Here is a 72089-nt window from a genome sequence, read left to right as displayed (position 1 = left end):
CGGACACTGCTTCTTGAAGTTTTCGTACCACTGAACCAGCTCCGATTCCGAGAACTTGGTGTTGAGTTTCAGATCCTCCAGGATCTCCTTGGACATGGCGCCGCTCTTGCTGTTTCCCATTGTCAATTTGTGCCGGAGATGTTTTTGAGTTGAATCAAAGTATGAATTTGTGTCTATGTCCTCTTCTCTGTAAACTGCAGACTCTTAGTCCAGCTGGTGGATCCTTCTGACCGTGGACTTGGCCTGGAACTGACAAACAAGGCACTTGGTGAGTTAATTAATCCAATCAGACACTGATTACCCGCCCAGACCAGGCACGTCAGGGTTCATCCCAAGGCCAGGCGTCTACCCCAGCACTGAAAGAGCACAGGGACGCAAAAAGAGCACAGGACGCAAAGAGCTTCAACTCAACTGGAGCTTCAACTCATGTCCTCTGGGGTGGGGGTGGGTCCACTCATGTCCTCTGGGTCAGGGGGTCCACACATGTCCTCTGGGGTGGGGGGCGTCCACACATGCCTCTGGGGTGGGGGGTCCACTCATGTCCTTTGGGGTGGGGGGCGTCCACACATGTCCTCTGGGGTGGGGGCGTCCACACATGTCCTTTGGGTGGGGGGGTCCACTCATGTCCTCTGGGGTGGGGTGGGGGGCGTCCACCATGTCCTTTGGGTGGGGGGTCCACTCATGTCCTCTGGGGTGGGGTGGGGGCGTCCACACATGTCCTTTGGGGTGGGGGGCGTCCACACATGTCCTCTGGGGTGGGGGTCCACTCATGTCCTTTGGGGTGGGGGGCGTCCACACATGTCCTCTGGGGTGGGGGCGTCCACACATGTCCTTTGGGTGGGGGGTCCACTCATGTCCTCTGGTGGGGGTGGGGGGCGTCCACACATGTCCTTTGGGGTGGGGGGGGTCCACTCATGTCCTCTGGGGTGGGGGTGGGGCACTCATGTCCTTTCGGGTGGGGGGATCCACTCATGTCCTTTGGGGTGGGTGGTCCACTCATGAAGACTCTGCTGTGGCCTCTGCCATCTTCTAGGGTCTGGTCCGCTGGGGAGGAGCATCACAACAGTTGACAGGAAGAGGTGGGACAGAGTGATAAAGAAGAGCAGCTCTGTCTTGGGGGGGGGGGGCTGGAGACGTCTTCCATGGTGGACAAAGACTTCCACTCCCTCCAACACATACTGACTGCACTGAGGAGCTGCATTACAGACAGACTGAGGAGGACAGGTAGGACAGGTAGGACAGGCAGGACAGGTAGGACAGGCAGCAGGCAGGACAGGTAAGAGCAGTCAGAAACTGGTCCAAATAATCTATAATCTAAATAATCTATGTATACAAATACACAATTGCACATATATACAACACACATCCACACCCACATATATATATATATATATATATATATATATATATATATATATATATATATATATAATATATATATATATTCTTTTTTTTTTTTTTTATGTGTGGACATAGGAGTGTGTACCTGTCCATCCACATACACAACAGCTGGAGTTAGTAGTTATGGTGTTTACAGATGATGTTTATAGTTGTGTTCACAGGTGGTGTTTACAGGTTGTGTTTACAGGTGGTGTTTACAGGTTGTGTTTACAGGTGGTGTTTACAGGCAGTGTTTATAGGCGGTGTTTACAGGTTGTGTTTACAGGTGGCGTTTATAGGTGGTGTTTACAGGTAATGTTTACAGGTGGTGTTTAAATGAACTAAAATGTTCAATGTGTTGTATGTGTTTCTGTGTGTTGTATGTGTTCTATGGTTGTATGTGTTCAATGTGTTTGTGTGTTCTATGTGTTATGTGTTCTGTGTGTTGTATGTGTTCTGTGTGTTGTATGTGTTCTATGTGTTGTATGTGTTCAATGTGTTTGTGTTCTATGTGTTTATATGCTTGTGTGTTGTATGTGTTCTGTGTGTTGTATGTGTTCTATGTGTTGTATGTGTTCTATGTGTTTGTGTGTTCTATGTGTTGTATTTGTTCTGTGTGTTGTATGTGTTCTATGTGTTTATGTGTTCTAAGTGTTGTGTGTTCTATGTGTTTATGTGTTCTAAGTGTTGTATGTGTTCTATGTGTTGTGTGTTCTATGTGTTGTATTTGTTCTGTGTGTTGTATGTGTTTCTATGTGTTGTATGTGTTTGTGTGTTTCTATGTGTTGTATTTGTTCTGTGTGTTGTATGTGTTCTATGTGTTGTATGTGTTTGTGTGTTCTATGTGTTGTATTTGTTCTGTGTGTTGTATGTGTTGTATGTGTTTATGTGTTCTAAGTGTTGTATGTGTTCTATGTGTTGCAAATGAACTCAAATGTTCTCAGGACTTGGCGTCCCCTCCTCCATCTGGGCATTGCCCGTCTGGGATCCACAGGTGATCTGGATTCACCATCTGCCCCCGCGGCCTGCCAGCGCCGCAAAGGTCGACCTGTGGGCCCAGACGGTGGACGGCTGATCCAGAGGTAAACATGGTTAACAGTCCAGGAAACAGTTCAATGTACGAGGAATTCGATTCTAAAAACATTTCAGTTGGACAGACTGCTTTAATTCAACACATCTTGTTAATAAGCCTGTAGTTTTCAAAAGCACAAACAGTACATTTAAAAAACACACAGAGAAACACAAAGAAAGGAACACTGGAATGAAGAAACTGAAAATAAACAGTAACAACAAATAGAAATACATGATGTGTTTGTATCTGTCCATGGTGCTGAATCACACCCACCTATAGAGAATACATGATGTTTGTATCTGTCCATAGTGCTGAATCACACACATGAAGAGAATACATGATGTGTTTGCAACTGTCCATGGTGCTGAATCACACCCACCTGTAGAGAATACATGATGTGTTTGTATCTGTCCATAGTACTGAATCACACACATGAAGAGAACATGATGTGTTTGCATCTGTCCATGGTGCTGAATCACAACCACCTATAGAGAATCATGATGTGTTTGCATCTGTCCATGGTGCTGAATCACACCCACCTATAGAGAATACATGATGTTTGTATCTGTCCATAGTGCTGAATCACACACATGAAGAGAATACATGATGTGTTTGCATCTGTCCATGGTGCTGAATCACAACCACCTATAGAGAATACATTATGCGTTTGCATCTGTCCATGGTGCTGAATCACACCCACCTATAGAGAATACATGATGTGTTTGTATCTGCCCATAGTGCTGAATCACACACATGAAGAGAATACATGATGTGTTTGCATCTGTCCATGGTGCTGAATCACACCCACCTGTAGAGAATACATGATGTGTTTGTATCTGTCCATAGTGCTGAATCACACACATGAAGAGAATACATGATGTGTTTGCATCTGTCCATGGTGCTGAATCATACCCACCTATAGAGAATACATGATGTGTTTGTATCTGTCCATAGTGCTGAATCACACACATGAAGAGAATACATGATGTGTTTGCATCTGTCCATGGTGCTGAATCACACCCACCTATAGAGAATACATGATGTGTTTGTATCTGTCCATAGTGCTGAATCACACACAAAGAGAATACATGATGTCCCAGCCAGAATGTCCATGTGGGCCCAGAAGGGTTACATTTGGGCTGCAATAAGGGTCCTATGTGGTTTGTCCGCAGTTTCCATGGTGACCCCACTTGTGTTTGCCCATATCAGAATCAGAATGAAATCAGAATCAGAATCTCTTTATTGTCACTGTGCCAAGTACAACAGTACAACTGAGGCAAAGCTCTCCAGTTCAGTGCAAGAATTTAAAGACAGAAAACAATATCAGTAAAACAATAACAAATATCAGTAAAAGGCACAGTTATTCACATGAAAAAATAAAAAGTATTGGAAACTAAGATATTTGTAAAACACAGAATTTAAGTAGTGCAAATGACATGAGAAGTAGTGCAAATGACATGAAAGATAAATATTGTGGGAAAATAGTGTGAGGAATAAATAATATGAGCGATTCAGATCTCTGATTCTGATATGGGCAAACATGTGGGGTCACCATGGAAACTACGGACAAACCCACATGGGACCCTTATATGCAGCCCAAACGTAACCCTTCTGGGCCCACATGGACATGCTGGCTGGGGTGTTTGTATCTGTCCATGGTGCTGAATCACACACACCTGTATAGAATACATGATGTGTTTGCATCTGTCCATGGTGCTGAATCACACACACCTGTAGAGAATACATGATGTGTTTGCATCTGTCCATGGTGCTGAATCACACACCTGTAGAGAATACATGATGTGTTTGTATCTGTCCATGGTGCTGAATCACGCGGGAATATATGGAATAAGCTGGGGGTCTGTTCCAGAGGGTTAGGTTAGGGTCCGTCCCAGAGGGTTAGGGTTAGGGTCTGTCCCAGAGGTCTGAGACGGACCCTAACCCAACCCTAAGTCTTTCTTCAATTCCTGCCAGAATATCAGCTTTATTTTCAACTAAACAGGCCCAGGTTTCACACTGAGACTAGATTAGCATCATATGGACACAAAGACTTTTGGTGAGTTTTGTTTGGTGGTGTGCGTTGTGATTTTTCTAATGTAAAATATGTGCCGTGGTTCAAAAAGGTTGGAGACACTGCCATGAGGGACCCCAAATAACACCCTCATGTGTGCTGGTGGTCTACCTGGGCTTCTGGAACGGCCTCCTGACCAACATGGTGCATTGTTCTTCGGTTGTTCCTAAGACATTCATTAGCGCTCTTCCAGGGCAGATTTTGCAGCAATTTCATAGAAAAGATCCCCCACCTGAATGCGAACTTCTGAACTGTCTATGAAGGCTCCGTTCTTTTAAGGCCGCCTTGAGAAGGTTGTAGGAAATGGTCCATAAAGTGTTTGCACGGTGTTCGGTGTTCATTTGTGACTGAGGCTTGACATTCTCATCTATGGGGGAAATGATTTCCGTGTTGTTTGTTCAGATGAATGAGTGGAGATCATGTGATGATCAAAAGTTCAGGCTAAATGAAGGTTTATTTTGTGTCCAGGTTCATGAGCGGTTGGAGTTTGGAGTCGGTTCTTCAGGGCTGCTCTCCTTTTAGAACTGCATTGATCTGATTAAGTGTTTTCATCCTGCACTTTTTCTGATCAACCTGTTGATCACAGCCTGCTTTTAGATGGCTTTAGCGGAGGAATCCTTGGATTGACGGGAGGTGGGATTAACATGGCGGAGCAGAAGGAGGCGGAGCCATGGAAGGTGGATCTGTGAAGGTGGTGTAAGGAGGATTTGGCAGCGATCGAACACAGACACAGAGTAAAGCACCAGAATGGGTCTGATAAGTCCTATGTTTGGATCGACCTTCAGGATCTGTTCTCTAAAAGGAAGGTTAATCTGGGCTGAAACGGGCGCCGTGGCAACCAACATGTGTTGACAGAGAGAAGAGGGAATTCGGCCAAAAACACAAATACATGAGGGAAAAAAGAGAACTACAGGTGACACTGGAGGAGAAGAAGAAGAAGAGGAAGGAGGAGAAGAAAAGAGGGAGAAGAGGGGAAAGAAGGAGAAGAAGAGGAAGAAAGAGGAGAAGAAGGAGAAGAGAAGGAGGAGAAGAAAAGAAGGAGGAGAAGAAGAAGAAGAGAAGGAAAGAAGAGAGAAGAGGAAGAAGGAGAAAGGATTCAGTGCATTGTACTGTTAAACCTGGTTTAACTTCCGTTGGTTCTGTTGACAGACGACTGTTTTCAGACTGAGATCAGAAACATTTATATGATAAATTTTTATATTACAAACATTTCATTATAAATAACATGATGACGGTTTATTTTTTATTTTATTCATGAATTTGTGTTTGTTGTGGACTTCTTGAAAACACACGTCACTAATCCATTTAGCGTCTGTTTGCGGGACCCCAGACCCCGCCCACAGACTCCGCCCTCATGGTGGTGGAGTGTGTATGTGCACCAAACTGACCCCAGAACAGGTTTAATCCTATTGGTTCAACAGATGGTGACAGATTAATCCAACAGGTGAAGTCAGGTGACACACAAACACATGTCACATCAAATATACACGAGTCTGACAGAACAGAACAGCGGGGGTCAGTTTGGACCCAGAACAGCAGGGGGGTCAGTTTGGACCCAGAACAGCAGGGGGCCCTGCTCCAAAATAAGGACGTGAACCCCCTGCCATCAAAAATCAGGATAAGCTGATGGTTCTGAATGGTTCATAAACGTTCATTTTCAGACATTTATGACAGAAAGATGTTTTTATTTCTTAAGATAAAGAGTAAAGTTACACTGATAATCAACTCATATAAAAGACAACAATAAACAGACAACGCTGACAACGGAACAGGAACAAACAGGTCAAACTCAGGTTAAGGGTTTACTGGGGTTAATATAAGGGTTAACTCACATTAAAACTCAGGTTAAGGGTTAACTCAGGTTAATACTCAGGTTAAGGGTTAACTCATGTTAAAACTCAGGTTAAGGGCTAACTCAGGTTAATACTCAGGTTAAGGGTTAACTCATGTTAAAACTCAGGTTAAGGGTTTACTGGGGTTAATATAAGGGTTAACTCACATTAAAACTCAGGTTAAGGGTTAACTCAGGTTAAGGGTTAACTCAGGTTAATACTCAGGTTAAGGGTTAACTCATGTTAAAACTCAGGGTAAGGGCTAACTCAGGTTAATACTCAGTTAAGGGTTAACTCATGTTAAAACTCAGGTTAAGGGCTAACTCAGGTTAATACTCAGGTTAAGGGTTAACTCAGGTTAATACTCAGGTTAAGGGTTAACTCATGTTAAAACTCAGGTTAAGGGCTAACTCAGGTTACTCCAGGTTAAGGGTTAACTGGGGTTATATAAGGGTTAACTCATGTTAAAACTCAGGTTAAGGGCTAACTCAGGTTAATACTCAGGTTAAGGGTTAACTCAGGTTAATACTCAGGTTAAGGGCTAACTCAGGTTAAAACTCAGGTTAAGGGCTAACTCAGGTTAATACTCAGGTTAAGGGCTAACTCAGGTTAATACTAATACTGATTGACACTTTCACTGCAGAATTCAGCCAGGACTAAGTGGTCATGGTCAGCGGTGGTCAGTGGTAGCGGTCAGTGGTGGTCAGCGGTGGTGGTCAGCGGTGGTGGTCACGGTGGCGGTCATGGGGGTGGTGTTCAGTGGTGATGGTCAGCAGTGGTGGTCAGTGGTAGCATCACTGGTGGTGGTCAGCAGTGGTGGTCAGGGGTAGCAGTCAGTGGTGGTCAGTGGTATCGGTTAGTGGAGGTGGTCAGTGGTGGTGTCCAGTGGTAGCGGTCAGCAGTGGTGGTGTCAGCGTGGTAGTCAGTGGTGGTCGGGTCGGTAGCGTCAGCTGCGGCTCCTGTAGCTCAGGATCTTGCGGCTCAGGTTCCGTGCCAGGCGGTCCACAGTGCTGCCGATGTGTCCCAGGTCCTTCCTGGACGTCAGGCCTTCAATGTTGCCGCTGTACCACAGGACCCACCCACCCAGTGACATGAGCACCAGCAGCGCCCCTGCAGGAGGACACGCCCCCCACCAATGAATGAAGGAACCTTTATGTCCTGCAGAAGAATATGCCCCGCCCTTACATAGAACAGCCTTTTTGTCATTTGACAGCACAGAGTCCATCAAACGAAAGTGAGATCGATGCTTAGGGACATCAGGCTGCTGCTCCTAACTGGTGTGCCACCACTGAACCTTTTCGGGCATGGGCATGCCCACCCCCGACAATCACAGACCGCTGCCCCACCCACCCCAACAGACCACTACCTACCTGGTATGACCTGTGTCCCGTACTGGTCCCAGTATATCCTGTGTCCACTACTGGTCCCAGTATGTCCTGTCCCCTACTGGTCCTGCCCAGTATGACCTGTGTCCCCTACTGGTCAAGGTATGTCCTGTGTCCCCTACTGGTCAAGGTATGTCCTGTGTCCCCTACTGGTCAAGGTATGTCCTGTGTCCCTACTGGTCCCGGTATGTCCTGTGTCCCTGCTGGTCCCAGTATGACCTGTGTCTCCTACTGGTCCTGCCCAGTATGTCCTGTGTCCCCTACTGGTCCTGGTGTGTCCTGTGTCCCCTACTGGTCCGGTGTGTCCTGTGTCCTCTACTGGTCCCAGTATGACCTGTGTCCCTACTGGTCCCAGTGTGTCCTGTGTCCCCTACTGGTCCCAGTATGACCTGTGTCCCCTCCTGATCCCAGTGTGTCCTGTGTCCCCTACTGGTCCCAGTATGACCTGTGTCCCCTCCTGATCCCAGGTGTCCTGTGTCCCCTGGTCCCAGTGTCCTGTGTCCCCTACTGGTCCCAGTGTCTCCTGCTGGGTTCTTACCAGTGTAGACCAGCAGGTCTCCAAAGTCCTGTCCTGGATCTCCAAGGGGGCGAAGACCCCCACCAGCACCCCCCCCCAGGACGTCCATCAGCACAGCGAAGGCCAGAGCCAGTTTACAGTGGGACAGACCAGCACACCGTCCCATAATGCACCTGGGCAGAGGAGAACCAGAACCAGTTTAGGGTTAGGGGTTTTGGGTTAGGGTACCCGAACCCCCAGGGGTTCCCACTGTGGGGTACGTGAACCCCCAGGGGTACTTGGAAGGAGCCCAGGGGTACTTTTTTAAAATCCATTCAATACGTCATCATGTACTGAACAGAAAAGAAAGAATGAGAATGAACTCTGAAATGTCAAACACAAACATTCACAGAATTCAACTGAACTGATTTCATGTCAATATTTAGACCAGAGCCGAGTAAAGCCGGCGCAGGGCCTATTGAGTCTGCAGTGGGCGCATGGGGACAAAATCGCCAGTGACGCGGTCGCCTTTCGCCACTGTCGCCACTCTCACACATGTTCACATTCACGGCACTGAGACCTTTCCGCAGATGTACATGACATGTGCACAAATCGCATATTTACACCTGCTCAGAATGAATGGGAGTCAATTGGCCACGCCCACTCGGGGTCAGTCACGTGGGTGTAAGTGCACACACGTGACCTCTGACCCCACAGACATGTGGGGGACCTCGAGAGCTTTCAAATAAGGCCAAATACGTGGTTGCCACGGAAACAGCTACATTGTTCTTGCTCAGATTATTATTATTATTATTATTATTATTATTATTATTATATTATTATGGGACCGAGCCGAAAGGTAAGGCCCTCTCACACAGTGAGAGGCCTTGCCTGCAAGCAAGGCCCTATTGTTTTTCGTTCGTTTTTTTTTTTTTTTAATTTTGTTTTTCTCCGACATCACTTTGAACTGGATTTTGACCCCCTAAACATGCTCGAAAACTCACCAAATTTGGCACACATGTCAGGCCTGGCGAAAAATTTGAGAAAATGAAAAAATTAACCATAGGTGCCAAAATGGGCTCTCTAGCGCCACCTATGTGAAAAAAAAAATGCAACTGCCCTAGTGGCCAGTAGGAAAGTCGTAGAGACATGAAACCAATGCCAAAATGTTGGTTGGACAATGCTATACAAATCATTCACTGACACTGATGACCTATCTTCAACAGGAAGTTCGCAATATGCCTTTCAAAATAAAATTTCTAAAACTAACTCTGATGACACCGTTTGTCATATTGACTTCTAAATAGCACCAAAAGATAGAGTGAACCCTCCTCACAAAAGTGATCGCGTACTTTTTCCAGAACTGTCTTAGTTTTTTTTTTACAAGCCCGCAAAGTTGCGATGTTTGGAACTCATTTTCACTTTGGAGTTTTTCCCCACATGTGACATATCTATGTGTTCAGGGGACTCAGCACAACTCTCACATGCAAACATTTTTGAGATACGATGTACCGTTATTGATTTATAACAATTTGTTTATTTTCATACTTTTCTACTTTAGACTGCCATTTGACCCCCTTAACATGCTCCAAAACTCACCAAATTTGCCATGTATGTCATGGCTGGTGAACACTTCATTCAATATCAAAATTAACCCCTTGGGTACCAAAATGCTAACAAAACAAATGCACATACACACAGTAGGGTTTCCAAAATAAAAGTCTGATTTAAAGGTGATGGTGGTTTCAGCAGAGGGTCGCTGGTGTTCTGTACAGATAAGGAGGACAGACACTAAAGGGTGGGAACTGGTATGGGGACGGAGAGGTGTGAGTGGAGCTGAGGTGGACAGTCACGGGAGGATCACGGGGGAGGCGGATCGCACGGGAGGCGGATCGCACGGGAGGCGGATCGCACGGGAGGCGGATCGCCCGGTGCGAGGTCCGCGCCCAATGCTGCTTGCAGCTTTAATTAGGGACCGAGCTGAAAGGTAAGGCCCTCTCACACAGTGAGAGGCCTTGCCTGCAAGCAAGGCCCTATTGTTTTTCATTCGTTTTTATATTATTATTATTTTCTTACTCCGCCACTTTCACCTTGATTTTGACCCCCTAAATATGCTCCAAAACGCACCAAATTTGGCACACATGTCAGGCCTGGCGAAAAATTTGATAAAATGAAAAAATTAACCCCATAGGTGCCAAAATGGGCTCTCTAGCGCCACCTATGTGAAAAATATGGCAAATGCCCTAGTGGCCAGTAGGAATGTCGTAGAGAAATAGAACCAGTGCCAAAATGTTGGTTGGAAAAAGCACTAAAAATCATCCACTGACACTTATGACCTAATTCCAACAGGAAGTTCGCAATATGCCTTTCAAAATAAAATTTCTAAAACTTACTCCGATGACACCGTTTGTCGTATGACTTCTAAATAGCACCAAAGATAGACTGAACCCTCCTCACAAAAGTGATCTCGTAGCTTAGTCTTAACTGTCCTAGTTTTTTTTTACAAGCCCGCAAATTTGTGATGTTTGGAAGTCATTTTTCACTTTGCAGTTTTTCCCCACATGTGACATATCTACGCGTTCAGGGAACTCACCACAACGTTCACATGCAAAAAATTTTGAGATAGGATGTACGGTTATTGATTTATGAGAATTTGTTTCTTTTCATACTTTTTCCTCTTTAGACTGCCATTTGACCCCCTTAACATGCTCCAAAACTCACCAAATTTGCCATGTATGTCATGGCTGGTGAACACTTTGATTCAATATCAAAATTAACCCCTTGGGTGCCAAAATGGACTCTGTAGCGCACCTATGTACTAAAAAACTCACAAAATGTGCCTAGCGGCCAGTAGGAATGTCACAGAAACATGAAACAATGCCAAAATGTTGGTCTGATTGAGCCGACAAATCCTACACTGACACTCATGAGCTAACTCCAACAGGAAGTTGGCAATCTGCCTTTGAAAGTTACTCTACGTTTCTGCAATTACTGCTTAGTCATTTCAGACCTTTGAATAAAAAGTTATACCTCATGAAATTCCCACAAGTCTGCAGAATCCAAAAGTGAAAGAATTTTTCAGATCCGACCTACGGTTATGGAATTATGGCGATTTTTTGAAGACTATGTTTAGTTTCACTTTTAACAATGACAAAGTCCCTATAAAACTCTTCCTGGTGCAGATGTATGTGTCTGTCCTTAGTGCAGTGGTTCATGTAGCTGCCTATGGAACAAGAGGACCCAGGTTCAAATCCCAGACAATCCAGTTTTTTTTTTTTTTTTTTTTTTTTCTTCTTTCTCATTTTAAAACAGGTTTTACTGGATTGTATTTTGGATATTGGAAATTTTGCACACATTCAAAAGTACACTGAGTACATTTTTTCTAAGTAAAACCCTAATTACCAATAATACAAAATTTCTATTACATACTTCTTTTCATTTTTATGACCAAACACTCAACTGTTTGTGCAATGTTTCTTCATTCCAAAAGTACTCTTTCTCACAGACACACATGCTCACACAATAGGGTTTTTTCAAAATAAAAGCCTTAAATGTGAGAAATCATCACTTTAATGCTCAATTATTTATACAATTTCAATTCATTTTTCAAACTGATTCTTTCTCTCACATACAAAACAAATGCACATACACACAGTAGGGTTTCCAAAATAAAAGTGTCATTTTAAAGGTGATGGTGGTTTCAGCAGAGGGTTGCTGGTGTTCTGTACAGATGTAAGGAGGACAGACACTAAAGGGTGGGAACTGGTATGGGGACGGAGAGGTGTGAGTGGAGCTGAGGTGTGGACATTCCCGGGACGCAGATCGCGGGGGAGGCGGAACGCCCGGTGCGAGGTCCCGCCCAATGCTGCTTGCAGCTTTAATTATATTATTATTTTTCTTACTCCGCCACTTTCACCTGGATTTTGACCCCCTAAACATGCTCCAAAACGCACCAAATTTGGCGCACATGTCAGGCCTGGCGAAAAATTTGATACAATGAGAAATTAACCCCATAGGTGCCAAAATGGGCTCTCTAGCGCCACCTATGTGAAAAAAACGGCAACTGCCTTAGTGCCAGTAGGAAAGGTGTAGAGACATGGAACCAGTGCCAAAATGTTGGTTGGAAAATGCCCTACAAACATCCACTGACACTGATGACCTATCTCCAACAGGAAGTTCGCAATATGCCTTTCAAAATAAAATTTCTAAAACTAACTCCGATGACACCGTTTGTCGTATTGACTTCTAAATAGCACCAAAAGATAGAGTGAACCCTCCTCAAAAAAGTGGTCTCATAGCTTAGTCTTAACTGTCTTAGTTTTTTTTTTTTTTACAAGCCCGCAAAGTTGCGATGTTGGAACTCATTTGTCACTTTGCAGTTTTTCCACACGTGACATATCTACGCGTTCATTGGACTCACCACAATGTTCACATGCAAAAATTTTGAGATACGATGTACGGTTATTGATTTATAACAATTTGTTCATCATCATACTTTTTCTACTTTAGACTGCCATTTGACCCCCTTAACATGCTCCAAAACTCACCAAATTTGCCATGTATGTCATGGCTGGTGAACACTTTGATTCAATATCAAAATTAACCCCTTGGGTGCCAAAATGGACTCTGTAGCGCCACCTATGTACTAAAAAACACACAAAATCTGCCCTAGCAGCCAGTAGGAATGTCACAGAAACATGAAACAAATGCCAAAAGTTGGTCTGATTGAGCCGACAAATCATACTGACACTGAATGAGCTAACTCCAACAGGAAGTTGGCAATCTGCCTTTGAAAGTTACCTACGTTTCTGAAATTACTACTTATTCATTTCAGACTTTTGAAACAAAAGTTATACCCCATTCAATTCCCACAAAGTCTGCAGAATCCAAAAGTGAAATAATTTTTCGATACGACCTACGGTTATGGAATTATGGCGATGTTTGAAGACTATGTTACTTTCACTTTTCACAATGAAAAAGTCCCTATTTAAAGCACACTACTGCCATCTTGTGGATGTCTGACAATATACCAGTGGTTAGAGCAGTGTTCTGTTATACAGGAGTCCTGGGTTCAAACCCAGGCAGGGAAAGCTTTTTTTAAAATTTTGTTTTGTTTTGTTTGTTCTGTTTTGTTATTCTTCCTTCATCACATTTTACAACAGGTTTTGCTGCATAATATGTGGATATTGGACATTTTGCACACATTACAAAGTACACACAGTACATTTTTTTCTAAATAAAACCCTTATTAAACATAATACATACTGTCTGTTACTTCTACTTACATACCTCTTTTCATTTTTATGACCAAACGCTCAACTGTTTGTACAATGTTTCTTCATTCAAAAATACTCTTTCTCACAGACACATGCTCACAAAATAGGGTTTTTCCAAAATAAAAGCCTTAAATGTGAGAAATCATCACTTTATACTCACTTATTCACACAATTTCAATTCATTTTTCAAACTGATTCTTTCTCTCACATACAAAACAAATGCACATACACACAGTAGGGTTTCCAAAATAAAAGTCTCATTTAAAGGTGATGGTGGTTTCAGCGAGGGTCGCTGGTGTTCTGTACAGATGTAAGGAGGACGGACACTAAAGGATGGGAACTGGTATGGGGACGGAGAGGTGTGAGTGGAGCTGAGGTGTCGAAAGTCACGGCAGGCAGATTGCGGGCTAGGCGGATCGCACGGGAGGCGGATCGCGGGGGGGGGATCGCCCGGTGCGAGGTCCCGCCCAATGCTGCTTGCAGCTTTAAGTTTTGTCTTATTTTTCCTTCTCCTGCGCTTTGAGCTCAATTTTGACCCCCTGAACATTTATGAAAACTCACCAAATTTTGCCCAAATTCAGAAGTGCGAGAAATTGAATTTACATATAGGTTTTCGTAGATGTCAGTAAAGAAATGTTGCTGCAGCGCCCCCTTGAAAAGTGGAAATGCATTACGCCAATGGGAGCACGTCCAACATAAAGTTTGTCGTAGAACCACAAAAATCGGTAGACAGATTCATCATGAGGAGACAAACAAAAAAATTATTATAGCCACACCCCTAAACCAACCCTTAGTTGGCCATATTGGATTGAAATTTCCAAAATGCTGAGTCAGCGTTTTCGCTGACGTCATATTTTAACTATCTCCTCCTTGGCCGTTTGGCCGAATGAGCTCAAATCAGTGTACAGTATCTACAGAAGTGGGGCATCAAAAGTTAGCCGAATTTTTTGAATCGGTATTACCGTTTTTGTGCGACAAGGTTGCAAACTTTGCAAAGTTTTTTCGAAAATTTACCATCACAAAAATTGCTTCAGCTCAGACATACAAACACCGATTTGGCTTAAATTTCAATCAGACGTCCATCTCCCAGGCCTACACCCATTTATTAAAAGAAATTGAAATTTTGCACTATAGCGCCCCCTACAAATGTACATTTACAAAAATGACATTAGTTCAGACATACAAAACACCGATTTGGCTCAAGTTTGACTCAGACATCTGTCTTCCAGGCCTACACCTATTTGTCAAAAGAAACTGAAATTTTGCACTACAGCGCCCCCTACAAATTTTTTTTTTAATTAAAATTGCTTCAGTTCGGACATACGAACACCAATTTGGCTCAAATTTGACTCAGACGTCTATCTCTCAGGCCTACAGCATTATCAGAAAAATTTGGAATTCGGCCATAGCGCCCCCTACAATTTTACCTTAACAAAATTACTTCACGTTACACATACGAACACCATTTGGCTCAAATTTGAATCAGCTGTCAATCTCCCAGGCTACACCCATTTATCAAAAGAAATTGCCATTTTGCTCAGTAGCGCCCCCTAAAAATGTACTTTGACGAAAATTGCATCAATTCAGACATATGAACACCGATTTGGCTCAAATTTGACTCAGTGGTAAATCTCAAAGGCCTACACACATTCAATGGAAGAAATTTCATGTCAGCTGCATAGCGCCCCCTACAGATTTACATATCCAAACTTTCTTTAGTTTGGACACAAAGATTTGCCTCAAATTTGAATCAGTTGTCAATCTCCCAGGCCTACACCCATTCATCAGAAGACATTGAAATTTGGTGGTAGAGCGCCACTGCGAATGATGGACATACTTCTACTGGATGTGCCCGTGGTGAGGGCCTTTAGATGCCACTTGCGGCTTTAATTAGGCCCGAGCCGAGTAAAGCCGGCACAGGGCCTATTGAGTCTGCAGTGGGCGCATGGGGACGAAATCGCCAGTGCGCGGTCGCCTTTCTCCACTGTCGCCACTCTCACACATATTCACGTTCACGGCACTGAGACCTTTCCGACGATGTACATGACATGTGCACAAGTCGCATATTTACACCTGCTCAGAATGAATGGGAGTCAATGGGACAACGCCCACTCGGGGTCAGTCACATGGGTGTAAGTGCACGCACGTGACATCTGACCCCACAGACATGTGGGGGACCTCGAGAGCTTTCAAATACAGTCAAATACGTGGTTGCCACGGAAATGCCTATATTGTTCTTGCTCAGATTATTATTATTTTTAGGCCCGAGCCAAGTAAAGCCGGCGCAGGGCCTATTGAGTCTGCAGTGGGCGCATGGGGACAAAATCGCCAGTGACGCGGTCGCCTTTCGCCACTGTCACACACATTCACATTCACGGCACTCAGACCTTTCCGAAGATGTATATGACATGTGCACAAATCGCATATTTACACCTGCACAGAATGAATGGGAGTCAATGGGACACGCCCACTCGGGGTCAGTCACATGGGTGTAAGTGCACGACAAGTGACATCTGACCCCACAGACATGTGGGGGAGCTCGAGAGCTTCAAATAAGGCCAAATACGTGGTTGCCACGGAAACGGCTATATTGTTCTTGCTCAGATTATTATTATTATTAGGCCCGAGCCAAGTAAAGCCGGCAGGGCCTTATTAGGCCCGAGCCGAGTAAAGCCGGCGCAGGGCCTATTGAGTCTGCAGTGGGCGCTGGGGACGAAATCGCCAGTGACGCGGTCCGCCTTTCGCCACTGTCGCCACTCTCACACATATTCACATTCACGGCACTGAGACCTTTCCGACGATGTATATGACATGTGCACAAATCGCATATTTACACCTGCTCAGAATGAATGGGAGTCAATGGGACACGCCACTCGGGGTCAGTCACATGGTGTAAGTGCACGACAGGTGACATCTGACCCACACCACATGTGGGGGAGCTCGAGAACTTTCAAAAAAGGCAAATACGTGGTTGCCATAGAAACGGCTATATTGTTCTGCTCAGATTATTAGGCCCGAGCCGAGTAAACCCGGCGCAGGGCCTATTGAGTCTGCAGTGGGCACATGGGGACGAAATCGCCAGTGACGCGGTCGCCTTTCGCCACTGTCGCCACTCTCACACATATTCACATTCACGGCACTGAGACCTTTCCGAAGATGTATATGACATGTGCACAAATCGCATATTTACACCCTGCTCAGAATGAATGGGAGTCAATGGGACACGCCCAGTCGGGGTCAGTCACGTGGGTGTAAGTGCACGACACGTGACATCTAACCCCAAAGACATGTGGGGGAGGTCAAGAGCTTTCAAATAAGTCCAAATATGTGGTTGCCATAGAAACGGCTATATTGTTCTTGCTCAGATTATTATTATTTTATTATTTTTTTTTTTCTTTCTCCTGCGCTTTGAGCTCAATTTTGACCCCTGAACATTGACTCAGTGGTACATCTCACAGGCCTACACCCATTCAATGGAACAAATTGAATTTTTGCTCATAGCGCCCCCTACAGATTTAATATACAAAATTTTGTTCAGTTCGGACATACGAACACTGATTTGTCTCAAATCAATTGTCAATGTCCCAGGCCTAAACCCATTCATTAGAAGACACAAAATTTGGGGCTACAGCGCCACCTGCTGAACGATGAGTATACTTCCACTGGACGTGCCCTTGGCGAGGGCCTTTAGATGCCGCTGCGCCTTTAATTATTATTTTTATTTATTTATTTTTTTGTCTTATTTTGTCTATTTTTCTTTCTGCGCTTTGAGCTCAATTTTGACCTTCTCAACATTTACGAAAACTCACCAAATTTTGCCTAAAATTCAGAAGTGTGAGAAATTGAATTTACATATAGGTTTCGTAGATGTCGGTAAAGAAATGTTCCGGCAGCGCCCCCTTGAAAAGTGGAAATGCATTGCGCCAATGGGACGCGTCCAACATAAAGTTTGTCGTAGAGCCACGAAAATTGGAAGACAGATTCATCATGAGGAGACAAACAAAAAATATTTATGGCCACGCCCCTAAACCACCCTTAGTTGGCCATATTGGATTGAAATTTCCAAAATGCTGAGTCAGCGTTTTCGCTGAAGTTGTATTTAACTATCTCCTACTAAGCTGTTTGGCCGAATGAGCTCAAAATCGGTGTACAGTATCTAGAGAAGTGGGGCATCAAAGTTAGCCGAATTTTTTGAATCGGCATCACCGTTTTTGTGTGACAAGGTTGCAAACTTTGCGAAGTTTTTTCGAAAATTTACCATCATAAAAATTGCTTCAGCTAAGACATACGAACAGCGATTTGGCTGAAATTTGACTCAGACGTCCATCTCCAGGCCTACACCCATTTATTAAAGAAATTGAAATTTTGCACTATAGCGCCCCCTACAAATGTACATTACAAAAATGACATCAGTTCGGACATAGGAACACCGATTTGGCTCAAATTTGACTCAGACATCTGTCTCAAGGCCTACACCTATTTATCAAAAGAAACTGAAATTTTGCACTACAGCGCCCCCTACAAAAATTTTTAATATTTTTTATTAAAATTGCTTCAGTTCGGACATACGAACACCAATTTGGCTCAAATTTGACTCAGACGTCTATATCCCAGCCTACACCCATTTATCAGAAAAATTTTAAATTCGGCACCATAGCGCCCCCTACAATGTTACCTTTACGAAAATTACTTCACGTTAGACATGCGAACACCAATTTGGCTCAAATTTGAATCAGTTGTCAATCTCCCAGGCCTACACCCATTTATCAAAAGAAATTGCCATTTGCTCAGTAGCACCCCTACAAATTTACCTTCACGAAAATTGCATCAGTTCAGACATACGAACACCGATTTGGCTCAAATTTGACTCAGTGGTACATCTCACAGGCCTACACCCATTCAATGGAACAAATTGAATTTTTGCTCATAGCGCCCCCTACAGATTTATATATACAAAATTTTGTTCAGTTCGGACATACGAACACTGATTGTCTCAAATCAATTGTCAACGTCCCAGGCCTAAACCCATTCATTAGAAGACACAAATTTGGGGCTACAGCGCCACCTGCTGAACGATGAGCATACTTCCACTGGACGTGCCCTTGGTGAGGGCCTTTAGATGCCGCTTGCGGCTTAATTTTATTTATTTTTTATTTTTTTTTTCTTTCTCCTGCACTTTGAGCTCAATTTTGACCCCTGAACATTTACGAAAACTCACCAAATTTTGCCTAAAATTCAGAAGTGCGAGAAATTGAATTTACATATACGTTTCGTAAGTGTCAGTAAAGAAATGTTGCGGCAGCGCCCCTTGAAAAGTGGAAATGCATTGCACCAATGGGAGCGCGTCCAAAATAAAGTTTGTCGTAGAGCCACGAAAATCAGTACACAGATTCATCATGAGGAGACAAACAAAAAATACTATCATGGCCACGCCCCTAAACCAACCCTTAGTCGGCCATATTGGATTGAAATTTCCAAAATGCTGAGTCAGCGTTTTTGCTGACGTTGTATTTTAACTATCTCCTACTAAGCCGTTTGGCCAAATGAGCTCAAATCGGTGTACAGTATCTAGAGAATGGGGCATTAAAAGTTAGCCGAATTTTTTGGATAGGTGTCACCGTTTTTTGTGACGACGTCGCAAACTTTGTAAAGTTTCTTTGTGAATTTACCATTACAAAAATTGCTTCAGCTCAGACATACGAACACCGATTTGGCTGAATTTTCACTCAGACGTCTATCTCCAAGGCCTAAAGAAATGTTGCTGCAGCGCCCCCTTGAAAACTGGAAATGCATTACGTCAATGGGAGCATGTCCAACATAAAGTTTGTCATAGAGCCATGAAATCAGTACACAGATCATCATGAGGAGACAAACAAAAAATATTATTGTGGCCACGCCCCTAAACCAACCGGAAGTCGGCCATATTGGATTGAAATGTCCAAAATGCTGAGTCAGCGTTTCGCTGACGTATTTTAACTATCTCCTACTAAAACCGTTTGGACAAATGAGCTCAAAATCGGTGTACAGTATCTAGAGAAGTGGGGAATCAAAAGTTAGCCGAATTTTTTGAATCGGTGTCACGTTTTTTTGCGACGAGGCTGCAAACTTTGCGAAGTTTTTTCGAAAATTTGCCATCACAAAAATTGCTATAGCTTAGACATACACCACCGATTTGGCTGAAATTTGACTCAGACGTCCACCTCCCAGGCCTACACCCATTTATTAAAAGAAATTGAAATTTCGCACTATAGCGCCCCCTACAAATGTACATTTACAAAAATGACATCAGTTCGGACATACAAACACCAATTTGGCTCAAATTTGACTCAGACATCTGTCTCCCAGGCCTACACCCATTTATTTAAAGAAATTGAAATTTCGCACTATAGCGCCCCCTACAATGTACATTTACAAAAATGACATCAGTTTGGACATACAAACACCGATTTGACTCAAATTTGAATCAGTTGTCAATCTCTCAAGCCTACACCCATTTATCAAAAGAAATTGCCATTTCGCTCAGTAGCGCCCCCTGCAAATTTACCTTACGACCTACACCATTCAATGGAACAAATTGAATTTTGGCTCCATAGCGCCCCCTCCAGATTTACTTATAAAAAAATTGTTCAGTTCGGACATACAACACTGATTTGTCTCAAATTTGAGTCAATTGTCAATCTCCCAGGCCTACACCCATTCATCAGAAGACATTGAAATTTGGTGCTAGAGCACCACCTGCGGAACAATGGACATACTTCTACTGGACATGCCCGTGGCGAGGGCCTTTAGATGCCGCTTGCGGCTTTAATTTTTTTTTTTTTTGGTCTTATTTTTCTTTCTCCTGCGCTTTGAGCTCAATTTTGACCCCCGAACATTTACAAAACTCACCAAATTTGCACAAAATTCAGAAGTGCGAGAAATTTAATTTACATATAGGTTTCGTAGCTGTCGGTAAAGACATGTTGCCGCAGCGCCCCCTTGAAAAGTGGAAATGCATTACGCCAATGGGAGCACGTCCAACGTAAAGTTTGTTGTAGAGCCACGAAAATCGGTACACAGAGTCATCATGAGGAGACAAACAAAAAATATTATTATGGCCACGCCCCTAAACCAACCCTTTGTCAGCCATATTGGATTGAAATTTCCAAAATGCTGAGTCAGCGTTTTCGCTGACGTTGTATTTAACTATTTCCTCCTTGGCCGTTTGGGCCGAATGAGCTCAAAATCGGTGTACAGTATCTACAGAAGTGGGGCATCAAAAGTTAGCCGAATTTTTTTGATAGGTGTCACCGTTTTTGTGTGACGACATCGCAAACTTTGCAAAGTTTCTTCGTGAATTTACCATTACAAAAATTGCTTCAGCTCAGACATACAAACACCGATTTGGCTTAAATTTGACTCAGATGTCTATCTCCAAGGCCTAAACCATTTATTAAAATAAATTGAAATTTCGCACTATAGCTCCCCCTACAAATGTACATTTACAAAAATGAAATCAGTTCGGACATACGAGCACCAATTTGGCTCAAATTTGACTCAGACATCTGTTCCCCGGCCTACACCTATTTGTCAAAAGAAACTGAAATTTTGCACTACAGCGCTCCCCTACAAAAATTTTTAATATTTTTTATTAAAATTTCTTCAGTTCGGACATACGAACACCGATTTGGCTCAAATTTGACTCAGATGTCTGTCTCCCAGGCCTACACCCATTTATCAGAAATATTTGAAATTCGGTGCCATAGCGCCCCCTACAATTTTACCTTTACGAAAATTACTTCACTAAAAAAGTACTTCACTGTCAGTACCTGCACACCGCTGACACACACAGTGGACGGAGCACTGGCTTTGAGCAATGGGTGACAAGTGCCACGACACCGCGATACCACGACTGGTACCCCAGCTGACCCCAGTGGATCTGTATACACCTGCTGTCTGCAGCTCCTGAACTCACTCACTCATTCTGTTTTCTGCTCAGGCTGTGAATGTACAGGCTGGAGACGACCATATTTAGTGTAATCTATTACTTATAGGACACATGTTAATTTCACAGAGCACAGAATATCAGCTGACCTCCAGTAACAGAAACACAACACAGTGGGTTAAAGGCAGAAGCTGGAGGCGGAGCTGGAGCCAGGACACACCCACCAATAGAAACTCTGCTGTCATCCATCAGCGTAGGCCACGCCCATTAAGTGAACTTAAATTCACAAGTAATGTTGTGAAGAGTCAAACAAAAGTTTTTTAACTCACAAGCAAAGAGAACTGATTTACAAACAAATGATCTGGTTTTTTTAGTGACACTTACTGTCTTTTACTCTCAAACTGTTTTTAATTGCAAATCTATTCTTTTTCATGGATGAATACAAAAACACATTCTCTCCAAACATATGAAACATGAAGCAGCAAAGGAAGCAGGAACATCCAACCGAGCAGTTCAACACTGAAAAGTTCTGGTTTCCGTGGCTCGGGTCTGTTACCTGTGCTAGGGTCTGGTCCCTTTGTTCGTTCTGGTTCCGTTGTTCTGGGTCTGGTCCCTTTGTTCGGTTCTGGTTCCGTTGGTTCTGGGTCTGGTGGTTCGGTTCTGCTTCTTGAACCCTCTCCTCGTGCTCTTCCTCTCTTCTTCCGCCTTCACCTGTGGCTCTGTGTCGGTCTTTCTCTTCACCCCGCCCACCGGTGACACGTTTCCGGTCTGTGTCCGGACCCCCCCCACATGTAGGTAACCGGACCGTGGATTGGTCAGTCTGTCAGTCTGCAGGTATGAGGACCGGACAGACGAAACCCTTAAAGGCGGGTTGTGTTCGAGCTGCAGAGTGGCGGAGGAGGCCGTTGTGCGCATGTGCGCAGATCTTCACCTGTGCTGCAGCTGGAGTCTCTTATAATCAGGTAATTGATGCAGAAGGAGCAGAAGGAGTTATAATCAAGTAAGAGCAGCAGAAGGAGGATCTGAGCCTGACCCTGGACCCGCAGATCCTGGCGGGTCAGCTCTTATTATCTGTATTACAGAAGTATAACCGAACACACCGGGAACACACACCTGAACCACGCGCTTTGGCCCGGTTTTCCCGGGTTATTACTCATCAGGACCGGGTCCGAGGTCCGGGTGTCCGACATGAACCCTCCAACCGGAAGAGAGGAACCGGACCAGCCAGGTAACCCTAACCCAGGTAACCCTAACCCTGTGGTGTAGTCTCGTTTATTCTAGTGGGTACACTGTGATGTCCCCCTCCCAGCCTCATACACCCCCGTCCTCGAACAGCATCTGGACCACCGCCCCCTCCCAGAGCAGCAGCTCCACAACAGGCCCACACAAGAACCACCACGCTCATGCAATATAAGCGGTTCTGTCCAACTCCTGTTAGTTCAGTTCCACATTCAGCTAAATTTGATCTATAGTTGGCTGAACCAGGAAAATAAGAGAACAGAATAATACAGAATAATGTCAACTCCAAACTTTTCTCTATGTTTAAGAGCGAAAAAAGTAAATTACATTCTGAACAGGTTTACATCTACAAACGATCCTTTCTAAAGATTGAATAACATGAACAAACTGAAAAATCAGTGTAATTTAACACTATTCTGCCTCAGTTTATCATTTACACATGTTCATTATAACTTACAGATCACAGTGGATCTACAAACACACAAAACATTAAATAACATTTCCATTTATTTTGTGCATTTGGCAGACGCTTTTTTCCAAAGCGACTTACAGGGGAAACCAGTCAAATCACTCAATCAATCAAATTTTATTTATATAGTGCCATATCACAACAAAAAGTTATCTCAACTTTATATATAGAGTTGGTCAAAACCAGACTCTAAGCCAATAAATAAATAAAAATAACAGACAGAATATGGTAAAATTGTACTGACTCCTCTTAAGACATTTCAGGTTGTTCATATTTTTCAGATTATTCACATTTTTGCAAAATTATACTTTGTTTTAGTGTAAATACATGAAAATATTTCATTTACAAACAGAAACATTGTCAGTTGTTATTATTTCTCTGTTATTCGTAGTATTTGATGGTCCTGCCCACTGCAGCTCAAAACTGGTCTGAATGTGGAACCTGAACTCAAAGTATTGTTCATATCTGAGTGTAATTTTTGCACTTCACAAATTCATCCCAAGGGCCGAACTGGACCCTTTGGTGGCCGAATTTGGGCCCCGGGCCGCATGTTTGACACTTGTGGCATAAAGTCTACATTCCACATAAGTGAGATCATGACAGACTGGTTCTGTATGATTGAAATGTGAGTATATTGTAAGAGACAAGATGTGTACCTGTCATTAGCAACTGGACTTTAATTAACTATTCACCAGCCTGTGACTGGACTGTCCACAGCCGGACTGACCACAGCCAGACTGACCACGGCTGAACTGTCCACAGCCGGACTGTCCAGAGTCGGACTGACCACAGCCGGACTGTCCACAGCTGGACTGACCACAGCCGGACTGTCCCCTGAAGCGGCAGTAGTAATGGTGACAAGCTGAAACTGTGTCATTAGCCTCTGTTTTCTTTTCCTTTTTTTCCACACTGTCCGTCACTAGTGTGAGCCCAGTCGTTCCAGCGTGCAGCTGGACTGCTTCCTTAGTACTGAACGTCAGAAGGCCCATACGGTCCAAAAGTGTGGCTTGTAACACAGAGACATGGAATTTATGAACGGTGAAGTTTGGTTCTGTTTCAGAACACTACATGACTCACTCTGCTTCATCTGGACCGGCTTCAGCAGGAGGGGCGGGCTTTACCTGAACGCCTACGAAGTCTCATTTCCCCTGGAGGAGAATATGGACCCGCCCCCTTCGTACCACCTGACCAACGGCACTCAGATGACAGACGGTAAACCACGCCCACCACAGAGAAGACCACTGACCATCGACTGTTTATATAACACCAACTAGCAACCATCGACTGTTTATATAACACTAACTAGCAACCATCGACTGTTTATATAATACCAACTAGCAACCATCGACTGTTTATATAACACCAACTAGCAACCATTGACTGTTTATATAACACCAACTAGCAACCATCGACTGTTTATATAATACCAACTAGCAACCATCGACTGTTTATATAACACCAACTAGCAACCATCGACTGTTTATATAACACTAACTAGCAACCATCGACTGTTTATATAATACCAACTAGCAACCATCGACTGTTTATATAACACTAACTAGCAACCATCGACTGTTTATATACCAACTAGCAACCATCGACTGTTTTATAACACCAACTAGCAACCATTGACTGTTTATATAACACCAACTAGCAACCATCGACTGTTTATTAACACCAACTAGCAACCATCGACTGTTTATATAACACCAACTAGCAACCATCGACTGTTTATATAACACTAACTAGCAACCATCGACTGTTTTATAACACTAACTAGCAACCATCGACTGTTTATATAACACTAACTACCAACCATCGACTGTTTTATACACTAACTACAACCATCGACTATTTTATAGCACTAACTACCAACCATCGACTGTTTATATGACCTAACTAGCAACCATCGACTGTTTATATACACTAACTAGCAACCATCGACTGTTTATACACTAACTAGCAACCATCGACTGTTTATAACACTAACTACCAACCATCGACTGTTTATATGACACTAACTACCAACCATCAACTGTTTATATAACACTAACTACCAACCATCGACTGTTTATGACACTACCAACCATCGACTGTTTATATACACTAACTAGCAACCATCGACTGTTTATAACACTAACTAGCAACCATCGACTGTTTATATAACACTAACTAGCAACCATCGACTGTTTTTATAACACTAACTAGCACCATCGACTGTTTATATAACACTAACTACCAACCATCGACTGTTTTATATAACACTAACTACCAACCATCGACTGTTTATATAACACTAACTACCAACTATCGACTGTTTATATAACACTAACTGGCAACCATCGACTGTTTTATATACACTAACTACCAACCATTGACTGTTAATAATATAACACTAACTACCAACCATCGACTGTTTTATATAACATTAACTACCACCATTGACTGTTTATATAACACTAACTACCAACCATCGACTGTTTTATATACACTAACTACCAACCATTGACTGTTTATATAACACTAACTAGCAACCATCGACTGTTTTATATAACCTAACTACCAACCATCGACTGTTTATATAACACTAACTAGCAACCATCGACTGTTTATATAACACTAACTAGCAACCATCGACTGTTTATATAACACCAACTAGCAACCATCGACTGTTTATATAACACCAACTAGCAACCATCGACTGTTTATATAACACCAACTAGCAACCATCGACTGTTTATATAACACTAACTACCAACCATCGACTCTTTATATGACACTAACTACCAACCATCGACTGTTTATATGACACTAACTACCAACCATCAACTGTTTATATAACACTAACTACCAACCATCGACTGTTTATATAATACCAACTAGCAACCATCGACTGTTTATATAGCAACCATCGACTGTTTATATAACACTAACTACCAACCATCGACTGTTTATATACACTAACTACCAACCATCGACTGTTTTATAACACTAACTACCAACCATCGACTGTTTCATATAACACTAACTACCAACCATCGACTGTTTATATAACACTACTACCAACTATCGACCGTTTATAACACTAACTACAACCATCGACTGTTTTATATAACACTAACTACCAACCATTGACTGTTTATAATATAACACTAACTACCAACTATCGACTATTTATATAACACTAACTAGCAACCATCGACTGTTTATTAACACTAACTAGCAACCATCGACTGTTTATATAACACTAACTAGCAACCATCGACTGTTTTATATAACACTAACTAGCAACCATCGACTGTTTATATAACACTAACTACCAACCATCGACTGTTTTATATAACACTAACTACCAACCATTGACTGTTTATATAACACTAACTACCAACTATGACTGTTTATATAACACTAACTACCAACCCTCGACTGTTTATATAACACTAACTACCAACCATCAACTGTTTTATATAACACTAATTACAAACCATTGACTGTTTATATAACACTAACTAGCAACCATCGACTGTTTATATAACACCAACTACCAACCATCGACTGTTTATATAACACTAACTACCAACCATCGACTGTTTATATAACACTAACTACCAACCATCGACTGTTATAATATAACACTAACTACCAACCATCGACTGTTTATACAACACTAACTAGCAACCATCGACTGTTTTATATAACCTAACTACCAACCATCGACTGTTTATATAACACTAACTAGCAACCATCGACTGTTTATATAACACTAACTACCAACCATCGACTGTTTTATATAACACTAACTACCAACCATCGACTGTTTATATAACACTAACTACCAACCATCGACTGTTTTTATAACACTAACTACCAACCATCGACTGTTTATATAACACTAACTACCAACCATCGACTGTTTATATAACACTAACTAGCAACCATCGACTGTTTTATATGACACTAACTACCAACCATCGACTGTTTATATAAACACTAACTAGCAACCATCGACTGTTGATAACACTAACTACCAACCATCGACTGTTGTATATAACAATAACTAGCAACCATCGACTGTTTTATATGACACTAACTACCAACCATCGACTGTTTATATAACACTAACTAGCAACCATCGACTGTTGATATAACACTAACTACCAACCATCGACTGTTTTTATAACACTAACTAGCAACCATCGACTGTTTATATAACACTAACTAGCAACCATCGACTGTTTATATAACCCTACTCCCCCCCCATGTGTCCCCCTTTGGTTTCAGACCCAGGTCTCCAGGATCCGCCCCCCCATGCCCCCTACAGTCCCTTCATCCTGGTCTCTAATCTTCGGGCTCATCTGTACGTGGCTCTGGAGAAAAACGTGTGGATGCAGAAACGCATCGAGGAGCTGGAAGAGGAGAGGAACTATCTCCGATGTCAGTTAGACCGATTTATAATCAGCATGAGGAGTCCGACTGAACAGGGTATGGATCTGTTTCGTAGATCAGAGGTATGGATCTGTTTTCTGGATCTGCTAAAGGTTAAGATAAACACAGGAAGAACCAAAACAAATGGAAGTTCTTTTCTTCACGTTCATTGTGAACAGATGGACTCACATGAGTCCTAACCCTATCATCTATTTGATCAGTGACTGATTGGGGCGGAGACTCCCAGCGGGGGGTGAAGGTCCAGCCCACCGTTCCTCCAAACCCCCCCTCCCCAATGACCACCAGGTCTGGGATGACCCTCAACGCCTTCAGGACCAGGTCTAAGGCCCCGCCGTGGCACCGCCCCCATCCCAGGTAACTCTAATCCTGACCCTGACCTTAACCCTGGGTAAATGATAACCTTAACTCTAACCTTAACCTTAACCCTTACCCTCACCCTAACCCATAACTCTAACCCTAGTGAAGCAGGAGTTCCACCTGGAGGAGGATAATATTACACCGATGCTGAGTTTGAGGAAGAGGATGAAGAAGACGACTCGTCTGTGGAGACGAAGAAAAAGGGCAGAGGGCGAAGGAACGGAGGAGAACCACGGATGAAGATGAGGAGAATCTTCAGGATCACCATGGACGGGAGAGGAGAGAGGTGAGGCTCATGTGACCACTGCACACATCATAACAGGCAGAGGTGAAGGTTATGACCACACTCATTACAGCAGGCAGGGAGGTGAGGCTCATGTGACCGCCACACGCATCACAACAGGCAGAAAGGTGAGGCTCATGTGACCACTGCACACATCACAACGGGCAGAGAGGTGAGCTCATGTGGCCGCGCCGCATCACAACAGGCAGATAGGGAGGGTCATGTGACCACACCACCTCACAACAGGCAGAGAGGTGAGGGTCATGTGACCACTGCACACATCACAACAGGCAGAGGTGAAGGTTATGTGACCACACTCATTACAGCAGGCAGGGAGGTGAGGCTCATGTGACCGCCGCACGCATCACAACAGGCAGAAGGTGAGGCTCATGTGACCGCCGCATGCATCACAACAGGCAGAAAGGTGAGGCTCATGTGACCGCCGCACGCTCACAACAGGCAGAGAGGTGAGGCTCATGTGGCCGCCGCAACGCATCACAACAGGCAGATAGGTGAGGGTCATGTGACCACACGCATCACAACAGGCAGAGAGGTGAGGGTCATGTGACCACACGCATCAAACAGGCGGAGAGGTGAGGCTCATGTGGCCGCCGCACGCATCGCAACAGGCAGATAGGTGAGAGTCATGTGACCACACGCATCACAACAGGCAGAGAGGTGAGGGTTGTGGCCACACGCATCACAACAGGCGGAGAGGTGAGGGTCATGTGACCGCCACACGCATCACAACAGGCGGAGAGGTGAGGGTCATGTGACCACCACATGCATCACAGGCAGAGAGGTGAGGGTCATGTGACCACCACATGCATCACAGCAGCATAGAGGTGAGGTCATGTGACCGCCACACGCATCACAATAGAAAACACACTATTAAAAAAAACTACTAATATTGCTAGGTCAGGTTAAGCCTAACGCTAACCCTAACCCCTTCCATTAGGGTTCGGGTTAAGCCTAACCCTAACCTTGTTTCTAACCCTAACCCTTGCTTTCGTACTGAATCTCCTCACAGCAGTAGTGTCATGGGATCCAAACCCTGACCCTGTTGGGTTTGTCCCTCCACAGTGAAGGACCCAGATGGGGTTCTGATCCGGTACAAGAAGATCCTGTCCACCTACCAGCGGGTCCGGAGTATGTCCAGGGCCTTCCAGATCCACGGCGTGGACAGAAACACCATGGCGTCCACGTCACCCATCGCTGAGCTGCTGCTGGTGGCACCAGAGAAGGTGAAAACGGGCGGCCATGGCTCAGATGGTAGGGGGTCGTCCAATAACCAAAGGGTTGGCGGTTCGAATCCCGCTCCGTTCCAGTCATGTGCTGTTGTGTCCTCGGGCAAGACACTTCCCCCTCCTTGCCTCCAGTGCTCCTACTCACACTGGTGTATGAATGTGTGTGAATGTTCGTTGGTGGTGGGAGGGGCCGTAGGTGTGGATGTGAGCCATGCTTCTGTTATGTCAGTCTGCCCCCCGCAGGACAGCTGTGGATACAGATGTAGTTTACCACCACCAGAGGAGAGTGAGAGCAAATGAAGAATGGATCCTCTGTATGCTTTGAGTATGCATTCATAGAAAAGCACTACAGAAATCCAATCCATTTATTATTATTATTAAACCCCCAGGGTTAGGGTTAGGGGGTTAGGGTCTGATCACATGCTGCTGTGGAACAAACCCAGACATCAGAACACCATGTTGATGAACTCAGACTGTAGGAAAAACAGAAGAAGAATCTGAGGCAGTGAACGCTGATGGGTTCAAGGACACAAACAGGATCTGACTGCAGCTGGCAACCTAACCCTAACCCTGTTCCTATAACCCTAACCCCTGACCCTGTTCCTATAACCCTAACCCCTGACCCTGTTCCTAACCCTAACCCCTGACCCTGTTCCTAACCCTAACCCCTGACCCTGTTCCTAACCCTAACCCCTGACCCTGTTCCTATAACCCTAACCCCTGACCCTGTTCCTATAACCCTAACCCCTGACCCTGTTCCTATAACCCTAACCCTGTTCCTATAACCCTAACCCCTGACCCTGTTCCTATAACCCTAACCCTGTTCCTAACCCTAACCCCTGACCCTGTTCCTATAACCCTAACCCTGTTCCTAACCCTAACCCCTGACCCTGTTCCTATAACCCTAACCCCTGACCCTGTTCCTATAACCCTAACCCCTGACCCTGTTCCTAACCCTAACCCCTGACCCTGTTCCTATAACCCTAACCCCTGACCCTGTTCCTATAACCCTAACCCCTGACCCTGTTCCTATAACCCTAACCCCTGACCCTGTTCCTAACCCTAACCCCTGACCCTGTTCCTAACCCTGACCCTGTTCCTAACCCTAAACCCTAACCCCTGACCCTGTTCCTAACCCTAAACCCTAACCCTGACCCTGTTCCTAAGTCTAACCCTGACCCTGAATGTGCTACAGGTGGCGGACGTCGGTGAGTTTGACCCGTCTAAGGAGAAGCTTCTGGATTATGCCCGACGCTGTTATAAGACCATGGACGAGCAAACGCACGCCAAAGTCCAGAGCATGAAGAAGACGCACAAGCTGCTGCCCATCTCCTATAGGTTCAGGAACTGACCAATGGGAGGCAGCAGAGGAGGAGGCACCGCCCCCTTTTTTCAGTGTCACTTAAAGAAACAATAATAAATGTGACAAGTCCAACACAGTTAATGTGAAAACAGTTCAACTCATTTAAGTGTTTCTTTAGTTTAGTCAGATGAAAGTTAAAGTTAGAGGAATCTGAGTTCCAGTTGTGGTTCATCTGAATTCTCTTTACAGGCCTTTTCATTTATTATTATTATTATTATTATTATAATAGTTGCAGGTTTTGAAACTCGTCCATTTGTGTTTGAATATTTGGCTGTAAACTGTAGTTTCTTCTGCCTTTGTTTTTGTTAAATATGATCAAGAATTCTGTTGTTTTCATGTATTTTTGTGACACTGCAGTTGATTGAACTGACACATTCATCTAATGTCTGTTATTTTAAGTTGGTCGCGATGATGCATTTATGATTTGGATTTATGACTGAATACTATGTATGTGCTGAAAGTAAAGAAACTGGAGTGGGAACTGCACTGGTTTGGTTTTGAATAGAACTTTTTATTTATGTGACCATTGTCACATTGATCCAAATATGAGACTAGATTGAATTACATTTATGCATCTGGCAGATGCTTTTTCCAAAGCGACTTACAGGGGAAAGCCAAAAATTAAAAAAATAAAATAAAATACAAGAATAGATTAAGAAGACATAAAACAGCTGTACAATTTAAAAGTGCAATAAAAATACCAAGCAAAACAACAAAATAACCATAATCCATTAAAATGGACTGTCAGTGCTAGGATAGGAGGTGTTCTCTGCAGAGCTGGGTCTGGGAATGGGTCTGGGTCTGGTTAGGGTCTGGGAATGGGTCTGGGTCTGGTTGAAGACAGGCAGGACGCCTCTGTTCTGTTGAATGAGTGCCTTTAAACCCATGCTTGTTATAAAACTGTCACATTTAAAGGAAAGCTGGCCCGTTCTGTTTAATCCAGGACTGAAGCGCCCTCTGGTGGCAGAGCAAAGTAATGCACTGATGCATGATGGGATGGATGCTCCTTGTGTCTGAGGTAGAGGAAGGTCGATGTGCTGCTGGAATTCATTCCCTCCTCCAGGAGGTATTATGATCACTTTGTTTTGTGTGTGTGTTGTTTTTTTTTGTTTGTTCTCATCTTTAGTGTAAAACTCTTCCACCCATCTTTCCCAAATCTTCCCCAGAGATAGGCCTAGGCCCTGGGACCAACCCATTAACTTTTGGTCCCAGTAGGCCAAAGTTGAAGGTCACAGCAAGGTCACAACATCTACAGCAGGGATTAAAGTTCTCCATCACCACGACGGATTTCCGTCAAATGGAAAAATTGAGGGGGGGAAGTCATATTGAAGTAACTTCCCCACGTGTTTCGCGGAGTCCAGTCGGCACTGGGTCCCGGGTCTGCAGACCTGAATCTGCAGGTGTTGAACACAGGCACAGGGGGGCACAGGGGGCTGACAGGTTTAACAGTGATGAGAATAAGATGACTTCTTTTTATTTTTGTTGGAGGACAGATTGATGACTATTTCTGTTTGGAAGGAAACTCTGCTCATTCTGTGCCTTACAAACACATGGACCAGTTCAGCTTCACTGAAGTTCAGCCTCCAGACTAACTGGAGTTTAGTGCGAACAAGGAGCTTTCATTCTGAAAGAACCACAGCAAAAAGGGAAGAAGACACAACTGATCTGCATGGACCTTCATGTTTGGGTTCAGGGCTGATCTCCTCTTGCCGGTATATGACTAGAGTGTGTGTGTGTGGTGTGTGTGTGTGTGTGTGTGTGTGTGTGTGTGTGTGTGTGTGTGTGTGTGTGTGTGTGTGCCCTTCCCGTGCGTGCGGCTGTGCGCGCCGCGGCCTTACGCGGTTACGCGCCCGACTGCATAAGTGCTTATTTGGACCCGTTTAGCATCTTATTTCTATGTTGTGGTACAGTACGAAGATAAAACTGAATGAATGAGGAACACCCTTGGTATTTGCAAAGCCACTGTATTTTAAATACCCTCACAGAGGATCTGGAACGGAATATATTTTTGTTTCAGTTGACGGAATTTCTTCCAATCAAAAGAGACACGATATTGGCGGGGGGGGTTGTGGGACGCAGGTTTGATGACGTACAGATTATTTTGGCTAGCATATACGACATCATGGACACGTTTGTAGAGGAAGGAGCTGAAGTGGGAACTATTGAGAGATGCGTGGAAAATACAGGGTGTCCCATAAGTCTCCATACATAGGAGACATAATCCATTCCATACATATATGGTTCTAACATGTATTTCTTTATATTTCTTCTTTCTAGTTCTTCAGCAGTGGAGGACACGCATTGAAATGTGTTCCGACAAAATGGCAGTCATATAGAGCATATTATATAAATAAAAATGGTTTATGTCAAGAAACGTTTATTTTTCCTATGTATGGAGACTTATGGGACACCCTGTGATGGAGGTGGGCGTGGCTTGATGAGAAGGGACGATGGAACTCCAATTAGATCATGGTGCAAAAAAATGAAGCAGCCTGGTGCGTGCATGTGCGGAGTTTGCCACAAGAAAATTCTGTTTGGTTCCAATGGTAAAAAAGTCCTGATCCACCATCAATCTGAGAAGCTGAAGATGAGTTGGTTAGGGTTACATTTACACAGACATTTTCCCCAAAATTCATGTGCTGTTGGAGTTGGAGTTATGTTTTAGGAGTTCCTAAATTGTTAAATAAAAAGTTTTTCACTCATTTTTTGCAGTAAGGTTTTCTTCTAGTTATTTTCACTTGCTTCACAGGTTTTCATCCCTTTAAAATTAACCACAGAACACCAAAACTGACCTGAAGCTTTAAAAATGTTCTGGGGGAGGACCCCCAGACCCCCACCAATACCACTCATGACATTTTTTTTCCATGTTACTAATCTTCTACACCTGTACACTCTCCCATTCAGTGCGTTTTACAGTATTGACAAATTGACTATGTAAACTTGTACGCTACAGTAGTATTGGACTGCATCATTTTTAATAGTGGACAATGATTTTGACCAGAAGAAAATTTTCAGTCAGATGAAAAATTTTTGCTTTAATCCCTGATCTACAGTTTTCCATCTGTCATCATTGAGACATTTTCCAAAATTCATCCAAAATTCAAATCGACTCTGATTCTCCTCCAGTTGGATCCACCTGTAGCTTAGAACAATCTCTTGTATCTGGAACTAAATTGTCCACATCCACTGTGGAATGTGGACTCTGTGGACATTTACACTGAACACTGAAAATCCCATTTACCACTTTTTTTGGTCATTATTGTGATCACTCTGCTTTGTCTGTCTGTCTGTCTGTCTGTGCAAGATAACTCAAAAAGTTATGGACGGATTTTCATGAAATTTTCAGGAAATTTTGATACTGGCACAAGGAAGAAATGATTAAATTTTGGTGGTGATTGGGGGTGGGGGGGTAGATCTGCCTTGGCGGAGGTCTGCGGTGCCCAGTGCTTTCTAGTTTTTTCTCTCGTTGGAAACACGTTTGTTCCTTTCAGACAAAAACCTCAACTGGAAGATGACCATAAAAGCAGAGGACCACCTATGACAACAACACTTCAAACCAACTGTCACATGATTCTGCTGTTAGTCCAAATATGAATCAAATCCCCTTAAAAACCCTGTTAAAAATAAATCCATCAGTTTAAAGCTGCAGCTGAACTGAGAAAACTAAACCAGTTTCAACATAATATGAACCAACCCACCGACTGATGCATGTGAAAAACACTCTATGGATTATTCTGGTGTTTAATGTAAAACCTGTCAAAAATTTATGGAGGTTCCATGGATTTATTTAAAGTATTTATGTCTTTATTCATGTCTTTATTCATCGCTATGTTGCTCCTTCTCTGTTTGTTACTGCTTTATCTTTTCTCTGTTTTAATTGCAGCCACGTGAAAACTGATTCCGAACATTAGCTTTAATAAACCTGCTTCTGACTCTGTTCACACTTTGGTCTCAGAAGAATTACTTGTGTTTTACCAGTTATTAAATATTTCACTCTTTTTTAGATGTTTTTTTATTGTTAGGGTTTGTAGATTTGATCAGACTCTGATTTCACTGTTAATGTACATGTTGAATTGATTCATTAGTTTAATTGTTAGTTTGTCACAGTCTGCTTTATTCCCTTCCATATGTAAGTGTAGGACATAACTTTTGTTATAATTTGGCGCCATAAAAATAACTTAATTAGTTGATTGAGTGAGTTGCTGATCGAAGCAGAGGTAAACGGCTATTCCCATCATCCCCTGCGGCCAGAAGCTCCCTTTACCCCTTTGACCCTTCAGACTCGTCCAATCAAGTGGGACTTTAACAGAAGTAGTGAAAACCATTCCCTTTGGACTGACAGTAGGTCTTAACCAATAGAATGGCACAGGAGGCACCAGTAGACCAATAGCAGGAGGAGTGGGCTGGGCTTCCGTCAGCAGGGCATCAGAGGAGGAGGAGTTGGTGTTCCTGTCCGCCATCTTGGATGTACGGTGTGATTGTTTGAGGAGCAGAAGTGACTCTTTTTGGACAAAATCCTCCTCATTCTGAGTTGTTGAAGATTTACAGAAGCGGTGTGGCAGCGGGAAGGAACCGGAAGTGGGAAAACTGCAGGTAAATAGTTTGTAGAGTGAAAGGAGGACTCTTTTTGGGGGCTTTCTCTCCCTTTCTCTGCTCTTTCCAAACTGTTTCCACATCAAACATCTGAGTCTGCGCAGAAGGGCCGAACCCACAACGCAACCAAAGACTCGGGTCCGGACCCGGGTTAGGGGTAGGGTTAGGGGTGACCGGGACCCAGGTTAGGGTTAGGGTGACCGGACCAGGTCTTCATTGCCCTCTTCTACTTCAGATGCTGGAACTCCGGTTCCCACAATGCCCGTTGCTACACAGTTCAAGAAAATGCCCAGTGACCTACGGGCTGTGTTTGTAAACAAGCGGACTGTTTACACTTTGAAGTCGTTCCACTGTGATGGAAACAAGTTCAGGTGGAACCGCAGACCGACTTCCGGTCCAGAGGCTGGGACCAGATTGAACAGATGTGATGTTAAACTGGTGCCAGAAGTCCTGAACAGCTGTAAGGCCTACAGTAAAGACAGGGTGGAAAAGCTGAACTGAGGAACCCTGTGTGGAACTGTCTGAACCATGAACCCTGTGTGGAACTGTCTGAACCATGAACCCTGTGTGGAACTGCCTGAACCCTGTGGTGGAACCGCTGAACCATGAACCCGTTGTGGAACGGTCTGAACCATGAACCCTGTGTGGAACCGCTGAACCATGAACCTGTGTGGAACTGTCTGAACCATGACGCCTGGTGGAACTGTCTGAACCATGAACCCTGTTGTGGAACTGTCCTGACCATGACGCCTGTGTGGAACTGTCATGAACCATGAACCCTTGGGAACTGTCGAACCTGAACCCTGTGTGGAACCATGAACCCTGACCCTGGTGGAACTGTCTGAACCATGACCCCGGTGTGGAACTGTCTGACTAGAATAAACAGATTCATTTACTGCTGATAAGGAAGATTCCAGTGTTTTAGATATTTAGATTCAGTGAGGTAAAACGTCCTCATCTCATGTGGTTCAGTTCCTGTTGATTGGTGGAGGAGATGTTGAGGTCAAAGGATGGAGTTGGGCTACTTCTGATCTGGACCGGACGCAGGCTGGTTCTGGACCTGACCGGGCCTGGTTCTGGTCCTCATGTGCCTCCGCCTTCTGATCTGGACCGAACAGGCTGGGTTCTGGTCCTCAGGTTCTGGTCCTCGTGTGCCTCCACCTTCTGATCTGGACCAGACCGGGCTGGGTTCTGGTCCTCATGGTTCTGGTCCTCATGTGCCTCCACCTTCTGGTCCTCATGGTTCTGGTCTCCTGGTTCTGGTCCTCATGTGCCTCCACCTTCTGGGCTGGGTTCTGGTCCTCATGGTTTCTGGTCCTCCTGGTTCTGGTCTTCATGGTTCTGTCCTCCGGTGCCTCCAGCTTCACCTCAGGTTCAGCTAGGGCTGCACGATTTTGGCAAAAAAAAATCCTGATTTTTTCCTCTAAAAACTCGATTTTCGATTCGATTTTTGGGTATAACTAGAAAAGACAGCAGAAGTCAGCGGTGTCGTTTTCGTGAGCAGTCCACAATGCAAGCTCTGCTCTGACCTCAAATCTGGGGATGGTATCACATGATGAACCCACAGTTTTGTGTTTGTTTTTTCTCTTCATTAAATCTTTAAAATGAGTAGAGTATACAAACAATGTATACAACAAGAAAATACCTTAAGTTTTGTCAGGGGGAATACACTACAAAAAATGTTCCAAATCAGAGCAAATATTGATGGTTTTTACCGCCTTTTTGTTTTCCACAGTTATCCAACAGCTTTAAATGAAGTTCAACAGCTTCAAAAAATAAATAATGTTTGGTTTGTTTACAGAACTTACATTTGTGAATGAAAAAACATTTTGCAAGTAAGAGGACTAAATTAATTATTAAAAAAAAAAAAAGAGTTTTGTTTTGTTCCTTTTGGGGTAATCTGGCCCACAGAAGTCATACCAGTGAAGTCAGTGACAGGCATCAGTTGTGTGTGGACCACAGAATATGATGAACCCAGGCGGTTCAGTTAATCTGGGGGAACAGACCGACCCAGGACACACTGGAGGGATTCTATGTGTGGAGCTGGTGGAGTGTGTGGGGCACAGGGCTGTGTGGGCTCCTCTGCTGAGGCTGATGACCCCGGAGACCCGGACCCGGTTCAGAAGAAGACAGAACGGTACGGATCCGGGACAAACAGAAGATAGTGATCCGCATACAGTTATATTTCAGTTGCTGGATCCGTGCGTGAAGCCACGGCTTATATTGGTATAAGTACTGCGGGCTCATGAACACATTCAAAGTCCGGTCATTACACAGACTTCTGTGACAGACCGCTGTCACAGGAAGAGCCTACGGTAGCCCGCGGGCACGCGGAGGCGCACGGCCCGGAGGCACCAGAAAGAGGAAATCGATTTTAACGATTTCCCTTTTTAAAAAAAATCGTCCTAATTAAAAAAATCCGATTTCGATTTAAAATCGATTAATCGTGCAGCCTTAGGTTCAGCTGCACTAACCCTAAACCGTGCAACTAACAGATGTTTTTTGTCTTTCAGGTCAGAGGACATGCAGACCTCATCCTAGTCATCAGTCATGGCCGATAAAAGGAAACTTCAAGGTGAGGACTTGGGCTTTGTGTTGAGTAAGATGCAAATGAGGACCGGAGGTGGTCTGATCTGGGTCCATTGGGGTTCACAGCCCCCAGGTCTGCTAATGTGGATGAGAAAAATGCACAGATATCCATGTTTCTGGCAAAAAAAAACAAAACAAATTCCAAACTTATTTCTATCTATTATATAGTATATTCTATTATATAGTATACTTCATATTTAGTATATTCTATTTATAGTATAGTATAGTATAGAATAGAGAATGTCTATTAATGTGGAATGAGAAAACACAGAAAAACCCCAAAAACCCAAACCCATTCTACAAGAGCTGGGAATGAATTCTGTAAATGTAATTCTATAGTTAAGTAGTGTCCAGGGTTTCCACTGATAAGGGTTTCTTCCGCTGCAAAAAAAATCTGGTCAATGGAACCAGTGAAAATTATCTTGGTGACCCTAACCCAAATCAGATTTCCAGATCTATTGTCTATAAATCAGTTCTTATATCTCCCTGAAAAGTTCCTCTGTAGGTGATTCTGTCCTGATTTTAAGTCTAATGACATATTTGGAGTAGAAATGAGACCAATCCACTTGGTCAGAGTTAGATTTTTGCAGAGTGAGCATCCACTGTGTTGACTGATGTGGAACTAAAAACGACCAAATCCATGAATATAGAAGAGACAGCTGGAGGAGAACTGTCCACTGGAGTGACCAGTGGAGTGACCAGCATGCATGAAAGGGTTAACTGTGTTTTCAGGACTCTGTTCTGTCAGATGTTTAATACAGACGTTCTATCAGCACCGTGCAGTGTGTGTGTGTGTGTGTGGTGTGTGTGTGTGTGTGGTGTGTGTGTGTGTGTGTGTGTGGTGTGGCGCAGTGTTATCCAGGTCAGAAACAGTAGAAGAGCCTTCAATCATCTGCTTCCTGTTTACACTGAATGAACAACTCATTTGTGTCACAATACGTAAAGGGCCGACAGAAATGCTGGTAATGGAGCTGAAATGTGGGCGTGTCTGCTTTGACGCTCAGCTAATGGAGCTGCTGTTTCCACATGTACGTGTTCATGTGTCCCATAATGCCCCTGTTACAGTATCAGTGTTTGATGAAACCTTAGCCGCTGTTTGGAAATGCTCTGCTCTGCTTTCCATCAGTCCCTGGTTGTTGTTCACGTGTGGGTAGTATTTGACCTGGACCTGCTGAAAACCTGGACCTGCTGAAAACAGGACCCGTGTTGTTCTATGTTCATTCATTTCCTTTTCTCTCTGAGTGTTTGTGTCTTTTGTCTTTCAGGTGAAATAGATCGATGTCTGAAAAAAGTAGCAGAAGGAGTGGAGCAGTTTGAAGACATCTGGCAAAAGGTGATGAATGACACGTGCACTGTTAATGAATGACACGTGTGCACTGTTATGAACGACACGTGCACTGTTAATGAACGACATGTGCACTGTTAATGAATGACACATGTGCACTGTTAATGAACGACATGTGCACTGTTAATGAATGACACATGTGCACTGTTAATGAACGACACATGTGCACTGTTAATGAATGACACGTGCACTGTTAATGAATGACACGTGCACTGTTAATGAACGACACGTGCACTGTTAATGAACGACACATGTGCACTGTTAATGAACGACACATGTGCACTGTTAATGAACGACATGTGCACTGTTGAATGACACATGTGCACTGTTAATGAACGACACATGTGCACTGTTAATGAACGACACTGCACTGTTAATGAACGACACATGTGCACTGTTAATGAACGACATGTGCACTGTTAATGAACGACACGTGCACTGTTAATGATGCACATGTCACTTTAATGAAGACACTGCACTGTTAATGAACGACACATGTGCACTGTTAATGAACGACATGTGCACTGTTAATGAATGACACATGTGCACTGTTAATAAGACACCTGTGCACTGTTAATGAACGACACATGTGCACTGTTAATGATGACACATGTGCACTGGTAATGAATGACACGTGCAACGTAATGAACGACATGTGCACTGTTAATGACGACACATGTCACTGTTAATGAACGACACATGTGCACTGTTAATGAATGACACATGTGCACTGGTAATGAACGACACGTGCACTGTTATGAACGACACGTGCACTGTTAATGGACGACACATGTGCACTGTTAATGAACTACATGTGCACTGTTAATGATGACACATGTGCACTGTTAATGAACGACACGTGCACTGTTAATGAACGACATGTGCACTGTTAATGAACGACCGTGCACTGTGAAGAATGACACGTGCACTGGTAATGAATGACACGTGCACTGTTTAATGAACTACACGTGCAACTGTTATGGACGACACATGTGCACTGTTAATGAACGACACGTGCACTGTTAATGAATGACACAGTGCACTGGTAATGACGACACGTGCACTGTTATGAACGACACGGCACTGTTAATGGACGACACATGTTGCACCTGTTAATGAACGACACATGTGCACTGTTAATGACGACACGTGCACTGTTAATGAACGACACATGTGCACTGTTAATGAGTGACACGTGCACTGTTAATGAATGAGCACATGTGCACTGTTAATGAATGACACGTGCACTGTTAATGAATGACCACGTGCACGTTCACTGTTATGACGACACACGTCACTGTTAATGAACGACACACGTGCACTGTTAATGAATGACACATGTGCACTGTTAATGAATGACACGTGCACTGTTAATGAACACACGTGCACTGTTAATGACGACACACGTGCACTGTTAATGAACGACCCGTGCACTGTTAATGAATGACACATGTGCACTGTTAATGAATGACACGTGCACTGTTAATGAATGACACTGTGCACTGTTAATGAACGACACGTGCACTGTTAATGAACGACACGTGCACTGTTAATGGACGACACATGACTGTTAATGACCACACGTGCACTGTTAATGAACGCACGTGCACTGTTAATGGACGACACATGTGCACTGGTAATGAAAGACACGTGCCACTGTTAATGACGACACGTGCACTGTTAATGGACGACACAGGTGCACTGTTAATGAACGACACGTGCACTGTTAATGAACGACACTGTCACTGTTAATGAACGACACATGTGCCACTGTTAATGAATGACACGTGCAATGTTAATGAATGACACATGTGCACTGTTAATGAATGACACATTGCACTGTTAATGAATGACACGTCACTGTTATGAATGACACACGTGCACTGTTTAATGAACGACACACGTGCACTGTTAATGAACGACACCGTGCACTGTTAATGAACGACACACTTGCACTGTTAATGATGACACATGTGCACTGTTAATGAATGAGACGTTGCACTGTCAATGAATGACACATGAGGAACGTCCACCGTGGAACATCCACTGAAGGAACATCCACCGGTGGAACGTCCACTGGAGGAGTGTCCACCAGTGGAACATCCACTGGAGGAACATCCACTGGAGGAACATATACCGGTGTAACATCCACTGAGGAGCATCCCACTGGAGGGAACATCCACCGTGGAAACGTCCACTGGAGGAACATCCACTGGGGGAGCATCCACTGGAGGAACATCCACCGTGGAACGTTCCCTGGAGGAACATCCACTGGAGGGAACATCCACCGGTGGAACGTCCACTGAGGAACATCCACTGGAGGAACATCCACCGGTGGAATGTCCACTGGAGGAACATCCACTGGAGGAACATCCACCGTTGGAACATCCCACTGAGGAACATCCACCGTGGAGAACGTCCACTGGAGGAACATCCACCGTGGAACGTCCACTGTAGGAACGTCCACTGGTGGAACATCCACCAGTGGAGACATCCACCGAGGAACTTCCACTGGAGGAACATCCACTGGAGGAACATCCACTGGTGGAATGTCCCACCGTTGAACGTCCACTGGTGTCACAGACTTGGACTGTGCGACAAACGGTCCTTTTCTCTTAAAGCCTTTGGACCAAACTGGAGCAATCGTCTATTATTGTAAACAGGTGAATAGATGCTGGACTGGTAAGGATGGGAAGAGGGGTTTATATCTGAGTGTCTGTGGTTTAAACTTTGTATAAATAGACCTGATCATGTTAAAGCTTCCTCTGTTTGAAAGTTTAAGCAGGTTTCATCTGTTGAAAGTTGAAGCAGGTTTCATTTGTGTATAAATAGACCTGATCATGCGTCATCTGTTTGGGTCTTCTCCACAGCTTCACAACGCAGCCAACGCCAACCAGAAGGAGAATATGAAGCAGGACCTCAAAAAAGAGATTAAAAAAACTGCAGGTGAGAACATGGACATGTGACCCGGGTCCCCCTAGACTCCTCAGACCACATGTTTTCTGTGGACCCGGGTCCACCTGGACTCCTCAGACCACATCTTGTCAGTTCAGCGGTTTGAGACAGTCATGTACCACCAGGATGATGTGAAGCTGTTTTGGTGGAAGGTCACATGACTGTCTGGAACCCACTGACCTAAAGGTTCAGGTTTTTAGAAACGTCACCACCAACTGAAATGTGAAAATCAGGACAGAACTGACATGAGTTCTGAGGTGACCTGGATTGTTTCCAAGGTCCAGGACCTGATGAACTGGAGCTGGGACCCTGTTAGCGTCCACAGTGACCCTGTTAGCGTCCACAGTGACCCTGTTAGCGTCCGCAGTGAGGCGTGTCCCTGTTAGCATCCACAGTGAAGCGTGTCCCTGTAGTGTCCACAGTGACCCTGTTAGCGTCCACAGTGGAGGCGTGTCCCTGTTAGCATCCACAGTGAGGCGTGACCTTGTTAGTGTCCACAGTGAGGCGTGACCCTGTTAGTGTCCACAGTGACCCCGTTAGCGTCCACAGTGACCCTTTTAGCATCCACAGTGAGGCGTGTCCCTGTTAGCATCCACAGTGAGGCGGGACCCCGTTAGCGTCCACAGTGAGGCGTGACCCCGTTAGCGTCCACAGTGAGGCATGACACTGTTAGTGGTCCACAGTGAAGGCGTGACCCCGTTAGCATCCACAGTGACCCTGTTAGCATCCACAGTGACCCTGTTAGCATCCACAGTGAGGCATGTCCCTGTTAGCATCCACAGTGAGGCGTATCCCTGTTACCGTCCACAGTTAGCGTCCACAGTGACCCTGTTAGCATCCACAGTGAGGTGTGTCCCTGTTAGCATCCACAGTGAGGGCGGGACCCCGTTAGCGTCCACAGTGAGGCGTGACCCCCGTTAGCGTCCACAGTGAGGCGTGACCCCCGTTAGCGGCCACAGTGAGGCATGACACTGTTAGTGTCCACAGTGAGGCGTGACCCCGTTAGCATCCACAGTGACCCTGTTAGCAATCCACAGTGAGGCATGTCCCTGTTAGCATCCACAGTGAGGCGTATCCTGTTAGCGTCCACAGTTAGCGTCCACAGTGAGGCGTGTCCCTGTTAGCGTCCACAGTTAGCATCCCAGTGAGGCGTGGTCCCTGTTAGCGTCCACAGTTAGCATCCACAGTGAGGCGTGTGCTGGTGTGCGGTTACTTTTCCTTTCCTTATCCTCATACTGTGTTTGCTTCCATGAGATCAAACTACAAGCCAAGCCTGGGATCTGCAGAAGCACTTGGGCGTCCCTGACTGTCCAGGACCAGGACATGTTTGTTTGAACACCTCACTGACCCTCCCTTTTCCTCTGCTCGTCCTCTGGTCCTCAGCGTCTTCGAGACCAGATCAAGACGTGGGTAGCATCCAATGAAATCAAAGACAAGAGGCAGCTAGTAGAGAACCGCAAACTGATAGAGACGGTGAGTAGGACCTGAGGATGGGTAGGACCTGATGAGTAGGGACCTGAGGACGGGTAGGACCTGAGGAGTAGAACCTGAGGACGGGTAGGACCTGATGAGTAGACCTGAGGACCGGGTAGGGAACCTGAGTTAGTAGAACCTGAGGACGGGTAGGGACCTGATGAGTAGGACCTGAGGATGGGGAAGGACCTGATGAGGTTGACCTGAGGACAGGGAGGACCTGAGGATGGTAGTACCTGAGGACGGGGAGGACCTGCAAGACGGGTAGGACTGATGAGTAGGACCTGAGGGACGGGGGAGGACCTGAAGACGGGTAGGAACTGATGAGTAGGACCTGAGGACGGGGAGGACCAGGGGTTACCGTGGGGTAGGACCAGGGTTACTCTGTGGGACTGGGGTTACTCTGTATGACTTCTGTGTAATCTGAAAGGTCTGATTGGTTCAGGATGTTTTCAGTTCAGTTTTGTGTCAAATTAAAGCTGATGTGAAATCTAATGAACTCACATTTATCAGGTCCAGTGTTTTCAGTGTTCTGGATCTGAAGGCGGTTTTTGGTTTACATTCCAGTAGTTTCATTTTCATTTTAAGGTGTTCCCTTTGGCTACAGTTAAGGCTGGTTTAAGGTGTTCCCTTTGCTACAGTTTAAGGCTGGTTAGGTGTTTCCCTTTGCTACAGATAAGGCTGGTTTAAGGTGTTCCCTTTGCTACAGTTAAGGCTGGTTTAAGGGTGTTCCTTTACTACAGGTAAGGCCGGTTTAAAGTGTTCCCTTTACTACAGTTAAGGCCGGTTTAAGGTGTTCCCTTTGCTACAGTTAAGCCATTTAAGGTTTCCCTTTACTACAGTTAAGGCCGGTTTAAGTGTTCCCTTTACTACAGTTAGGCCAGTTTAAGGTGTTCCCTTTACTACAGTTAAGGCCGGTTTAAGGTGTTCCCTTTACTACCAGTTGAAGGCTGGTTTAGGTTGTTCCATCCCATCATAGTCTCATGTTTGTTTGTTTGTTTGTTTGTTTGTCTCTGCAGCAAATGGAACGCTTCAAAAATAGTGGAGAGAGAAACCAAGACCAAAGCGTACTCCAAAGAAGGACTTGGCCCTGGCCCAGAAGGTGGACCCGGTCCAGAGAAGGAGGAGGGGGAAGGTGGGCACCTGGTTAACGGTGAGCACTGGACAACAAACAGACACACACACAAAAAAAAAAAAAGAAGAAGAAAAATCTGTCAAAAAACAGTCTGAGAAAAGAAACAGAACAAAAAACAGTCGGAAAAAACAGTTAAAACAGAACAAAAAAAAAAAACAGTCTGAAAAAAACAAAACAGTAACACAAAAATCAGTCAGAAAAAAAGTCAGAACAAAAAACATTCTGGAGAAAAAGATAGAAAAACAGTTAAAACAGAACCAAAAAAAAAGTCTGAAAAAAACAGAAAGAAAAAAAGTCTACAAAAAACAGTGAAAAAAAAGTCAAGAACAAAAACAGTCTATAAAAGGTCAGAAAAGAAAAAACAGAACAAAAACCAGTCAGAAAAAAAAACAGTCTAAAAAAAGTCAGAAAAAAAGTCTGAATAAACCAGTCTGAACAAAAAAACAGTCTAAAAAACAGTCAGAACACAACAGTCAGAACAAAAAAACAGTCCTGAAAAAGAAAAAAAAAAAACAGAACAAAAAAGTCAGGTAAAAATGCCTAAAAAACAGTCTGACAAAAAGAAACAGAAAAAAAACAGTCCTGAAAAAAATTCAGTCAGGAAAAAAAAAACAGTCAGAACAAAAACAGTCTGAAAAAAAACAGAAAAGAAAAAAAGTCAGAACAAAAACAGTCTGAAAAAAAAAAAAGGTCAGAAAAGAAAAACGACAAAAACAGTCAGAAAAAAACAGTCTGAAAGAAAAAGTCTGAAAGAAAAAACAGTCTGAATAAACCAGTCAGAAAAAAACAGTCTGAACAAAAACAGTCTAAAAAACAGTCAGAACACAGTCAAAAAAAAACAGTCCTGAAAAGAAAGTCTGAAAGAAAAAACAGTCTGAATAACCATTCAGAAAAAAACAGTGAGAAAAAGAAGTCTGAATAAAAAACAGTCAACAAAAAAACAATCTGAAAAAAAAAAACCCCAGTCAGAACAAAAAACAGGTCTAAAAAAGAAAAAAAACAGTCCTGAAAAAAAGAAACAGAAGAAAACAGTGAAAAAAAATCAGTCAGAAAAAAAAGTCAGAACTAAAAACAGTCCTGAAAATGACAGTAAAAAACAGTTAAAACAGTCAGAACAAAAAAAAACAGTCTGAAAAAACGCAGAAAGAAAAAAAGTCAGAACAAAAAAATAGTCTGAAAAAAACAGTGAGAAAACAAATCAGAACAAAAAAAAAGTCTGAAAAAAAAGGTCAGAAAATAAAAACAGAACAAAAAACCAGTCAGAAAAAACAGTCTGAAAAAAAAGTCAGAAAAAAAACGTCTAGAACAAAAAACAGTCTAAAAAACAGTCAGAACAAAAAAACAGTCAGAAAAAAGAAACAGCCTGAAACAAAGCAGTCTGGAATGAAAAAAAGGTCAGAACAAAAAACAATCTGAAAAAAAGTCATAACAAAAAACAGTCTAAAAAGGAAAAAAAAACAGAACAAAAAAAAGACTGAAAAAGACAGTCTGAAAAAAGAAACAGTATGAAAAAAAGTCAGAAAAAAAACAGTACACAACAAAAAACAGTCTCAACAAAAAACTGTGAAAAAAGAGTCAGAACAACAACAGGTCTAAAAAAAGAAAAAAGTCAGAACAAAAAATAGTATGAAAAAAAGTCAGAAAAAAAAACAGTCTGAAAAAAAAGCAGTCAGAACAAAAAACAGTCTGAAAAACTGAACAGGTCAGAAAAAACAGAACAAAAAAAAAAAACAGTCTGGAAAAAAAAAGAAGAAAAAAAAAAAACAGTCCTAAAAAAAACAGTCTGAAAGAGTCAAAAAAAAAGTCAGAACAAAAAACAGTCAGAAAAAAACAGTCACAACAAAAACAGTCACAACAAAAAAACCCTAACCCTCTTATACCCTAACTCTCCCTAACCCTAACCCTCCTAACCTTCTTAACCCTAACCCTCTTTACCCTAACCATCTTAACCTTAACCCCTCTTAACCCTAACCCTCTAACCCTCTTAACCCTAACCCTCTTAACCCTAACCCTCTAACCCTCTTAACCCTAACCCTCTTAACCCTCTTAACCCTCTTAACCCTAACCCTCTTAACCCTAACCCTCTTTACCCTAACCATCTTAACCTTAACCCTCTTAACCCTAACCCTCTAACCCTCTTAACCCTACCCTCTTAACCCTCTTAAACCCTAACCCTCTTTACCCTAACCATCTTAACCTTAACCCCTCTGAACCCTAACCCTCCTCTTAACCCTCTGTAACCCTAACCTCTTTACCCTAACCATCTTAACCCTAACCCTCTTTACCCTAACCATCTTAACCTTAACCCTCTTAACCCTAACCCTCCTAGACCCTCTTTACCCTACCCTCTAACCCTCTTAACCCTAACCCTCGTAACCCTAACCCTCCTAACCCTAACCCTCCTAACCTTCTTAACCCTAACCCTCTACACTCTAACTCTAACCTACCCTCCTAAACCCTAACCTCTTAACCCTAACCATCTTAACCCTAACCCTCTTAACCGTAACCACGACCCGCTTTACCCTAACCATCTTAACTTAACCCTCTTACCCTAACCCTCTAACCCTAACCTCTTAACCCTAACCCTCTAATCCTAACCTTCTTACCCTAACCCTCCTAACTTCTTAACCCTAACCCTCTTAACCCTAACCCTCTTTACCCTACCATCTAACCCTAACCCTCTTTAACCTAACCATCTTAACCTTAAACCTTCTTAACCCTAACCATCTTAACCCTAACCCTCTTAACCCCTAACCCTCTTAACCCTAACCCTCTTAACCCTAACCCTCTAACCCTCTTAACCCTAACCATCTTAACCCTAACCCTCTTTACCCTAACCATCTTAACCTTAACCCTCTTAACCCCAACCCTCTAACCCTCTTAACCCTAACCCTCTTAACCCTCTTAACCCTCTTAACACTAACCCTCTTACCCTAACCCTCTTTACCCTAACCATCTTAACCTTAACTCTCTAACCCTCTTAACCCTAACTCTCTAACCCTCTTAACCCTAACCCTCTTAACCCTCTTAACCCTAACCCTCTTAACCCTAACCCTCTTACCCTAACCATCTTAACCTTAACCCTCTTAACCCTAACCCTCTTAACCCTCTTAACCCTAACCCTCTTTACCCTAACCATCTTAACCCTAACCCTCTTTACCCTAACCATCTTAACCTTAACCCTCTTAACCCTAACTCTCTTAACCCTAACCCTCTAACCCTAACCCTCTAACCCTAACCCTCCTAACCCTAACCCTCTTAACCCTAACTCTCTTAACCCTAACCCTCTAACCCTAACCCTCCTAACCCTAACCCTCTTAACCCTCTTAACCCTAACCCTCTTTACCCTAACCATCTTAACCCTAACCCTCTTAACCCTAACCATCTTAACCTTAACCCTCTTAACCCTAACCCTCTTAACCCTAACCCCTCTTTACCCTAACCATCTTAACCCTAACCCTCTTTACCCTACCATCTTAACCTTAACCCTCTTACCCTAACCCTCCTAACCCGCTATGTACCCTAACCCTCTAACCCTCTTAACCCTAACCCTCTTAAAACCCTAACCCTCCTAACCCTAACCCTCCTAACCTTCTTAACCCTAACCCTCTAACTCTAACTCTAAACCCTAACCCTCCTAAAACCCTAACCTCTTAACCCTAACCATCTTAACCCTAACCCTCTTAACCGTAACCACGACCCTCGTTACCCTAACCATCTTAGACTTAACCCTCTTAACCCTAACCCTCTAACCCTAACCCGCTTAACCCTAACCCTCTAATCCTAACCCTCTTAAACCCTAACCCTCCTAAACTTCTTAACCCTAACCCTCTTAACCCTAACCCTCTTTACCCTAACCATCTTAACCCTAACCCTCTTTAACCTAACCATCTAACCTTACCTTCGTAAACCCTAACCATCTTAACCCTAACCCTCTTTACCCTAACCATCTTAACCTTAACCCTCTTAACCCCAACCCTCTAACCCTCTTAACCCTAACCATCTTAACCCTAACCCTCTTTACCCTAACCATCTTAACCTTAACCCTCTTAACCCCAACCCTCTAAACCCTCTTAACCCTAACCCTCTTAACCCTCTTAACACTAACCCCGCTTTACCCTACCATCTTAACCTTAACCCTCTTAACCCTAACTCTCTAACCCTCTTATAACCCTAACCCTCTTAACCCTCTTAACCCTAACCCTCTTTACCCTAACCATCTGTAACCTTAACCCTCTTAACCCTAACCCTCTTAACCCTCTTACCCTAGACCCTCTTTACCCTAACCATCTTAACCCTAACCCTCTTTACCCTAACCTCGTAACCTTAACCCTCTTAACCCTAACTCTCTTAACCCTACCCTCTAACCCTAACCTCTCAACCCTAACCTACCTCTAACCCTAAACCCTCTTAACCCTAACTCTCTTAACCCTAACCCTCGAACCTAACCCTCCTACCCTCTTAACCCTAACCCTCCTAACCCCTAACCCTAACCCTGTGTTCTAAATATAGATACTCATCTTTCTACAGATCAGCTGAACATACCAGCTGAGCACTTTTCAGCCTAATGTTGGTGGAAATTCAGATGAGAAGTAGAACATATAAGCCAGCATCCATCCTACGCACACATCTGTGCGTAGGATGGAGTCCAGTCCCAAATGAGTCTGTAAGGTGTTTGTTTATATTTAACATGAATTTGCACAAATATTAAATAAACATTAAACACTAATTGATTCTTTTATCAATGATCATTAAACACATAATTATTCGTTTTATCTCTGATCATTGTAGATCTGAACACAAACAGGTAAATATCTGGGTCTGAGTTCAGTTTGATTTATAATCCAGTTCTAACGTAAAAACCCAGAGAACAAACACAACAAAGGCCTCCACCGCTGATCTGGACCAACAACAGGTCCGACAGAACCGGGCCCAGGTCACAGAACCGGGCCCTGGACCCTCACTGGGACCCCGGTCCACAGGAGAGGACCTGGGTCTGATCCCAGTCCAGTTTGACACAGTAAACAGAAAAGGCTACGGTTCAGACGATGGTTCAGCTTTAATATGTGACCATGGAAATGATTCATTCAATGACCTGTGGAACGTCACTGAACACACTGTGAATCATTTTCAGGACCAGCTTTTTCAAGTGTGCTCTGGAAAATAATGGACTGTGCTTTATGAATGCTGCTGTTTTTGTCTGTCCACAGAATACCATCGACACGTTGAACATGCAGGTGGACCAGTTCGAGAGTGAAGTGGAGTCTCTGTCTGTCCAAACCAGGAAAAAGAAAGGAGACAAGGAGGTCGAAAAATCCCCTGGTTCCCACACCTGGAAATACCCTGGTCCCACTGTCGATCCACAGTCTAACTCTAACCCTCACCTGAAAATACCCTGGTCCCCCTCATTTCTCTAACTGAAGGTTCCCCCTCATTCGTCTAATGTCTGAAGGTTCCCCCTCTGAAGGTTCTCCCTCATCCTCCTTTTCTTGCCTCTTTCTGTTGTTTCACAGAAGCAGGACCGAATCGAGGAACTGAAGAAGTTCATCGAGAAGCATCGGTATCACATTCCGGATGCTGGAGACGATTCCTGAGGATGCTGGGACAACGACTCTGTGCAGGGTGGAGGCCATCAGGAAGATCAAGGTCTGTTCTGGTCCCCCACTGTGAACCGGCTGCAACAGATGGTCCATACAGGAATACTGTCCTCCACATGTGAACCGCTCCACACAGGGTCGGCAACCTTTAACACTCAAAGGCCATTTTGACCCGGTTTCCACGGAAAAGACAAACACTGGAGCTGCAAACACTTTGTTGACATCTGAAATGAAGATGTTAGCCTATAGTATACCGTAAATTCGGACTATAAGCCGCTACTTTTTTCCACTCTTTTTAAACACTGCGGCTTATACTCCGACACAGCTTATACAACAATTTTACCGGTGCCGTGGCGCACCTTGGTGGTGCCGTGGCGCACCTCGGTGCTGCCGCGGCGCACCTCGGTGCCAATGCTAGGTGCCGTTGCACCGCCGTACCATGGCTCGGTGCCAGGGTGCCGTGGCACCGCGGTGGTGCCTCGGCTACGAGGTGCCGGTGGTGCCGCGCACCGGTGGCACCCAGTTGTGGCACCGCAGTGCCATGGCACCTGACACTGAGCAGTGGCACTGCGGTGCAACGTCACCGGCACCGAGCCATGGTACCGTGGTGCCACGGCACCTGGCACTGAGCCGCAGTACTGCAGTGCCACGGCACCTAGCGTTGGCCCCGAGGTGCCGCGGCACCTTGATCGTGCATGGCACCTAGCATCATTAAATTTTCTATTTTCGTCAGATATGTTTCTTTTCTTAGATTTCTCCATACTTGGCCTACCTGGGGTTGAAAGTCTCAATAATGTACGGCGTTTTTGGCGGGCTGTTGGAGAGGCTGCGACGCATATTTTGAGCGACGAACAATAATACTATATATATATTATATATATACATATATATACACACATATATTATATATATATATATATTTATATTTTTATATATATATATATATATATATATATATATATAAATTGTATTTTAATATTTCGAGATTAACATATCTTACAATTACAACTACAATTAAACAAACGAACAAAACACAAATAAAATACTTTGTTCAGATATTGTGCAGTTTTGGTGTCGCAGGGCATTCCGCGCATGGTGGCTGCCGGCTGACACGTCAAGTGCTGGTCAAACGTCTCTGAAGAAGGCGAATGCTGATCACCGAAATTGCACAAGGGTCTGAAGAAAGAAGTTAAAAACTTTGACTTAATAAGAAGACATGATAAATGTTTTTGAGACAAATAACATACACTTCAATCGGACACTTATAATTTATTTTCCCAAGCCACGCAGAGCCGCAACATAAGGATGAAAGAGCCCGCAGGCGGCTCTGGAGCCGCGGGTTGCCGACCCCTGGCTCCACAGATTGGTCAGTATATGAATACTGTCCTCCACCTGTGAACCGCTCCACAGATGGTCAGTACATGAATACTGTCCTCCACCTGTGAACCGCTCCACAGATGTCCGTACATGAATACTGTCCTCCACCTGTGAACCGCTGCACAGATGGTCCGTACATGAATACTGTCCTCCACCCTGTGAACCGCTGCACAGATGGTCCGTACATGAATACTGTCCTCCACCTGTGAACCGCTGCACAGATGGTCCGTACATGAATACTGTCCTCCACCTGTGAACCTGCTCCACAGATGGTCAGTACATGAATACTGTCCTCCACCTGTGAACCGCTGCACAGATGGTCCGTACATGCATACTGTCCTCCACCTGTGAAACCGCTGCACAGATGGTCCATACATGAATACCGTCCTCCACCTGTGAACCGCTCCACAGATGGTCCGTACATGAATACCGTCCTCCACCTGTGAACCGCTCCACAGATGGTCCGTACATGAATACTGTCCTCCACCTGTGAACCGCTGCACAGATGGTCCGTACATGAATACCGTCCTCACCCTGTGAACCGCTCCACAGATGGTCCGTACATGAATACCGTCCTCCACCTGTGAACCGCTCCACAGATGGTCCGTACATGAATACTGTCCTCCACCTTGTGAACCGCTGCACAGATGGTCCGTAACATGAATACTGTCCTCCACCTGTGAACCGTTCCACAAGATGGTCCGTACATGAATACTGTCCTCCACCTGTGAACCGCGCACAGATGGTCTGTACATGAATACTGTCCTGACCTTAAGCCATCAATTGAGCACTGAAGCTAAACCCTCAGACCTGGTTTAGAACCAGTGTAAAACCAGACCAGCAGCAGCTCCTGAACCTCGTCCCTTCATTCTTAAACTATTGTAACATGTACATACAGAAAATACTGCATTTACACTTGAATGAATGTGTGCTGTCTTCTTCTGTGGTTCTGTCATGAAGGATGACCGTGGAGTACTACGTGGACTCATCACAGGATCCAGACTTGAGGAGAACGAGTTTCTGTACGACGACCTGGATCTGGAAGACTCCGTAAGTCCACCACCAGCTCAGCTTCACTGTTCTAGAACCAGTTTGGAGAAAAGAACCCTTTATCTGCTCTGTTTCAGTGTTCTGAAACATCTTTAAAGGTGCGGGAGACTTTCGTGACCAATTTTTCATCGTCTCTGTTCATCCTCAGTCATATCCTCAGTTTCCTGAATCTGTTCATCTCTCTGTCATTCCTCAGCTGAATCTCTTACATTACAAGTGAACAGTTTCTTAGTTCCATCCACCACAACACTAAATGTTTCATTCAGACCTGGAGGGAACTGGGCATCTGAGTAATTTTTTGTCACGATGTGCATTGTGGGAAACGGTGTTCACACTGCCACTGCAAGGAGGTTGAACCTCTGTTTCCCACAATGCACATCACGACAAAAAATTACTCAGATGCCCAGTTCCCTCCCAGGCTCTGAATGAAAACATGTAGTGTTTGTGGTGGACGGAACTAGGACACTGTTTCACTGTAATGTAAGAGATTCAGCTGAGGAATGACAGAGAGACGAACAGATTCATGAAACTGAGGATATGACTGAAGGATGAACAGAGACGATGAAGAATTGGTCACGAAGTCTCCTGCACCTTTAAATGTTGAAGGTGTTCACCTCCTGCTTTGTGTGTTTCAATGTTCTGAAACATCCTTAACCCTAACCTGTGTGTGTTCTCCTCAGCCCAGTCTCTGGTGGCGCACCTCCCTCAGGACACTCCCACTTGGAGGAGGAGCTCTTCCTCCACTCCAGCAGCACGCCCACCTCCACCACCTCATCTTCCCCATCCCCCCCTCTCCTGCCACCGGTACTACGGTAACAGCCTACACTACTTTGGATTGACTGTCATGTAGTAGTCAGGAGTCCACCTTGGTGCACTTGTCACAGTCCGTTTTGGGGGGGGGGGTGGGGTGGGTCTGCAACCCTGGGCCCAGCTCGTGGATCTGTCTGCTACCCCTTAGTGGTCACCAGTGACTGGAACAACAGAAATTGGTAGATTGGTATTGGAGGAAAATTACTCCTATTGTTAGTGTCAGTGCTAGTCAGCCCAGGTCAGTTTGTTCGAGTTTGTTCACAATGTTCAAAGCTGTAAAAGGAGGACGAGTAGTTCATTTGTTTTTACCTAAATAGCTTTGTGCATGTTTTCAGGAGAACTCAGAAGACGACAAGAAGAGGGGACGATCGACTGACAGTGAAGTGAGTCAGGTGGGTTAAAGAGGGGTGGGGCTTCACTAAGGGGACGATCGACTGACAGTGGAAGTGAGTCAGGTGGGTTTAAAGAGGGGTGGGGGCTTCACTAAGGGACGATCGACTGACAGTGAAGTTAGTCAGGTGGGTTTAAAGAGGGGCGGGGGCTTCACTAAGGGGATCGATTGACTGACAGTGAAGTGAGTCAGGTGGGTTTAAAGAAAGGGCGAGGCTTCACTAAGGGGACGATTGACTGACAGTGAAGTGAGTCAGGTGGGTTGAAAAGAGGGGCGTGGGCTTCACTAAGGGGACGATTGACTGACAGTGAAGTGAGTCAGGTGGGTTTAAAGAGGGGCGGGGCTTCACTAAGGGGACGATTGACTGACAGTGAAGTGAGTCAGGTGGGTTTAAAGAGGGGCGGGGCTTCACTAAGGGGACGATTGACTGACAGTGAAGTGAGTCAGGTGGGTTTAAGAGGGGCGGGCTTCACTAAGGGGACAATTGACTGACAGTGAAGGTGAGTCAGGTGGGGTTATAAAGAGGGGTGGGGGCTTCACTAAGGGGACAATTGACTGACAGTGAAGTGAGTCAGGTGGGTTTAAAGAGGGGCGGGGCTTCACCATGTGCAAAGTAAGTGGACAGTAGAACGGACCAAGTCGAGTGCCAAGCTCATCCAGTCCAGTTCGAGTCCAGTCCAGTCCACTTAACCCTTTAAAATCTGTGTCGCCTCAGTCTCCTGTGAAAAATGGAAACCCCTCTTCCTCCTCTTCCTCCTTGTTATCTTCCTCTTCATCCTCTTCTTCCTCTGTCTCGGGGCTGAACTCGTCCTTACTCATCTCCATGGCGACCATCACGGGGAGCGGAGGAAGCAGCGGCACTGGGACCACCGGTCACCTCAGCAGCTCAGGGAGTTTGGTGTGCACCCCCCCCCCCACCTCCAGCGGCAGCTACAGCAGCGCCCCCCCGCAGCCGCTGCACCCAGTCAGCACTGCAGCAGCTACCATCCAAACACTCAGCCAGCGCCTCTGTAGCTCCACCCACCCCCATCCCCAGCACCTCCACCATAGCCACGCCCCCTCCTCTGCCTCCTCGCCCCCCAACCCCATTCTACAGGGGCTCCTCACATCCACCGCTCCGTCAGGATCCCTGCCCACTTCCAACAGCCTGGGCCTCAGCCTGAGCCTGACCCTGGGCAGGAGCCTCAGCCCTGCCTCTGTGTCGGGGGGCTGGGCTTGTCCCTGAGTACGATGGGGGGCCTGCTGTCCGGCTCCGCCCCGGTGCCTACGCTCAGGCAGCGGCTTCGGGTGCGGTTGGCTCTCTGGGTGGGGTCGGCACCTCGGCGGTTATAGGCTCGGCAGGCTCCATCGGAAGTGGGAGCATGGCATGGGCGGGCCGACGTCCACGACGGCAGGTCTACTGGGCGCGGCGCCGGGGGCAGGCAGCATGTCCTCCGGGATTCTGGGTCTGGCGTCCAGTCAGCCGGGCTGCAGGGTTCTGCTCTGTTAGCGCCCAGCCCTGGGGAAGGGTTGGTGTTGGGGGGGGCATGGGGGGGGGGGACGTCGGGGTCATCGGCAACGGCGGAGGAGGCAGGGATCGGCAGGAAGTGGTGGAGCAGGAGTCAGCGGAGGAAGTTCATCACTCTGTGTCCATCCACCGAGTCGACCGAAGCAGAACGGAAGCACCAGTAAGTTTCTGATAGTGCACAGGAGTGTGAAAAAAAATTGGACCAATGGCCCTTTAGCTCACTGGCTAAATTAAAAACTTTGGGAAATGTATCCAGATCCATTTAATCTCACCCAGTTCTGTGTATTCATTCTATTACAGAAATAGCCCGTGTTTTGGTCATATTCCAATCAGATCTGTAAAAAGTTAAAAGTCCAACTTGATATCATTGATACTGATTTATTGGATCAGTCCACTTCCTATCTGTTAGAATGGGAACATTTTTCAAAGTCGCACCAAATCCAGAATCAGATCCAGATCCAAATAATTTCACTAACTTTTGTTGACATCATTATAAAGAAGGTATATCCCAAGTTTGAAGTCAATTTGAATTGTAGTTTCGGAGAAGAAGACGATTGAAATTTTTGTAATGGACGACAGACGACGACAGACGACGACAACGACGACGACGACGACGACGACAGACGACGACAGACGACGACGGCCCCGGAGGCCGCATGACGACAATAGCTTACCGCCTGTCGGCCGGTAAGCTAAAGAGGTGCACAAGTACGTATCTGCACAGGAGTGTGAAAAGGTGATGGAATGTGAGTACAGACTCACGTTGAAGCAGATGTTCACCAGGAACACAAACATGACAGTCGGGAGCCAAAGTCTCAAAAATGGGTTGAACTTGACATGGTCTGCCATACTTTTTATTTGTGTTTTTTTTTTGTTAATTTTGATCCTAAGGACCAATAATTGGAGGGTCTGCTCTGCTGGAAACATTGCGAAAAAAACTATGGTCTTATTAGTGTATGTACCCCTCATTTTTTGATATAAAATTTGGGAAAATGACAATTTTCCTTCAATCGTCTGTGGGCTGGGTAAGCTGTGAATAAATGCATTCCAGATGCAAACACACATGGTGACAACCTTCAATGAAAATAATTGTCAAAACACATTTCTGCATGATTTTGGCTCAATTTAATGCAAAATTTTTTTTGGCATTTTCTCACTTTTTTTCCAATATTTTCAACTTTACTTCATTGGCAATCAACTATTCCCCCAAGTTCTGACATCAGCCAATATGCCATTCTTTTCACCAAACAAATACTCATACTACTGAAAAAATGATTCAAATCCAACCAAAATCAATAGATCTGTGATGATTTATCTACTAGTTGGCAATACAGGCCCAGAACTTCAATAGAATTTTAAGCTACTAAAATTCCCAAATACATCCTGGATATTTACCACAGTTAATGTATGAGTCTGTGGGTCAGCTGTTTGTCCCAGGGCTGTTTCGCTCTGTGAACTGTGAGGGGAAACTCTGGGAACACAGCCCAGTTCTTCTAACAGATGCTGCTGTGTCTGAGGATGGAGCTGCACAACGCCAGCCTAACCCTGAACCAGCCTAACTCTAACCCTGACCCTGACCCTAACCCTGACCCATACCCACTCTGACCCTGACCCACTCTAACCCTGACCCTAACCCTGACCCACTCTAACCCTGACTCTGACCCTGACCCACTCTAACCCTGACTCTGACCCTGACCCACTCTAACCCTGACTCTGACCCTGACCCACTCTAACCCTAACCCTGACCCACTCTAACCCTGACCCTAACCCTGACCCACTCTAACCCTGACCCTGACCCACTCTAACCTGAACCCTGACCCTGACCCTAACCCTAACCCTGACCCACTCTAACCCTGACCCACTCTAACACTGACCCTGACCCTGACCCACTCTAACCCTGACCCTGACCCTGACCCACTCTAACCCTGACCCTGACCCTAACCCTAACCCACTCTAACCCTGACCCTAACCTGACCCTAACCCTGACCCACTAACCTGACTCTGACCCTGACCCACTCTAACCCTGACCCACTCTAACCTGACCCTGACCCACTCTAACCTGAACCCGGACCCTGACCCTAACCCTACCCTGACCCACTCTAACCCTGACCCACTCTAACCCTGACCCTGACCCACTCTAACCCTAACCCTGACCCTAACCCTGACCCACTCTAACCCTGACCCTAACCCTGACCCTAACCCTGACCCACTCTAACCCTGACTCTGACCCTGACCACTCTAACCCTGACCCTAACCCTGACCCACTCTAACCTGACCTAACCCTGACCCACTCTAACCCTGACCCTAACCCTGACCCACTCTAACCCTGACCCTGACCCACTCTAACCTGAACCCTGACCTGACCCTAACCCTAACCCTGACCCACTCTAACCCTGACTCTGACCCTGACCCACTCTAACCCTGACCCACTCTAACCCTGCCTGACCCACTCTAACCTGAACCTGACCCTGACCCTAACCCTAACCTGACCCACTCTAACCCTGACCCACTCTAACACTGACCCTGACCCACTCTAACCCTGACCCTGACCCACTCTAACCCTAACCCTGACCCTGACCCACTCTAACCCTGACCCTGACCCTAGCCCTGACCCACTCTAACCCTGACCCTAACCCTGACCACTCTAACCCTAACCCTGACCCTGACCCACTCTAACCCTGACCCTAACCCTGACCCACTCTAACCCTGACCCTGACCCTAACCCTGACCCACTCTAACCCTGACCCTAACCCAACCCTAACACTGACCTGACCCTAACCTAACCCTGACCCACTCTAACCCTGACCCACTCTAACCCTGACCCACTCTAACCCTGACCCTAACCCTAACCCTGACCCACCTATAGCCCTGACCCTAACCCTGACCCTAACCCTGACCCTAACCCACCCTAACCCTGACCCTAACCCTGACCCACTCTAACCCTGACCCTAACCCTGACCCACTCTAACCCTAACCCTAACCCTAACCCTGACCCACTCTAACCCCGACCCTAACCCTGACCCTGACCGTAACCCACCCTAACCCTAACCCTCCCTTACCCTGACCCTGACCGTAACCCACCCTAACCCTAACCCACCCTAACCCTGACCCTAAGGGCTTAAAGGCTCCACACATCTGACCTTTGGTCTTGTTTTTCTTGTTCATTTCAGGTTATAGTTCTGTGGTAGCAGACAGCACAGCAGACTCCACCCTCAGCAGTGCCAGCCAATCACAAAGCAGCCAACCCCCCAGTCTGACCTCTACAGCCAATCAGCTGTGAGTACAGGCAGTGAACTAACAGGAGAACAGAAATGAAAAACACTTCAATGGGATAGAACTGGTGTTCAGATCACACTGAACCCTAACCCTAACTCACCTTAAACCCTAACCCACCCTAAAACCTTACCCTAACCCACCTTAAACCCTAACCCACCTTAAAACCCTAACCTTAACCCACCTTAAACCCTAACCACCAAACCCTAACCCACCATATAACCCTAACCCACCTTAAAACGCTAACCCTAACCCTAACCCACCAAAAAACCCACCTTAAAACGCTAACCCTAACCCACCTTAAACCCTAACCCACCCTAAAACCCTTACCCTAACCCACCTTAAACCCTTACCCTAACCCACCTTAAACCCTAACCCACCTTAAAACCCTAACCTTAACCCACCTTAAACCCTAACCCACCTTAAAACCCTAACCCACCTTAAAACCCTAACCCACCATAAACCCTAACCCTCATTAAAACCCTAAACCTAACCCACCTTAAAACCCTAACCCACTTTAAACCCTAACCTGACCCACCTTAAACCCTGACCACTTAAAATCCTAACCCACCATAACCCTAACCCTGACCCACCTTAAACCCTGACCCACCTTAAAACCCTAACCCTGACCCACCTTAAACCCTAACCCACCTCAAACCCTGACCCACCTTAAAACCCTTACCCTAACCCTGACCCACCTTAAACCCTGACCCACCTTAAAACCCTAACACACCTTAACCCTAACCCTGACCCACTCTAACCCTAACCCACCTTAAACCCTGACCCACCTTAAAACCCTAACCCACCCTAACCCTGACCCACCTTAAACCCTGACCCACCTTAAAACCCTAACCCATCTTTAACCCTAACCCTGACCCACCTTAAACCCTAACCCACCTTAACCCTGACCCACCTTAAAACCCTTACCCTAACCCTGACCCACCTTAAACCCTGACCCACCTTAAAACCCTGACCCACCTTAAAACCCTAACCCACCTTAAACCCTGACCCACCTTAAACACTAACCCACCTTAAACCCTGACCCACCTTAAAACCCTAACCCTGACCCACCTTAAACCCCGACCCACCTTAAAACCCTAACCCATCTTTAACCCTAACCCTGACCCACCTTAAACCCTAACCCACCTCAAACCCTGACCCACCTTAAAACCCTGACCCACCTTAAACCCTGACCCACCTTAAAACCCTAACCCACCTTAAACCCTGACCCACCTTAAACCCTGACCCACCTTAAACCCTAACCCACCTAAAACCCTAACCCACCTTAAACCCTGACCCACCTTAAAACCCTAACCCACCTTAAACCCTGACCCACCTTAAAACCCTGACCCACCTTAAAACCCTAACCCTGACCACTTAAACCCTAACCCACCTTCAACCTTAACTCTAACCCATCTTAAACCCTGACCGCCTTAAACCCTAACCCCCTTAAACCCTGACCCACCTTAAAACCCTAACCCACCTTAAACCCTGACCCACCTTAAAACCCTGACCCACCTTAAAACCCTAACCCTGACCCACCTTAAACCCTAACCCACCTTCAACCTTAACTCTAACCCATCTTAAACCCTGACCAGCCTTAAACCCTAACCCACCTTAAACCCTGACCCACCTTAAACCCAAACCCACCTTAAACCCTAACCCACCTTAAAATCGTAACCCTAACCCACCTTAAACCCTAACCTACCTTAAATCTTCACCCTAACCCACCTTAAACCCTGACCCACCTTAAACCCTAACCCACCTTAAAACCCTAACCCCAACCCTGACCCACCTTAAACCCTAACCCACCTTAAACCCTGACCCTCCAGTCTAAATCTCAGATCCACAGTTCACTGTCTGTCTAAGGCTAACTGTGTGTGTTTATCCTGTCCACTGTTCCCAGTATGGACACTGGTCCCAGTTTACTGGGCTGCCTCAGCTTCTCCTCCTCCTCTCCTTCACCCTCCTCCTACAGCGAGGCCAAAACTGGCAACGGTGTCAGCCTGATGAACGGACCACTATCCTACACACAGTCCACCGACAGCAGCAAGGTGAGAACCACACCCTGACCCCACCCCTAACCAAGACCCCACCCCTAAACCCTGACCCCACCCCTAACCAAGACTCCACTCCTAACCCTGACCCCACCCCTATCCAAGACTCCACCCCTAACCCTGACCCCACTCCTAACCAAGACCCCACCCCTAACCAAGACCCTAACTCCACCCTTTATCGTGGTCTGTGGGCTGGGCTTCAGAACCCCAGCGCAGGCATCTGCTTCCCTCAGTTTTCCCATGAGTCTCCTTGTTTGTGCATCAGGTCCAGGAGCCTCTGAGCAGCCTGAAGGCCATGACCGAGCGAGCAGCACACGGTTCAGGGAGAGAGGGGGACAGCACTGCCCTGCACCTGACCCCAGGTAACCCACCTGCACATCTGCACCTCACCCCAGGTAACGCACCCGCACCCGCACACCTGCACCCCACCCCAGGTAATGCTCCCGCACATCTGAACCTCACCCCAGGTAATGCACCCGCACATCTGCACCTCACCCCAGGTAACGCTCCCGCACATCTGAACCTCACCCCAGGTAACGCTCCCGCACATCTGCACCTCACCCCAGGTAACGCTCGCCGCACATCTGCACCCCACCCCAGGTAACGCACCCGCACATCTGCACCCCACCCAGGTAACGCACCCGCACATCTGCACCCCACCCCAGGTAATGCTCCCGCACATCTGCACCCCACCCCAGGTAACGCACCGCACATCTGCACCTCACCCCAGGTAACCCACCTGCACATCTGCACCTCACCCCAGGTAACGCACCCGCACATCTGCACCCCACCCCAGGAAACCCACCAGCACATCTGCACCTCACCCCAGGTAACGCACCCGCACATCTGCACCCCACCCCAGGTAACGCTCCCGCACATCTGCACCTCACCCAAGGTAACGCACCCGCACATCTGCACCCCACCCCAGGTAACGCTCCCGCACATCTGCACCTCACCCCAGGCAAAGCTCCCGCACATCTGCACCCCACCCAGGTAACGCACCCGCACATCTGCACCCCACCCCAGGTAACGCCCGCACATCTGCACCCCCACCCAGGTAACGCACCCGCACATCTGCACCCCACCCCAGGTAACGCTCCCGCACATCTGCACCTCACCCCAGGTAACGCACCCGCACATCTGCGCATGCCCAGACACATCTGCACACCTGTATATCCTGCTAGTGCACACTGCTCTCACTGAGGTCCTTTTTAGTCCAAACTCCACCCACAGCTGACACTCCACCCCTTCTAAACGTAGACCGTCTCACTCATGACTGGTGTTCCCTAAATATTTTTGGTTCGGGTCTAAACTGGACTCATCTACACCAGGGTGCGTCTCTGTCTCCTCAGACATCTTCCCCGGCTCCACTGCCCCCCCCGCCCCCCCCTCGGCGCCTCAGCCCTCGCTGTCCGAGGTCAGCGTCCCGCCATCGCTGGGGGTCTGCCCGTTGGGTCCAGTTCCCCTGTCCAAAGACCAGGTCTACCAGCAGGCCATGGAGGAGGCGGCGTGGACACACATGCCCCACCCATCGGACTCAGAGAGGATCAGGTTCAAGAGTCTTTAGTTTGTACCAGAAGTTCTTCAGGAGGAAAGGGTCCAACACCAGGGAGTCTATACTGAGGGGATCTGTGCACAGGGAGTCTATACTCAGGAGGTCTATACTCAGGGGGTGTACTCAGGGGGTCTATACTCAGGGTCTATACTCAGGAGGTCTATACTCAGGGGGTCTATACTCAGGGGGTCTGTACTCAGGGGGTCTATACTCAGGAGGTCTATACTCAGGAGTCTATACTCAGGGGGTCTGTACTCAGGGGGTCTGTACTCAGGAGGTCTATACTCAGGAAGTCTATACTCAGGGGGTCTGTACTCAGGAGGTCTATACTCAGGGGGTCTATACTCAGGGGGTCTGTACCAAGTTTATTATCGTTAACGAAAACGAACGAAATGACGAAAACTAAAATTGAAAAAACATTTTCGTTAACTGAAATTAATAAAAACTCTGATTAAAAGAAAAAAACGATAACAAACTGAAACTGTATCGTGAGCTTACAAAACTAACTAAAACGTAAAAAATTATGGATACAATTCCCTTCGTTTTCGTCTCTGTCAATGTCGGATTGATATGAAATTGATTTATTTGGCTCCAGCAGTTTGAGCTGGTGACAACATACGACACTTCCCAGTCTGTCATGTCTGGTCACTGGTGGTTTCCAGTTGTCTTCTGGTCCCCACTCTACCTGGAACATACAGACTAAAGCTGGGACAAAGCAGCACAGTCCTATCTGGGGTTTACTGTAGTGATACATGAGTCGGGTTTTTTTTTTTTTTTTTTTTTTGGCGTACCGTGTGTGTGCGCGTGAGTGACAGAGACAGAGCAGAGCTAAATGACAGTCAGTGTTGAACTAGCATCCAGGTTAAAACTGGAGAGTTTATCACCATGAAAAGGCCTTCCAATCCCTGAACTGCACAGTTTAGAAGAGGAGAAAAGAGGAGGATGAAAACTAATCCAATTACAGAGGTATGGAACCTGTTAGAATGTTAAAAAACGTTTGATGTTACTAGCTACAGCTAGCTGAACTGAACTGAAGCAAAGTTGGCTAATAATGGAACTGGAGATGATTAAGAGATGAGATATCTGCTAAGGTGTGGTTTACTGATGAGGAACTGGGTTATATATGTTTATAAGTGGTTTATATATGTTTCTGTCTGCTTTAACTGCTGGGTAGCTGGTTTATAATAGGTTCCTATCTGCTTTAACTGCTGGGTAGCTGGTTTATATATGTTCCTATCTGCTTTAACTGCTGGGTAGCTGGTTTATAATATGTTCCTATCTACTTTAACTGCTGGTTAGCTGGTTTATATATGTTTCTGTCTGCTTTAACTGCTGGTTAGCTGGTTTATAATAGGTTCCTAGCTTTAACTGCTGGTTAGCTGGTTTATATTGTTTCTGCTTTAACTGCTGGTTAGCTGGTTTATAATAGGTTCCTATCTGCTTTAACTGCTGGTTAGCTGGTTTATAATATGTTCCTATCTGCTTTAACTGCTGGTTAGCTGGTTATATATGTTTCTATCTGCTTTAACTGCTGGGTAGCTGGTTTATAATATGTTCCTATCTGCTTTAACTGCTGGTTAGCTGGTTTATATATGTTTCTATCTGCTTTAACTGCTGGTTAGCTGGTTTATAATAGGTTCCTATCTGCTTTAACTGCTGGTTAGCTGGTTTATATATGTTTCTGTCTGCTTTAACTGCTGGTTAGCTGGTTTATAATAGGTTCCTATCTGCTTTAACTGCTGTTAGCTGGTTTATAATAGGTTCCTATCTGCTTTAACTGCTGGTTAGCTGGTTTATAATATGTTCCTATCTGTTTAACTGCTGGTTAGCTGGTTTATATATGTTCCTATCTGCTTTAACTGCTGGGTAGCTGGTATAATATGTTCCTATCTACTTTAACTGCTGGTTAGCTGGTTTATATGTTTCTGTCTGCTTTAACTGCTGGTTAGTGGTTTATAATAGGTTCCTATCTGCTTTAACTGCTGGTTAGCTGGTTTATATATGTTTCTGTCTGCTTTAACTGCTGGTTAGCTGGTTTATAATAGGTTCCTATCTGCTTTAACTGCTGGTTAGCTGGTTTATAATAGGTTCCTATCTGCTTTAACTGCTGGTTAGCTGGTTATATATGTTTCTTTGCTTTAACTGCTGGTTAGCTGGTTATATATGTTTCTATCTGGTTTAACTGCTGGCTGCTTTGTGCATCTCCTCTCCTGCTTTGCACATCTTCGCATTGTTTCACGTAAGTGACATGTATGGATTGCACCCCAACTCAACCTGCTATAGGGAATTTAGACATTGTACGGTACATTGTGTCTCTGCTCAGTCCATGAGCCGCCCTAACCCGACCCCCAAATAAAGTGTCCAGGGTAACCCATATCCATGCCTCACTAATTTCTTTGAATAGGATGATGAGGAAGATAAAATATATGAAATAACTAAAACTAATACTAAAACTAAACTAAACTAAACTAAAACTAAGCATTCAGAAAAAAACGATAACTAATAAAAACTAACAAACCTGCTCTAAAAACTAATTAAAACTAACTGAATAAGAGAAAAAAAAGTCAAAACTAATTAAAACTAAACTATAATTAAAAATCCAAAACTATTATAACCTTGGTCTGTACTCAGGAGGTCTATACTCAGGTGTCTGTACTCAGGGTGTCTATCCTCAGGGAGTCTATACTCAGGGAGTCTATACTCAGGGGGTCTGTACTCAGGGGGTCTATACTCGGGGTCTGTACTCAGGGATTCTATACTCAGATGGTCTATCAGGAAGTCTATACTCAGGGCGTCTGTACTTAGGAGTCTGTACTCAGGGATTCTATACTCAGATGGTCTGTACTCAGGGGGTCTGTACTCAGGGGGTTTATACTCAGGAGGTCTATACTCAGGGATTCTATACTCAGATGGTCTGTAGTCAGGGGGTCTATACTCGGGGTCTGTACTCAGGGATTCTATACTCAGATGGTCTATACTCAGGAAGTCTATACTCAGGGGTCTGTACTCAGGGGGTCTGTACTTAGGAGTCTGTACTCAGGGATTCTATACTCAGGTCTGTACTCAGGGGGTCTGTACTCAGGGATTCTATACTCAGATGGTCTGTACTCAGGGGGTCTGTACTCAGGGATTCTATACTCAGATGGTCTGTACTCAGGGGGTCTATACTCAGGTCTGTACTCAGGGTGTCTGTACTCAGGGGTCTATACTCTGGGGGTCTGTATTCATGTCCTTTAATGTAGAACTGTGTTTTTTTTTTTTTGGGGGGGGGGGGGGGGGGTCTATAGAAGAACTGATGTTCACTGTGAGAACACATGAACACACACACACACACACACACACAGTGCTTGGTTGATCTTCCCTAAAAGGACAGAATTGTAGTTGAATTTAGTTTAAAATGATGTTGAATTTAAAATTGAAAACTCTCTCCTGACCAACATGAGGACGGTCTGAAACTGAAGCCAAACTGGGCTTGTCTAAAACACGTCTAAAAATCTGTTTGGATGAAAAAGTGCATTTGGGCACAGGCCCAACATTCCATCAGGGATTTGAACCAGTCCATTCCACAGGATCAGTGGACTGTCCCCCCAAAAAACCCTGCACTTGGAGGGTCCAAAAACTCCCCCCAAAAAAACCTGTGAACCAGGGGGTCCAGCAGTTAACCAGATAGAAACATACAAGTGCACATGGCACCAGGACACCCTAGACCAGAGGTCGATGATCGACTTCGTTGTCGTGTCATCAGACCTTTGACCCTGTGTTTTGGACAGGGTGAAGAGAGGGGCAGAGCTGTCAACCGATCACCACCTGGTGGTGAGTTGGATCCACTGGCGAAGGAGGGAGCCGGACAGACTGGGCAGGCTCAAACATGTCATCAGGGTCTGTTGGGAACGTCTGGCAGAGCCCAGTATCAGTGTGGTCTTCATTTCCCACCTCCGGGAGAGCTTCTCCCAGATCCCAGAGGAGGCTGGGGACATTGAGTCCGAGTGGACCATGTTCTCCACCTCCATTGTCGAAGCGGCTGCTCAGAGCTGTGGTTGCAGGGTCTCCGGTGCCTGTCGTGGCGGCAATCCCCAAGCCCGGTGGTGGACCCCCGGAAGTAAGGGATGCCGTCAAGCTGAAGAAGGAGTCTGATGGAGCCTTGTTGGCTCTTGGGACTCCAGAGGCAGCTGATGGGTACCGGCAGGCCAAGCGTGCCGCAGCCCGAGCAGTTGTGGAGGCAAAAACTCAGGTCTGGGTGGGGTTTGGGGAGGCCATGGAAAAGGACTATTGGTCGGCCTCGAGAAAATTCTTGCAAACCGTCCAGTGCCTCAGGAGGGGAAAGCAGTTCCCCACCAACACTGTTTACAGTGGAAGTGGGAGGAGCTGACCTCCACTGGGGATGTTGTCAGACGGTGGAAGGAATACTGGACTGGTCCATCACCAAGCTGAAGTCACCCAGGTGGTTGGATAGCTCCTCAGTGGCAGGGCACCGGGGGTGGATGAGATTCGCCCTGAGTGCCTTTTGGATGTGCAGGACTTTCTTGGCTGACACGTCTCTGTAACATCACGTGGCAGTCGGGGACAGTACCTCTGGATTGGCAGACTGGGGTAGTGGTCCCCCTTTTTAAGAAGGGGGACCAGAGGATGTGCTACAACCACGGGGGATCACACTCCTCAGCCTCCTGGAGAAAGTCTATTCTAGGTACTGGAGAGGAGGATCCGACTGATAGTCAAACCTCGGATCCAGGAGGAACAATGTGGTTTTCGTCCTGGTCGCAGAATGCTGAACCAGCTCTACACTCTCCATCGGGTGCTTGAGGGTCCATGGGAGTTTGCCCAACCAGTCCACGTGTTTTGTGGATCTGAAGAAGGCGTTCGACCATGTCCCTCGTGGTATCCTGTGGGTGTTGCTTCAGGAGTATGGGGTCCAGGGCCCTCTGCTGAGGGCAGTCCGGTCCTTGTATGACAGAATCAGGAGTATGGTTCGCATTGGCAGCAGTAAGTCAGACATGTTCCAGGTGCATGTTGGACTCCAGCAGGGCTGCCCTTTGTCACTGGTTCTATTCATTATTTTTATGGACAGTATTTCTAGGCGCAGCCAGGGGCCGGAGGGGGTCTGGTTTGGGGACCACAGGATTTCATCTCTGCTTTTTGCAGATGACGTTGTCCTGTTGGCCTCATCAAACCTGGACCTTCAGTATGTCCTGGGGTGGTTTGCAGCCCAGTGTGAAGTGAGTAGGATGAGGATCAACACCTCTAAATCCGAGGCCATGGTTCTGGACCAGTTAAAGGTGGTTTGCCCTCTCCAGGTTGGTAGGGAATCTTTACCCCAAGGGGAGTTTAAGTATCTGGGTCTGGTTCACAGTGAGGGAAGGATGGAGGTTCAGATTGACAGGTGGATGGGTGCAGCGTCTGCAGTGATGCAGTGCTTGTATGGGTCTGTTGTGGTTCAGAAGGAGCTGAGCCCAAAGGAGAAGCTCTGGATTTACCATCAGTCTACATCAAGCCCGGATTAACCATATGGGCAACTGGGCAATTGCCCAGGGGCCCGCGACCTCTGAAGGGCCCTGGGTAGCTCGGGCATAACGAAAATATCTGGTTATCTTTTGCTTATAAATGAAACTGTCCGCTGCCCGGAGCCATTGCACTGCACAGAAACCCTGCTCCTGCTGTCTGTGACCGTGAGCTGAGACCCTCTCCTCATTGGTCAGTCCAAAAAGCGAATCAGCGGTGACGCAAATCAACGTGCGTGCACTGAGCGGGATGTGAGACGTCAAGAACTACGCGACATACGCGAATCAAACATTGCAAACATGGAGAAGCAGCTAAGTGGGAAGTTTAGTATTGGTCAGATAAGTATTTCTTTGAGAGAAATTGACGGTTTTCCAGATGTTTATAGCAGTGGCGATTTCTCATAGACTGCAAGGGAAGCCCGGCTTCCCCTAAAATTATGAAAATTAAATGGTTAAATATGTACGGTTGTGTTGACATTTTATTGACTACAAATGTGTTAAAACACGTTCATCTCAAAGATGAGTTCGTTCAAATCAGCTTTATCACAAACCAACGGACGCGATGTTGGTCACTTCTCATACATTCCCGTTGCGCTGTTTACTCCTCCATCTCTGCTCAGTGCATTTGTCCGTAGACTGCGGGCTCTGGCTTCAACGGGACTGAATGGAACAGTTTTTTTCATTGCGTCAAAACTGGACGGTAATTGGATAAATGCCACGATGTTGTCCCGCCCCCGGACACCGGGTGTCTCTGCGGGTGAATGGAGCTGTGGGCGGAGCTCGAACGGGCTGGAGCTAGAATCCCACGTGCTGATTGGAGGATCGGTCGAAAGGCTGAATCCCGTTTGACTGACAGCTGTTTTCAGATCTACTCCTTCACTGACACAGTTCATTTTAATACCGTCACACATTCTGCTGGGAAATCAAGAGAGAAAGTACTACGAAATTACTCGTTCATTTTTTGCACTGTAAATAAAACACACTCATTGGACTTCCTTGTTTCAATTTAACATAGTTTCAGCGTTTTCTTGTTTCAGTTCCATAATTTAATCATTTCTTGTTCGAGTTTAATATCGTTTTGTAGATAGTTAAATCAATCAAACTGTCGGCTAGGTCGGAGTGAAAGGAGCATCTGTAGTTTAAAAAGGCTGAAGTCTGACACCCACAACACTGAGCCAAGGCAATCTAAGCAGCCTAGGTCTACTGGATATTGAGAGGACACTGGTCCAGTCCCTGAAAAAGACGCCTACTTGGTACGATAAGGTTACTGAGCATTTTCTTAATTCTTTTTTTTTTTTTTTTTTTTTTTTATGTAAGCAGACAGTGAGCTTCCCTGTCTAAAAGACGAGCAGCCGCACTGGTTATAGTATAGTATATGTAGTATTTAGTATTAAAATGTTTAACCCTTGCCTTGACATGCCTTGAATTGTGATGTGTTTTCTGTTTAAAAGTTAAACTGGGACCAAAATGTTTATTTTCAGATTATACTGTATATTTATTTTTTCCTTGTGGTGGCTCCATGAAAATGTTGAGATATGTTTATTGTTGAGAGAAAGCAGATTTCAAGATGTTTACATTGCACTTACTTTAACTCTCTTGTTGAATTCTGAGGTGACAAGGGGATTTCTGTTTAAAATTCATATCTGATTCTATCAGATTATGTTTGTGTTTTGTCTGTGGGCTTTTTCTGACGATTCAATACATTTGTGTTGGCAAAAAGTGTGTTAAATAAATACTGGATACTTTGGAAATGGTTTATTTATTTTTTGTGAAAATGGAGGACACTTCCCTCTCTTTCTAATGTAGTGGATCAATTTTAGATTATACTGATGATGATGTGTTTTGTTTTCATCATCATATGCAAGTGAGTGGCCTTGACAAGAGGCTATAGTGGTGCACTTATAGTTCTACGAGCATTTACACATTTGTACATCAAAATGCAATTGATAATAGTTAGATATTGGAGTATGGGGTATGTTTACATATATTCCTGGAATTTATTCTGTATTTTGCCAGATTATAGGGATCCTGGGGTTGTGATGATGGGGCCCTTGAATATTGTTGCCCAGGGTACAATGAAGTGTGTTAATCTGCCCTGGTCTACATTCAGACCCTCATCCATGGTCATGAGCTTTGGGTCAGGACCCAAAGGACCAGATCCAGGATACAAGCGGTCTAAATGAGTTTCCTCCATAGGGTGGGTGAGGTCACCCTTAGGGATAGGGGGAGGAGCTCAGTCACCAGGGAGGAGCTCAGAGTAGAGCCGCTGCTCCCCCACATCCAGAGGAACCAGCTGAGGTGGATCAGAAATCTGGTTCAGATCCTTCTGGACTCTTCCCTGGGGAGGTGTTCTGGGCATGTCCCACCGGGTGGAGACCTCGGGGAAGTCCTAGGACACGTTGGAGAGACTATGTCTGTGGGCTGGACTGGGAACGCCTCGGGGTCCCCCCGGAAGAGCTGGAGGAGGAGTCTGAGGAGAGGGAAACACATATATAAACCAGCTGTGAGTGCAGGTTATCACTCACTAGCCATGAGCCTCGGAGTTCTTCTTACGCGTCACGTATCAGTAAACAAAAGGGTCTTGAATCCAACGTTTGTGTTTGCGGTCTTTACTTAAAAACTTAGAATAATACAAACAAAAGATGAATTTCTAAATTAAATTACGCGGCAGTCAAAAGACTGTGATGCTCCAGCCTCAGGCTTCCGCTTCCGTTCCTTTTTCTTTATATTTATAATCTTTGCGGCCAATAGCATTGCATCACAAAATTATATCAAGACATACCATTACTACTCAACATTCATATAATATACATAAATTATTAATGATTAATCAAACCTAAATATAAATATGAGTTTTTAACTGAAACACAAAAAATGGCTCTAACACCAGCTAACCAGCAATTCACCGGATAGAAATGTACAAGTTTTAGGGTTAGATTACGTTTGATACTCAGTGGTTGATGTGAGTTTGGGGTTGATGTCTCTTTTTTGTGGACCTTGTCCTTGTCCTCTCTCTGGTCCTTGATCTTGTCTTCTTGTCCCTGTCCTCTCTCTGGTCCTTCCAGACAGTACCTGATGAGGAACCCCTGCCCCACCCTGCCCTTCCACCACCAGGTGCCGCCCCCCACTCGGACTCTGTGGACTTCTACCAGAGGCTGTCCACTGAACGCTCTTCTTCATCTTCTACTACCTGGAGGTCAGTTTCAGTTTCAGACAGTTTCAGACGGTTCTGCATGTGGACAATGATTAGAGACAAGTGTGGAAGGTGGACACCATCTGTAAAGCTGTGGACACTTCTGTCCCCAGTGTGTCCTCACTTATTAGTGCGTCTGTCTGTCTGTCCTCACTCTCAACGGACGAATGAGACTGAGGACACACTGTGGACAGAAGTGTCCCCTTCAGTCCCGTGTCCATGTCTCCTTTGTTTTCATATGTGTGTGTGTGTGTGTGTGTGTGCGTGTGCGTGTGTGCGTGTGTGTGTGTTCAGTTCACCGACCTTAATCCCACCCTTCTGCTTCTGGTTCTGCTCAGGGTACCAAGGCCCAGTATCTGGCAGCCAAAGCCCTGAAGAAGCAGTCGTGGAGGTTTCACACCAAGTACATGATGTGGTTCCAGAGACACGAGGAACCCAAGACCATCACTGACGAGTTTGAGCAGGTGGGTCCAGTTCACCGCACCAGAACCACAACCACAGCCAGAACCAGAACCACACACACAACTGACACCAATAAGTTTGAGCAGGTGGGTCCAGTTCACCGCACCAGAACCACAACCATACCCAGAACTGACTGTTGGTCCACAGTCCTCTGCAGCTGTTGGACTTTTAGTTTGACACACATTGAACAGATGAATTCTCTGTTAGTTTACAGTCCTGCTTTCAGATCTGAGTGAATCGACTGAACTCCTCTGGTTCTTCTGTGGTGAATCTACTGCCACGTTTCCACTGCGCGGTACTGGCTCGACTCGACTCAGCCTTTTTGCGTTTCCATTACTAAAAGGACCTGGAATCTGGTACCCGGTACTAGTTTTTTGGTCTCACCTCCGCCG

At 45.4% G+C, this 72089-nt stretch overlaps 2 protein-coding genes, 1 long non-coding RNA gene and 2 pseudogenes across 3 annotated transcripts; 3 read left to right on the top strand and 2 right to left on the bottom strand.

Annotated features, from left to right (window-relative positions):
• The window catches only part of LOC115416001 (recoverin-like), a 17987-nt pseudogene extending 17743 nt beyond the window's left edge, over nt 1–244 (bottom strand).
• Nucleotides 245–6604: 6360 nt separating this feature from the next.
• Nucleotides 6605–6972, top strand: LOC115416003 (uncharacterized). The gene is made up of 5 exons (XR_003934896.1): nt 6605–6626; nt 6667–6712; nt 6754–6770; nt 6831–6905; nt 6947–6972. It is a non-coding gene; the product is annotated as an uncharacterized LOC115416003 (long non-coding RNA).
• A 329-nt stretch (nt 6973–7301) lies between these two features.
• LOC115415984 (transmembrane protein 238-like) lies at nt 7302–8426 on the bottom strand. Its single transcript, XM_030129663.1, has 2 exons — nt 8279–8426; nt 7302–7465 (listed from the first exon to the last, which is right to left on the bottom strand). Exons 1-2 carry the CDS (start codon nt 8421–8423, stop codon nt 7302–7304), a joined length of 309 nt encoding a protein of 102 aa, XP_029985523.1. The 5' UTR covers nt 8424–8426.
• A 14198-nt stretch (nt 8427–22624) lies between these two features.
• LOC115415983 (coiled-coil domain-containing protein 106-like) lies at nt 22625–30921 on the top strand. Its single transcript, XM_030129662.1, has 8 exons — nt 22625–22664; nt 22746–22869; nt 24205–24356; nt 27426–27626; nt 27791–27944; nt 28351–28484; nt 29314–29474; nt 30673–30921. Exons 1-8 carry the CDS (start codon nt 22625–22627, stop codon nt 30826–30828), a joined length of 1122 nt encoding a protein of 373 aa, XP_029985522.1. The 3' UTR covers nt 30829–30921.
• A 4486-nt stretch (nt 30922–35407) lies between these two features.
• LOC115416004 (CCR4-NOT transcription complex subunit 3-like) lies at nt 35408–71933 on the top strand (annotated as a pseudogene).
• The last annotated feature ends 156 nt before the right edge of the window (nt 71934–72089 follow it).

The sequence above is a fragment of the Sphaeramia orbicularis genome, unplaced genomic scaffold (genome assembly GCF_902148855.1).
Source record: "Sphaeramia orbicularis unplaced genomic scaffold, fSphaOr1.1, whole genome shotgun sequence".
Classification (NCBI taxonomy): domain Eukaryota; kingdom Metazoa; phylum Chordata; class Actinopteri; order Kurtiformes; family Apogonidae; genus Sphaeramia; species Sphaeramia orbicularis.
This window is presented reverse-complemented; position numbering and strand designations above follow the sequence as displayed.

What these genes read in the sequence shown, in the direction of transcription:
- LOC115415984 (XM_030129663.1), bottom strand. Translation starts at nt 8,423, where the DNA reads ATGGGACGGTGTGCTGGTCTGTCCCACTGTAAACTGGCTCTGGCCTTC. An exon ending in AGACCTGCTGGTCTACACTG is followed by an intron (nt 7,466 to 8,278) that starts GTAAGAACCCAG and finishes GTCCTCCTGCAG; the next exon opens with GGGCGCTGCTGGTGCTCATG.
- LOC115415983 (XM_030129662.1), top strand. Translation starts at nt 22,625, where the DNA reads ATGAACCCTCCAACCGGAAGAGAGGAACCGGACCAGCCAG. An exon ending in AGAGGAACCGGACCAGCCAG is followed by an intron (nt 22,665 to 22,745) that starts GTAACCCTAACC and finishes TCCCCCTCCCAG; the next exon opens with CCTCATACACCCCCGTCCTC. An exon ending in TGCTGGTGGCACCAGAGAAG is followed by an intron (nt 29,475 to 30,672) that starts GTGAAAACGGGC and finishes AATGTGCTACAG; the next exon opens with GTGGCGGACGTCGGTGAGTT.